Genomic DNA, 70,191 nt, shown 5'->3' on the forward strand with positions numbered 1-70,191 from the left:
GGTGTATCTTCCTCCCTTCTGCTAGTCATGGTCGTTCAGCTATCCACAGGTGTAGCTGTATGCTGGATCGGTAGTCAATGACCGGTAAGATCCAATTGCAATGGTACCTACCTAAGACAGGAGGCTGAGGAAACCTTGAGGTCAGCTCATCCAACTACGGGTAAGTACCATACTATTGGACCACCTAAGGCAGGCATGGTCCCTAAGCCACATGCTTGTTGTTTAAAAAGAGAGGGGGAGATGTTGAGAGCCACAGCCTAAGGGGCCCCAGCAAACTTCAAGCTGCCAGCAAACTTCCAGCTGCCAGCTGATGATTGGCTCACAGCGGCCCCAGCAAACTTCTAGCTGCCAACTGATTGGCTCCTCTGCGGTGATGCTCATTGGGCTGTTTCTCTGCCCTTTCAGACCATAGAGCTGCTCATTGGGGGACTTTTTTTGGCTCTGCCCACTCGACCCAGCCAATCAGCCTCAAAAGCAGGAGGTGTGGGGGAGGGGGGGAGAGGCTTGTGGGAAGCTGGTGGTGGCAGTTGGGCTCTGAGGGTTTTCCTGAGGAGCTGTGTGGTTTGGTGTGTGGTTCTAAAAATAAAGTTTGTTTTTTTTTGACAAGCGGCTCCTGAATTGTGCCCAGCCAGACTGCGGCACTAGCTTCTATGGAATAGAAATAAATTAAAAATTAATGAAACAAGGAAAACCAGTAACAGATACAGGAAAAAACTAAAAGGAAACATGGAAATTAATTTCATACTTCTTTGCAGAAGTATGAAAAGATGTATTAGTCAAAAATAAAACGGTAGCAGAAATAAACTTAAGAGTCAATGAGAGAGAGATTTGAGTTAATTTTTCAGAAATAAAACAAAAAAGCAAGTAACAAGAGAATATGAATGGGAAAAAAGAACTGGAAGATCAATCTGTGATGTTCAACTTCTAAATAAGGAAGATTCTAGAAAGAAGAAATAATGTATGAAAGGAAGAAATTATCAAAACATAACTGAAGGCAATGTTCCAGATTTGGAGGATGTAAATTTATGATTAAAAGGAGAGAAAAATTTCAGAACAAAGAATAAAATTAAACCCATTCCAATGAATACTATTATAAATTTCAAAACAGGAATAATGTTAAAATTCCTAAAATTTTCCAAAAAAGGAAAAGAAAAGAAAAAAATAACAACAGGAACAAAAGTTACATTTCTCAACTGCAAAATCAGATCACATAAGACATATGTGCAATTTCTTCAAATTCCAAACAATATTCTTTTTCACTTAAAGATAAAAATGTAAATTATTTTATTGAATTGTAATATCTATTTTTTCATCTTGTAGATTATTGCTCTAGCACAGCAGCAGAATACATCAAGAAAAAGAAAGAATAAATGTGCAAAAGAGTGAACCAAACCAAGATGGAAGAAACAAAATCAAATTAGATATCCATTTAAAAGAAGCAAAGGAGGACAGTGTCATGATCTACTCTACAGTTTATTCAGGGCCATGAAGGGGATTAAGAAAAGACAAATACACACACAAATAGAGAAAAAGATGGGCCTTGTTGAATCATTGGTAAACCTGGCAAACCTGATGGGAAAGCAGTGACCACAAGCTAGTTTGGCACGTTTATTTTATAGGTTTTAACACCAAAAGGATTTATTGTGAGAAAGTTTCTTCAAGATAAGCCAAACTGAAGTTGAGGATAAAAGCAGCCCAATTAGGACTATCAACTTGTGGCCATAATTTCTTCCTCCAGGCAGCTGGCATTTCAACCCAAGGTTAAGAACTGATAAAATTCTGAGGCTGGTCCAGAATTTCCCTTTGAACAGAGCATCACCATAGCAACTGGGCAATCTTCCACGGGTGCCTTTGCACTGAGAAATTCTCAAGAGCGTTATGGCTCTGTCTCTGGACAGTTCAGGAACCATAATTCATTCGCTACCCCTGATACACCATGAAACAAGATGATTGAATGTATGTATGCAAATACCAGTACTGAAAGTTATTACAATTATTGTTTGCAATAGAGGAGCTCAACCTTATATATACATTTTTATCAGGGGAAGGGTACTGGATTAAACCCAGGGGCACTTAACCACCGAGCCACATCCCCAACTCCTCTTAATTTTTTATTTTGAGACAGAGTCTCACAAAGTTGCAGAGGCTGTCTTTGAAGTCAGGACTCAGAGCCACTGGGATTACAGGCCTGTGTCACCATGCTGGCTCAGTGTATATTTTGAGAAATAGAACACAAAACATTCCAAATGACCAGACCTGCCCTGGGGAAAGTATCATCAGTAAAATGTATCTACATTGGTAAAAACCATATAGAGGATATATTAAGTGCATACTGGAAAGTGAATGCCACTTGCTAGTTCTTGACCTTAGGTGTTGAGTTTTCCAAAAAATGGCTATAAAAATACCTTATCTTCTAGAATCTTGCCCTTGAACCTTGGTAGGTTGGTGACTTGTTTGGAACCAATAGAATGCAACAGAAGTGACATCACATGCTAGGCCATAAATGACAGTTCAGTTTCCCCCTTATAATCCAGTGGCCCATCTCCTTTTGTAGTTGAGAGCTGCCATGGTAAAGATCTGGGGCCATCTTGCTTTAAAGGATAAAACACTTGTAGGTGGTGCAGTTGATAACTCCAAGTGAGATTAAAGCCAAAAGCAACCCTGGAGTGCCAGACTTGTGAGTCTAAAACACTGCAGATGATTCCAGCCTATCTTCAGTCAGTCCTCACACAAGAAATCTTATAAAAGAGATGATCTGCCTTTGCTGGGCAAAGTCAAAATTCTGACCCATAGAACCCATGAGAATAATCAACAGTTATGTGTTAGGTTGGTTTACTTTGCAACCATATTATCTAAAACAGATAAATTACATGGTCTTTTGGGGCTTCTGATTCCTCATCTGTAAAATGGGCATAATAAGGATTGTTGTAAGAATTTAAAAATTTATAACAGAAAATTTAGAACAATGTCTAATACTACACACTTTCTTTATTGTCACACTGGTGATTGTTATGGCTGGTGCTGATGCTGTTATTACTATTAATATTATTCATCATCCACAAACATTTTAAAATAGGAAGTAAAACATAAGTATCTGGAATGCTGCCCATAAAAAAAAAGCATGGAAGAATTTCATATTATATATCTTAGGAGAAATGACCTAAATCCTACTGGAGGCTGTCATACTTGGGTCAAACATTTTTACTTCTTCCATTCTGCTTCAGATAATATAATATTTATGATGTTAAAAGGAGAAAGAGTATAAAACAGAGAAGTGGGTAGAGATTTGATTTTCTGTTGTTTCAAGTTTAAAAGGATGCAGTTGAGGACTGGGGATGTGGCTCAGCGTTGGAGCGCTTGCCTAGCACGTGCAAAGCCCTGGGTTCAATCCTTAGCACCACATAAAAATAAATAAAATAAAGGTATTGTGCCCACCTGCTGATAGCCATAGCCAAGTAGGAATGACGCATGGCAATTTCTTTGTCAGCCTACCCAATGTTGCTTAGAGGGAGGACTCTCCATTGTGGAAATGGGCTTGCCTTGGACCCAGGTCATTTGCAGTGACATTGCATGAATGTTTGAGAAAGGTGACCCTGCTCAAGGACCAGGGTGGATCCGGGTTTAGGGCGGTTCCAGGTTTAGGGTGTGGATCCTGCTGGGAATAGGGCGTATCCTGCTGCCTCAGGTGCCCGCCCACTCCTTGAGTTCCCGTTGAGTTCTCGTGGGATTCAGAGAGTATTTGGGGATGCAGAGCCCAGTGGAAGTGTGGATTCTCCCTAGAACGTGCATGTAGAGTGCCGGTGACAGTTCGAGAATAAAGAGTTGCTGTTTGAATCTACAAGGTGTGTGGTGGCTCGGTTATTTTGTGCCCAGCCAGACTGCGGCACCCACCTAAAACTAAAAAATAAAATATTTTTTTAAAAATTAAAATTAAAAAATAAAAGGATGCAATTGAAGATCCCAAAAATCATAAAATTATACTTATAAAGGGAGATTGTGGCAGAGATAAATCCTATCTGTCAGAACAAGAAGGAAGCAAACTGTTTTAAAATTATATATCAAGAAGTGGTCACTGAATTATATTAAAAATGACTTTGTTTTAGAAAGTGATTAGCATCAAACCCTTGAACTTTATTCCCTTTAGAAAGGCTAAATGTGAAGAATAGTGAATTGAGAAATTGAAGGAACTACTGCTTTCTTATTTTTCTTTTTCTTTTTTGTAAATATTTGTGGTACTGGAGATTGAACCCCTTTGTGCATACTAGGTAAGCACCCTTCCACTGAGGTACTTCTCAGCCCAGCCATTACTTTTTATTGTAAGCTCTTAAATTCTAGTTGTCTTTTATGTTGTACAAGAGTTAATTAAAAATTAAAATGTTTTATTTTTAAAATTATTTATTTATTTTGAGATGGGGTCTGACTATATTGCCCAGCCTGGGGAACTTAGTGAGACCCTATCTCAAAATAAAAATTTAAAAAATGGTGGAGAAGGTAGCCAAGGAAAGTTGCTTAAACCCACAAGTTTAAAGTTGCTTAAACCTACCCTCCTTTTTCAGTCTTCCAAAGATGCACAAGCACATGCCAGAACACTCAGTAAGACTTTGAAAATAAAAAATAAAAGGCATGGTTATTTGAAAAGATAGACTAAAGGCTGGTTCTTTTGGCACACTGTATGTAATCTATTCAAAAATGAGAAAGAAGCTTTTTTTGCTCTCCTGCTGAAAACTACCTGTACTTCAACAGAGTGGTAAATGTGTAAAGATGTCTCATTAAGTAAAATAAAACATAGGCGGGCCTGCAAAAGAACATAAAGTACTATTCACCAATCATATTAGTATTCAATCAAATAAAAGCATGAAAGTATCAAAAAATTCTTAAATTGAAAGTAACTTTAATTGTGTTTATACGAAAGACATAGATAGACTCCCTTATCAAAAGAATAGACAATGTAATAGTTGTCCCTTCAATGGAGAACTTTAGAATAGATGCCAAATCTTTAGAGATGCTTAAATCCTCAGAACCTCTGCAGTCCTCTAGAAAGAGGAAATGGGTTTAAAATAAGAGATGAAAAATCTTCTAAATTAGGCAAATTTTCTGGGAAGTACAGCTATGAAATATCCAAAAATATGCATGTCATTCTTAATCTTTTTAAGGAAGTCAGAAAGAGCAATGGAAAGAAAATTAAATTGAATGTGGGGGACTTAAATGTGGGAATGCAAATTGGACATACTTGAATGACTCTAAGTATAACGAGCTAATTTGTATTCCTTTTATAAATAAGTTCAAAATTGCAGAGCTTGAAAAAGGAATCAAACTTCATGGCTGCAAAATCTCACATTGAAACAACAAATGTTTTAAGTGGAATCATCTAACATCATGCAAATTGATAAAACCTTTAATGCTTAAGTATTCATAAGTTATGCATTATCGTGAATTGCTTGACTAAGTGATGTTGCAAAATATACAGTTATGAATGAGTTGCTATTATTTAAAACATTTTGCTACTTCTAAATTCTCATTCTCTTTTCTCTAATGGCACCATAAGACAATGGCGTTTTCCTAAACTTTGTCCTGTGTGATGACTTTTTACTTTGATTTTTAGCTTATTTGCATTAGGATTAATTTTATATAAAACATTTATTTTGGGTAGCATTGCATAAGATTCATAAATTTATAAGACAGTGAGTATTTAATAAAATAAAATAGGTATTTTTGGTAGAAGCATTTGGTAGCAAATAACATATGCTAAACAGGCTACAGGTATTTTAGATCCTAAATGCTCCTGTCTAAGGCCATACTAGAAAACACTTATTCTCATCCTTCCTGTTCATGACTGATTGAAACAGGCTATGAACTAACCCCAGGACTGGATAATCCACACAAAGGTTTCCCTTTGAATTTGGTATGTAAGTTCTACACAACAGGATCATGCAACTAACTGGACTAATCAGGTCATAATTATCTTTATAGAAGTTAGAATAGGAGCCAAAATATCACATAAACTTGCTGAATTAAACTATAACATGGCCATAGAGGGTGAATCACTGAAGTCCAGAATAGTGAGTGTCCTTGGATCAATTTCCTAAGAAACAGACCCTGAGATACCTTCACATCCAAGCCATTTATTAAAGAACTACTCAAAGTAGGGTAGAGGAGAGCAAGTAAATAAGGATATGAACCCAGGAGATTTGCCTGGGACTGAAAGAGTCCCAGACAAAGGGGTTTCCTTACTAAAATTGAAAAAGGTGTGGCAAACTGGGATAGATTTGCAATCCCTCTTGACTGCTCTTGCAGTGAAACAGGAGTGTAAATTAGGCCTCACAGTTATCTGACAGGAGGCAAGGGAATTAGGCTTCCCCAAACTCAGGCTGGTCAATCAGTTTTAAGGGCAAACTTGAGAGAACATAAGTTTATAGGGGATTCGGGTATCCAGTACTTAACAAGAGGAAGATCCAGCAGCAGAGGGGCAGTCTAGTGAGACACTTTGCATGTTTTGGCTGTTCAATGTGGAAAATGCTTCAAAGAAGAGGAAGGAGGTGACAAACAAAACAATAAACAGGGACCTGAGGGAGAGCACCAACAACATGCACTGATAAGAGGCAAGGATGTATTATGTCTCTGGAGCTATTTAGGTCTAAAAGAGTTTTTCAGTTGTAAAAATCAGCTCCAATTAAAGCCTCACTGTCCCTGAATTCCCAAGAGGCTAAATTTCAGAGATGTTTGCTTTCTCTATTTTCATATTTATTTTCCCAAGGAACCTTCTTAACATAACCCAAGAGAGCCTCTGTTTGTTGAAATTCAAAGAATTCAATTAACATGCAATATTTATCAATGAGCTAAATCCACAAAGCAAAGACAGGAAGCCCAAGGGAAACAGAAACAAAGGATACAAATGTGTAATTCACAATGGGAGATGTCCAATTGACTCACACATTTCTGAAAATGTGCTCTGAAAAAAATAATGTTCAAATTTAGTTAACTAGAAAGGTGCACACTAAAATCCGTAAGAATGTGAAAAAATTATAAAGTTGGATAACAGATTGAGACATTCTGATTCTTCTGTGATGCAAACATAAATAGGTACTGTCGTTCTGGAAAACAATTTCATAATATGGGAGGTGAATGGGGAGCAGAAGCCCCAATCCTTGGTTCTTGAGTTCCTAGAAAGCAAATTTAGAATCAGACATAAAAAGTCAAGCAAGAGAATTGAATTATACATGAAAGTAAGGCTCAACAAATAACACCCTCAAGAGAGAAGGAGAGTGGGTCATCTCTGAGTAGAGAACAACAAAGAGAACTTATTGCCTGTTTGATAGGAGATGGGGGTTTCACCTTTTGCAATCTTCACCAATCCAAAGTTTAACTTCTCTTCCATGTTGGGGAAGGGAGTTTTTTTTACACCATTTGGTTCTTTCCAGAATCATCATGGCTATCGTCGCATCCAGGGCACTTCAACTACAAGCCAATCCTATGTTAATGTGGGTGCTGGGGCCAATGACCAGGCAAACTTTATATAAGTGTTCCTGTCCTATGAAAGAAATTTCCCTTCTGATATACATTGAGAAACTTATGGCCATTATCCCTAACTTCACAATTATTCAAGTGGACTCTGCAGGACTTCACCCCATTGATCTTTCTTCTTCACATGTTTCTTAATTGGCTCCTTTTATTTCCACCTGTTTATTTGCAGGGTTAATACACCAGTCACTTTCCTACAAGTTAGTCAATTATTCATTAGTCTTAAAGGAAATTTAAAGAAACCCCGACTGTGACATTATTGGTTTGCATGCCAGTTCTCATTACTACCACCTAACAATATTTAGTTATGTTCAAAGGCTTAGGATACTTTAACTAAGTTAAACATGTTTCACCATGCAAAGTATGAATTTGTGTATATATCAGTTTAAATTGTACCATAGATGGGATCAGGCGTCCTGATTTGGAATACAGATTCTATTAGTGGTCAGCTAGACTTCTTATCAGGAAGCTGCCTCCAGAGTGTCTTATCCACTACAATGATTTCAATAATTTTTATTTCTACCAATATTGGAGGATATGATAAATAGCAGACCAGGTATCAAGAATTGATTTTCGCTGTTCCAACTAATTATATCATGATAGTTCTCATTATTGCATAAGTTGAGTTTGAGCTTTCTTGTTTGTTGACGTCAAAGGATGTTGGGCCACAAGTTGCCATTGGAATATTGTCATATTTTTCTGAAGTAGTAAATCTTTTTTTAATTATTTTTTTATTTATATATGACAATAGAATGCATTAAAATTCCTATGACACATAATAGAGCACGATTTTTCATATCTCTGGTTGTGTACAAAATATATTCACACGAATTTGTATCTTCATACATGTACTTTGGATAATAACGTCTATCACATTCCATCATCACTTCTAACGCCATGCCCCCTCCCTTCCCTTTCCACCCCTAAGTAGTAAATCTTCATGCAAGACTTTTGAAGCGCTACAGAAGATAGAAACCTAGGACTTTATTGAACTTATAGCTCAATATGACTGCTTTATTCTTGCTTACTGATAAATGTCTGTTTGTAGCAGAATGTGCCATGAGATGTGTTTTTATTATAAGTTCATGATGAAATTTTAGGAGAGTAGCTGACCCTTATCTGCATTTAACTATTCCTGGGTTCTAAGTTCTATCACAAATAAAACTGTGTGCCAAATTGAAAAGACATTCTTCCTATAATCCCCTAAATGAATGACTATAAACTCTGTCGTCTCACAAACATTAGTCGATCCTCAAAAAAATTTATTAATTTCACTGAGACATAGTTTCTAGATCTGTCTAAACATTGGCACCATAAAACAAAATTGTTTATTTACCCAATGTATCCAACGGAAACTAAGTAGCTTACAGTCCTGAACTTGACAGAATTAGAACAGTATATCCACCTATGAAAAAAAGATATATCCTCATTAAATTACTTTGGCCTTCTAAAGTTCAGGGATAATTTGTCTTAGATAAGATTTGGGGGAACAGTTTGTCTAAAATCCTAGTAGATGTTATGCTTTGAAGAGCACAAGTTAATGGTCTGTGTTGAAATTAATAGCAAAACCAAAAATTGATATTGATCCACTGCCAATTTTCAAGCTTACCAAATGTGTATTTATATTTTAATAAGTGCATGATTGACATCAGATTTAAAAAAAAAAACTGTTTTGTTTTATTTATTTAAGTGTAAAAAACACATGATGCCTTATCTGCTAACATTCTTTTTTTTTTTTAAAGAGAGAGTGAGAGAGGAGAGAGAGAGATAATTTTTAATATTTATTTTTTAGTTCTCGGTGGACACAACATCTTTGTTGGTATGTGGTGCTGAGGATCGAACCTGGGCCGCATGCACGCCAGGCGAGCGCGCTACCGCTTGAGCCACATCCCCAACCCTCTGCTAACATTCTACTGGCCAAAACATGTCTATGGCAGAACCCAGAATCAAGAAGCAAGGAAATAAGACTGCCTTTTAAATTAGAGGAATAGAAAAGTCATAAAGCAAAGGGCATTAATACAGAAGATGTTAACTATTACTGCGATTTCTGCAATTTAATAGATTATAAGGCAGAAATGGCCAAAAAGCTTTGCTTTACTTCTTCCATTTTTACTTTTGTACACTGTACCTACCTTCTAGAGCCAAGAAACCTCTTAGGGAAATTGAACCATTCTGATAAAAGTAAAAGGAAGGCGATGAATTTTGTGTAGTATTTTTTAAATAGGTAACTTTATTTAAATAGGATACCTCATTAAAATATCTCCAAACAAGTTTAATAAAAGTGTAATTTTTAAATGAAGAAATGTGTGTCTGAAGATTTGGGTTCCATCTCTCTATCTATCAATTTATTCCTAACATTAAAAGAGTTTCTCTTTTTATTGTTTAATTGAAATTACATTTCTCTTTTATTTTCAATTCCTTCATTAAAATGGAGTTCAAAAGAGAAGGAAATGGATGAGAGAGAGGGATCGCAAGTTCAAAGCCAGCTGTAACAATTTAGTGAGACCCTGTCTCTAAATCAAAAATTTAAAAAAAGAGCTGGGGATGTGGCTCAGCAGTTAAGTATCCCTGAGTTCAATCTCAGGTAGGTGCCAAAAAAAAAAAAAAGCCACAATAGTTTAAGAAAAATTCTTCTTTGGAACCTCAAGTAGCAAAATACCATCTCCACATTTGATCAATCAGAAAAAATGCTATTTGTAAATTTTAAAACAACTCATCAAAAGCAGCACCAATTTGGCATTTATTAAATATTGAATTGATTTTTCTTTCATTTTGTTTTTGAGGTTGCATTGCTAAAATGAGGAAAGCCTTTGGACTACCAGTTTAAACATTTATACTACCCTATGTAACCATGGTAAAAGTTAAGAAACTGAAAATAAAAATAGGCTGCAAGGGAAAATGTTTCTATTGTTTTTGGTTTTGTGTTGGTGGATCCTTTTTATTTGAGGTTTCTTGTTCATTCAATCAAAATAAATAATGTGCTTGTTTCTCAAGGCATAAGAAAGTCTAAATTACTTCATTAAAGGGAGTCCAAAAGAGACATTTCATGGTTGAAGTAGTTCATTTGAAGTATATCATTTGGAGTCTTAGGCAGTGTCTGGAAGGAGCACTGCTTTCTGACCTGCTCCTGAAGGCCTGCTGAGAATCAGCCATGTGATGATGCAGGCAGCCAATATTACCCACAGTTGTTCCTGGTGATTTCAGAACCAACTGAGGCCCCTAATATTTACAGTGGTTTCCCTGCCCTGCCCACCGAAAGGCTTGCCTGAGGTTTTATGGGTCTGTAATTCTCTATATTACAATCTTATTTTTCTTAAAATACTCAGTGTTTTCTGCTCCCCTGACCAAACTCTGGTGGTATTTTTTATCAGAAATAGTTCTAGGCCCACTGGAGAATTTCCATGACTAACCGCAAGAGAATATTGTGTCCATTTAGCTCCAAGGTCATTGGTTACTAAAGCCAATCTGGTTTTGTCTTGCTACCTCCGAAATTACAGTGCAAGTTGAATTCCTAGTCTGATTCAAGTCCTTTTTTTTATGAAAATTAAGACATATTTGGCCTAGGTGTGGTCCTGAAGAACATATCTGGAGAAATAAGGGAAGATTCAGAATAATTAGGTTACTTTTACTCTTCAAATTTTATTGTTCTTGTCCAGAAAAAAAAAAAAAAAAAAGAGTTGCCTTCTTTGGTCTCAGAGTGCTAGGTCCCCTCTCCTGGAAACCCTTCATTTCCTTTATCATTCTGTACAATTTTTACTGTGTCTGGACTCATAACTAAGTCAGATCCCAGGATGCTCCAGTGAAGAAGTAAAAAGTATATAAAAGCAATTTGAATGGTACTCTTCCTGGTAATTGATCAAACTTTCTCCTCCTTTGATACTGATTTCATTCTTGTTGATTATCTTGTCTTGTCTATAACATATTTTAATTCATTGTTTTTGCAGAAAGGTGTTTTTCTCTATTTACTGCTGTTCATACATGTGTGGCCTCCTTCTCTCCATGCTCTGTGTGTCATTCTGCAGTTTCCAGCTCTTCACTCTAAATGTACCCACACTGCCGCTGTTTTAAAAGGGTACAGGTTTATCAAACTTTTAATTGGTTTTTTGAGCGTTGGGAGGTCATTAGCAATTCATACTTATTCCTTTCTGTACATGATCTAACTGCTGTCTGAGCCTGTGAAATTCTAGAGAATAGTAGTTGCTACCTTATGAATTTTGATGCATCCTTCCAACTTTATTCATATTAAAAGTGTTTAAAAAAATTAAACCACCTTATGTATTTCCCTCTTTCAATATTTGGTCCCTATATTGATGTGGAAATAGAAAATATGTTTTAGCTTTCCACAGTAATAAATATAAGGGTGGTGTCATAGAAATATAGCAAAATCTAATTCCAGAAAATAAGAAACACAGTGCCTAAAGTGACAAAAGGCCTTATACAATGAGAGTTTAAATATTTTTGAAAACTGCTAAAATCTTTCTGCATAAATTAATGTGTATGTAACAATAATATCACCATGTAATCAGAGATAAATAGTCTCCATATTAATGAAATGAATAAGTTAAAAAATAAATAGGAATACATATGCTTTAGTAAGCTTTCACATTACCATGACCAAAATATCCAACACAGAGAAGGGAAGCTTTATTTGGGGCTCAAGGTCTCAGAGGTCTCAGAACATAGATGGCCAACTCCATTGCTCTGGGTCCAAGATGAGACAGTAAGTACATCATGGGGGAAAGTCTCGGGAGAGGAAAGCTGCTTATATCATGGCAGGGTCAAGAAGTAGAAAGAGAAGATATAGGTAGGCCACGGGGAAAATGCATCTTTCCAGGGACCCAATGACTGACCTTCTCCAGCCATACCCCTCCTGCTGCCTACAGTTACCACCCAGTCAGTCCATTCAAACTAGGATGGACCAATTAGGTTACAGATCTCATAATCTAATCATTTCACCTCTAAATATTTCTGCATGAACAAAAGCCTTTGAGGGACACACATCCAAGTATAGCAATCTCTCTTGTTTCCTGGAATTAAAATGTAGCTTATTCTAGGATTTTGTATAATTCAACACATAACCCAACTCAGTTTATATGTAATTAAATAATTAATGTGTAGTACTACAAAAAGAATGTTTGAATTCCATGAAATTTAGTTATCCTAGTCTATTCAAGTGCCCTAAATATTTTTTTTTCTGGTACCATGGTTGAACCTAGGGGTGCTTAACAACTGAGCTATATCCTCAGCCCTTTTTTTATTTTTACTAAGAGACACGGTCTTACTAAGTTGCTTAGATCTCCCTAAGTTGCTGAGGCTGGTCTCGGACTTGCAATCCTCCTGCCTCAGCCTCTGGAGTCCTTGGGATTATAGGTGTGTGCAACTGTGCCCAGTTCCAATCTCCTAATTTAATTCTTGAAACTATTTGCACTGGTTCCTTTTTCACTTTGACTGTTCCTACTTTCTTCACATGACAAAATAAAATTATTATTATCTCTTTTATTAGCTAAACTACTGAATTTGTAGGAATAGTAACTTTGGTAGTGAAATTCTACTGGTCAAAACCAACTTGATCAAATATAAATATAATGGAGAAGAACCAGATACAGGGGTGCACTCCTGTAATCCCAGCAAGTTAGAGAATGAGGCAGAAAGATCACAAGTTCAAAGCCACCTCAACAATTTAGTGAAGCTCCCCAAGCAACTTAGTGAGATCCTGTCTCAAATAAAAAATTAAAAAGGCTGGGACGTGGCTCAGTGGTAAAGCACATTTGGGTTCAATCCCTGCTACCAATTTAATTAACTAATTAATTAATTAATAGAGGAATTTTTAGTAAAGGAAAAATAGCTTTCAATAAATTAAAGCAGAGAGTAGTAATGAATTACAGATGAGACTTCAAACAATATTTCTTGGGTATTTGTGCCTTTCTGTACATTATTGTAAGGTCCTATCATCTTTTGAGACTAGTGACTTTAGTAAGAAACCCTCATATAAATAAATATTATCACTACATTTGGCAATTGCTGCTGAAGGCAAGAAAAACAAATCTAAATGGTCCCTGATGTTGCTACTGTTTCCTTGGGAAGAAAGGAGATATTGGCCCAGGAATAGATCTCATTGGCCCATGGGAAATATCAAAATCAGCTTCCATCAATCCTCATCAGAAACATACCCATAAATGTGGAAACATGGATGAATTAAATGTCCTTATTTTAATTCTATGTAATGACTTAACACATGCTTATTGAATTGAAGAATAAAATAAAACTGAAAATCAGTGTCCTGGATGACAAATTAGGGTTCACAAAAATATGACTGAAAAGTTCCTCAAATCAAATTAAAAGACAAAGTCCTACATTTCCTTTCAAAGAATTTACTAAATCCTATGGTTACTTGAAAATCTATGCATTTTGTTTAATTCCAAGCTCACAACCTGAACTAAGAATGAAACCTATCTGCAAAAAAAATTAATATAAGTTCAGGCTGGTTGACAGCATTCAGACCTTAAAGACATTATTCCTTTGTACAGGTTCAATATCTAGTTTATGTTGTTCACCTTCAGACACAGTTTTTTTGGCCTGCTTATTTATTTATTTTTCTTTCCATATTTTTAAGTTAATTTATTTTTAACTATTTGTTTGTTTTAGTTATACATGATAATAGAATGTATTTTGTTATACATGTTATATATACATGGAGTATAACTTCCCATTCTTGAGGTTGTACATGATGTGGAATTACACTGGTCATGTATTTATATATGAACATAGGAAAGTTATGTCTGATTCATTCTATTGTCTTTCCTAATCCCATCCTCCCTCCCTTCCCTTGTTTCCCCTTCATCTAATACAAACTACTTCTGTTCTTCCCTCCCCCACCCCTTCTTGTATTTTAACATCCACAGATCAGAGAGAACATTCTGCCTTTGGTTTTATGGGATTGGCTTATTTTACCTAGCTTTGTAATCTCCAGTTCCATCCATTTACTGGCAAATTCCATTATTTCATTTTTCTCTATGGCTGAGTAAAATTCCATTGTGTATATGTACTACATTTTCTTTATCCATTCATCCCTTGAAAGACACCTAGTTTGTTTCCATAGCTTGGCTATTATGAGTTGAACTGCTATAAACATTGATATGGCTGTGTCACTGTAGTACATTGTTTTTAAGTCCATTTTGGTATAAACTGAGGTGTGAGATAACTAGGTCAAATGGTGGTTCCATTCCAAATTTTCTAAGGAATCCCCACACTGCTTTCCAGAGTAGTTGCACCAATTTGCAGTCCCAACAATGTGTGAGAGTACCTTTCTCCCCACATCCTAGCCAACATTCATTGTTAGTTGTATTCTTGATCACTACCATTCTGACTGGAGTAAGAGGAAATGTCTCAAATTTCTCCAATTGCTGGAGATATTGAACATTTTTTCATATATTGGTTGAGCGATTGTATTTCTTCTTCTGTGAAGTGCCTGTTTAGTTCCTTTGCCCATGTATTGATGGGTTGTCTGTTTGATGTTAAGTTTTTTGAATTCTTTATATATCCTGGCAATAAACTCTCTATCTGATGTGCCATTGGCAAGGATTTTCTTCCATTCTGTAGACTCTTGTTTTGTATTCTTGATTGTTTCCTTTGCTCTGAAGAAATTTTTAGTTTGATTCCATCCCATTTACTTACTGATTCTCAATTTTACTTCTTGCACTTTAGGAGTTCTGTTGTGGAATTCAGTTTCTAAGCTGAAATGATGGCAAATTGGGCCTAATTTTCTTCTAGTAGGCTCAGGTCTTCAGAGACAATTTTTAGGAAAAATGTCAACTTGGATTTTCCAGAAAAGCATAACCAAAATGTTGATAGATTTTTTGAAACAATAAGAAATATGAGAAGTAAAATCAAAGAAAAATGGGGGGAGGGGTAAATCTTTTCCAAAGTAGAAGTTTTGTCATATGAAAGGAAGATTAGACTTCGAATAGAATTAAGATAAATGCATAGAAATGGAGAAGCTTATTTTGATCACGAATGACAAATAAAATTGTAATAGAGCTGCCCAACAATGGAACTAACTCAGTCCATGTCATTAAAAGCTGTCAAACAGGTGTTTTCCCATATTGTCAAAGAAGTTCGTGTATCAAGAATTATATCATTCTATCCATGGCATTCTAAGATTTTTAACCGCACAGTAAAATCCTAGTTTTAGTGCAGATACGACTAGATAGTCAAAGTCTCTAAACGAAACATAATATTATTGAATTTGTCTAAAAGAAAATAGTCTAAACCACACTTTAAACTTCAGATTTATGCTCATAAGCCAGATGCAAAATTATGTTTCATTATTTCATTGTCTACCTTCATTTTAAATAGTAATATTTCGTTTTCTGGGTGGGCCCAAACTTTCTATAGATTTAGATATTGAAACATAAGCTTCCTCAAAAAGCTTTTGTATTACTCATATCTCTTCAAATATTGCCTATTTTTTTTACTCAAAACCTCCAATCCCAGAAACACATCACTACAAAATTTAAAACAAAACAAATACAAACAGAAGAAAGAACCAGAGTTACTGATAGTTAACATGGAAAATTGATTTTAACTAACAAATCAAATATTGACTATTTAAAGGAAATATCTATCGTGTGGGCTTTGCTTACTGAAGGAAAGAGACACTGTAATACATATTGCAGGAGAAAAGTCTGTATAAAAAATTTACAGGGCACATTCTTTATTCTTTATCAATAAAAGAAAAAAATAGTTGGCTCTGGGTTGCATAAATATGCTGCTATAAAATGAGAAGTTGACATCTGGATCCAAGCCAAAGAATAAAAGCATCACCTTATAATATTTATGCAAGACTATCAAAAAGTTCATTTTAAGGTTAAGAAGCTTGCATAATAGAAAAATTTTATCAAAGTTTACTCTTAGATTGGCTACAGCATATGCATATAAAATGCCAAAAGCCAAAGACACGTTAGGCAATGTAATGCCTTTGAAGTTCCTTAAAACACTTAGTAATGCCTTAGCATACATCATTGCTCGTTTTAAGCATGAAAAGCTTTAATTTACGTTATTTTCTTTCCTGTTACTTAATGGATTTTCTCAACAAGATTTTAATAGGAATAATAATTATAGGAAGAAAGTAAATTTAAAATGAACTTTATTTTTATTCTCAGAATTTTCCACTTACATTTAATTTCTTTCCTTCATTCTTTAATACTTGATGTTTCATTGTTAAAAACTGAAGAAAATAATATTTTACTTATAAGTTTTAATTTTTATCTAATTGTTCATGTTAAGGTGTGAAACTATTTTTAGTGGAAATTTTAATTTGGCTTGCGCAAAACAGAAAAAATTTAAGAAACAAAATTACATCTTATAAAAGTAGGAACAGTCTCTAAATAATTAATAAATGTAGGTGGAAACAATTCTCATAATATTCATGATAGTGCATATTTTAAAATTTTTCTGTAAGGCATTTTTTTGGCAGAATGTACAATAAGAGTTGTACATACACTCTGACTTAATGATTCTATTTGTAGGATTTTATTCTAAATTGATAAGTAACTATGTCACGTTTATTTAAGAATGCTCCTGAAAACTTGAAACCCCACTAAAGGACCATCGATACTGATTTTTAAATACGTATGCTTGTATATAATGCATGATTCAGTTTTTTATTACTATGTGTAAACATTCAAATGGAAAGAACTTGTTATAGAAAAAAAGTGTGTTAAGTAAACATTTTATGTGCATGAAAAATAATTCTAATTGTTAACAGGGATCATAGATGAGTTTGGAGAAGTAGTAAAAAGTGTTGGGAAATGAACAGCTTATGTTGTCTTTCAAAAATGTTAATTTTAAAAAATATTTTCTTGTCACACTAAATGGTACATTTCTAAGTTAATAAGTTAAAAATCTGATAATTCAAAAAGATTTATTAGATCATTTTTAAAGTAGTCAAATTTTCAAAGTACATTTTAATCACTTTACAGAAAATAAAGTATCCTAAGAATAGTAATGATTGCATGCATGCTATATCCTGGATGGCAAATCCTTTGCTGCCATCTTCTGGAACTTAGATACTAAAGCATGCCATAGGATTTCTTCAGAGGGAGAAACAAGAGGAAGACGAATTATGTTTTTACATGAGTGAACTGCTAACCAAAATTAGCTTTTATGCATAGTGTCAAATAATTTATTTTACTATCATGAACCTACAGTTGGGCTCTGGACTCGCCTTAAAATTCCCCAAATGATTGATCTTTTACAAAGAAAGTTCCAGTAAATAATACCTTGGTTTCCTTCAATGCTGGATTTTAATTCCACAAAATCTCATGTATTTAAAAATGCAAATAATGATAATTGATAAAACCTAATGATTTTAATCAATAGTAAACATGCAAATAAGTGATTATTCCTTTGTATCCTGAAGCCAGATTCATCTTAAAGTGAAGGTTCCAAGGCAGGAGGGCAACAAGCAATTCCAGAAAGATCCATGAAATGGGGAGCCACATATGGAAGAACAGATGCATAAAAATCCCTTATGCAGTGTGTGCTACGAGATCAGGAAAGAAAAAACTAGATTAATCTCTCACACAAGAATAATTATAGTTCTGTAAATGTGAGAACTTTTAAAAAGATTTCTTAAAACTTCAATAATATAATAAAGGCTATTAATCCATGTTGTCTGGGACATTTCTAAGTGAAAATAATACTTTCTTTAAAACTCTTTGTGTCCTAAGATATTACTGTACCTCGTTCTTTCCCTTCACCACTAACTTCCAGAGAGAATATCTGCTCTCAACCTCCAACTTCCTTATCTCCCTTTCACTTGCAGATAATACAATCTTGCTTCACCTCCCTTCTCACCCAGTTTAGTGCTGGTGAATGTTTAACTTTTGGGTGGAGGTTCGAGAGGCAGTGAATGCCTTGATTTTTTTTGTGTTGTAGTATTTGCCAATTTCAAACAATTCCACACATGCAGTTGCTTCTCTATAAGGTGACTAATTAAATAGGATTGGCCGCTCCATTATTGGCAAACCATTCTCCTCTTTGGGTTCTCTTCCTATTTCTACAGCAATTGCTTGCCTTCCTGTGCAACCCACCAACCCTGCCCTCGGTCCAGTTTCCCAGGATTCCATCCAATGCCCCTCTTAGTATCCCAGCCTCACATCCACCCTGTATGTCACAGTCATCTCAACATTAACAAGTCTGTCCCTCTTTCCTCTTTCCTTCCCTAGAACTCACATATTTAGCTAAATTTTCAGTTGTATTATTTACACTGGTTTTTCACAGTATCTTTTTTTTTATTTGTACAGCCATTGGCTGATTAAGTGACCATGTCATATCTTTTCTGAGCAAATTAGTAGCTTTCTGGGTGACACCTTCTAGCTTCCTTCAAAGTTCATTTTCCCACCCCAATTCACCTCCCATCTAACTGTCAAGATTATTTTTATTAGGAAAATCCAGGCATAACATTTTATGTTTTTCCCCATCTTTTTCCTGAACATGAAATAGTAAGTGGACAGGCTGTGATTCTCCCTGCTTCCCTGAAGTGTGTAGCAGACCCCAACAGAAACTAGATGTATTAATATAAAATTGCCTATCTATTGCCTAGTACTTGTCATTCTGAACATCAGAATCTTGATTGAAAAAAGTCAGCCATTTAAAAAAAATGAAGTATAATGTTTATATTTCCTGTTGCTGCCACAGCAAATTACCACCAACTAGGTGGTGAATGACAATGGGCATTTATTCTCTTGTAGGTTAAGAGACCTGAAAGCTCACTTCTGGAGGCTTTAGAGGAGAATCTGTTTCCTAGACTTTTCCATCTTCTATGAGGCTGGCTGTATTCCTTGGTCATGGCCCTGCATCACCTGACCTCTGCCTCCTTTATAATATGCACCTCCCTGCTCTGAATCACATTCTCCTGTCCTGCCTTTTAAGGACCCTCCTGATTACACAGGACTTGCCCAGGTAATCCCAGATGATATTCTCATTTTGAGAGCCTTAATTTAATCACATGTTCACATGCTTTTGGACACATAAAAGTAACATGCAGCTTCAGGGAATCAGAACATGGACTTTTTGATGAATAGGCAGATTAATGCAGTGGTTAATTAAGAGCCCTGGCTCTAGTCAAGGTCCAGATCTTTTTTACTTAATAGCTAAAATACTTTTTCTAAAGTTTCATTTTATCACCTACAAAATGTGGATATAAAAGCACAATTTTCACAAGGTTTTATAAAGAAGAAATTAAACACTATGAGTAAAAGCACTAAGTATTATTCTAGGCTCAGTACCACTACCATTATACAGGTAATATAAATGGTGTCCATCCAAATCATGTATCTAATTAAAATACTATCTGTAGAAAAGACTAACTGAAGACATTACCTTCATAACAAAAATGATTTGCTTAAGATAAAAGTTCTGATTTAAAATGACTAATTATGTTTCTCTTGGTGCATAATTATTCAACTATCTCTACACAACAACCGAAAAATGCACACCATTTGTTTTAGTCAGCTTTTACATGCTGCGACTAAAAGACATGACCAGAACAACTGAAGAGGAGGAAAAATTTTTATTTAAGGGCTCACAGTTTCAGATGTTTCAGTCCATTGACAGCCAGTTGCCAGAAGCAGCTCACATTGTTGATCAGCAAGCAGAGAGGGGGGGGGAGGGAGAGAGAAAGGGAGATCCCCACTCTCCAGATATAAAAAAAATATCTCCAGATATAAAAAAAAATTCCCCCAAAGGCATACCCCTAGGGACCCAACTCCTCTGGCCAAACCCTACCTGCCTACAGTTACCTCTCAGTTAATCCCATCAAGAAATTAACAGAGATTAGGCTAAGGTTCTCATAACCCAATCATTTCTCCTCCAAACCTTCTTGAATTGTCTCACACATGAGATTTTGGGGGCACCTAATATATAAATCATAACACCATTATGACTGAGGTGTCAACCAAAATAAAGCATAGAGGGATTCTCCCAAAAGTAATGAAATTTACTTGGTAATAGCAGAACACTGGAAGAATAGAAGAGTATTGCTATGGGAATAAACATGCATTGTAAATGATGCATATATTCAAGGAAGTTAAAGAAAAAGGAAATTTTTAAAGACAAAAAAAATGAAGAAGATTTCATCAGATATTTGGAAACAATAATCTTTGGTCACAATGAGTAATAACAGGAGTGGTTTTATTCTGAGGTTGAACACACAGTTTTGGGGCAGGTGTGCTTGTAGAAATTCTTTTTACATAAGATTGTGGTGGCCTCTACAATGATGTGGTTCTGACTGTCTTTCCTGGAGTTAATATCAGAAGATCATGCATAAGAACACTTCCAGAATCCAGGTAAACTTCCAAGTTTTATTTACTCTTTTTGTTTGTTTGGGTTTAGATTAGGATTGACACAAGGGACTCCATTTTGGTTCTGACAATTTTCATATTTCTTTGAGAGTAATCATGCTGTTTTTCCTCACTTGTAAGAAACTATACTCTTAACCAATGTAGTTGATCATGTGGGTTTGGATATTTTCTATCAGTCCTTTCTTATAGAAGTTCTCTTCCCACATGTCAGCAATAATCTGTGTACTTGTATATGGGCTCTTACTCTCATTCTCTTTTCTGACATAGGGGTTCTGTGCTTAATCTAAGCACAGTCTTTATCATGGACATTTGTGGAGACTTGTTGTTTGTAGTATACTTCTTGAAATTCTAGTTAGGTGCTTTAATTATTCAGCTAATGCTGGCTATAAGTTTAAGATCCTTTGTCTCTATTTTTTTTTGTTTTTAACCTCTAAGGTGCACTGCCGGCCACAGGATCATAACATTGTCCTAGGTAGGGACTTAGTCTGTTTTACCTTTGGACTCAAAATATGACCCTCAATATGTTATTCATGTGGGTATACTAAATGAATGAATGACTAAGTGGGTGGAGACAAGGCAAAGAAAGGAAAAGGTATTCAACTCCAAGGATGTATAAAATATATATATACATAAAATACTGTAGAGTTTTTTGTTTTGTAGTACTTTAATTATTTTTAACTGAGCATCTAGGAACTTCTTTTGTAATGCTGTAAAAGTATTTTTAATTTAAAGTGCTATTCATTTATTCATGAATTCATTCATTCAACAATTATATTCAACTACATATAATATATATTAGTATATTATTATATATATTCCCAACTATGCTTTATATAAAATGATACTATTGATTCAAATATTATATAATGTTACCATTAACTTATACTGAAGATGATTGAAAATATTCACATAGCACTTAAGGTTATGCAGCTTTAAAATAAGAGAATAGTGGAAAGATATTGTGATTTGAATCCTGTGGAGTAATTAACTATTTCAGATTGTTTTTCTTTACTGTAGCTTTCTATAGCATAGCTTTACATCAACTATTAATTATTATCTTCTATTAATTACTAAGTTGAAAATAAAAATCCACTTTGTTCCATAGAAAAATAGAATGTTTTCCTAAGGACTCTTTTTATTAATATTTTTTGAGTTTTATTCTTTAAACCATGTCTAAGTGAAAACTGTATTGGTGAAATGAATAAGAAAGAAATGAAAAAGCATATACTTGTACATAATTATAATTATTTCAATCAAGCAAATTAGTATATCACTTTTAGGGAAAGTGTGGATGCTGTCCTCTCAGTGTGGGCATAGGTACCATACGGTAATCATATTTGTCGGTTAATAATTTACATGGGTCAGAAAATTAGCAGTAACTAGTGAAAATGAAAAATCCTTTTTTATGCAGATATTTACTCAGAAATATTTAAAAACATCAAACCTAAGCAAATGTTGATCAAACTGAGTTTCCCAAACAGTAACAAGTGGACCGACATAAACTGCACATTTCTTCAAAGGTAGATCACAAATATTGTTAAAAGCATTATTTTTTACTAAAGTTTTTACTTCTTTTTATGTGCATTTTTCAATGATTTTAAAGTCTATATGTTAATGTGATTTATTTATAAATCATTTTTAATAAGTAAAATGTTAATGTATTGCAGAGATAAGGAAAAATGCCAAGTTTAACTACTAGTTGATGAATTCATTAGGCAATTTAAACAAAACTGAACTCTTTAAAAAATAAAAAATATAGCATAAATAAAAATAAATTAAAAATAGCATGAAATTTATGCTATTTTAGAAATTTTAAATATGTGTTTTGGGGTTTTATTTTGTTGTCTTTAGTTTAAAGTATAACCAATGCTAATTAGATAATGTTGACTTTCCCTTAGTGACACCCTCTCCTCCAGCTTATAAGATCACTTTGTCAACTGATTAGATTTTAACCAGATTATACACTAAGTATACAAAAGGGAAGCTTTACATTAAAGCAGGAACTGAAATGGGCTCTCAGGTTTGTGCACAAGGGTTGACTTCTATCCAGGCCTTTTGTGGCTTAGTTGCATAAAGATCATATCTAATATCGACTGAATGCAATTCCAAGCACTCTTCCAAGTATTCCATCTGTATTATTCTCTCCAATACAGCAATACTTCAAAATGGCTATTATTATTATCTCTTTTTCTTTTCTTTTCTTCTTTTTTTTTCTTTTTTAAGGAGAAACTGAAGTATACAGTCGCTTATTTGCACAACATCCACTTGCGTAGGGAAAGGTCATCAATACTAAAATGTGCAGGTGACTGCGGTGTGCAAACGTCACTACTCTGCTAGTCTGTCACATCCGGTCACACTCTACTCCTACAAGGATTCACAGAACTTCATGTCCTAATTCCGGCAAAACTCTGTGTGTACGTTGCCTCAGGCACAGCTGCAGATTTAGACCCTCGCTCAGCGGCAAGAGCAAGGAAGGATCCCTGGAGCCGGGCGAATCCTGTCTCCTAGGCAACACAGTAGCGCGCAGAACCTCTCCCCCAAGACCTAGACAGGTGATGTCACTTCCTTAGTCTAGCCGGTTGCCCCCGGTGACGCGTTAGGCGGAAGGGCGGTGCTGGGTACCCAAGAGACCCGGCGTTGTAGAAGTCACTTCCTCCCGGGGACGCCGTTGCCTAGCAACTGCCTCCCGCCTACGGCTTTGGCCCCGCCTCCTTGCTTAGTCCGGGTTTCCGAGCGCTGCCAGGCCCAGACTGAGGCTAGAACCTCCTGCTCCAGGCGAGTGGCTTGGTCTTCCAGGTCTCTGGGAGCCGCTGTGCGACTGGCGGGGGTGGGTACAGAACGCGGGACTTCGGGGTCGCGACGGATGGCGGCATTGACAGCCTCGGGGTGTGCACAAGCCGGGCTCATGCTGGGGGCCCTGGCGCGTGAGCAGCGGGTCGGGACCTGGAGGGCACCTGGCCCAGCCGGGAGTTAGTGTGGTACTGGGACGTGCGCTGATGCGGGTGATCCTGCGGCCCTGGTCTAGGCCTTCAGCTTGGAGCTTGAGCAACAGCGATGTTAATACAAGCATTGCGGAAACCTCGTTTTGTTTTTCCCAGCCTTGTTAACACTTTCGTGAGGGACAAAAGTGGCTTGAAAAAATATCGCTGGCTATTTGTGGTTAAGCATTATGATTTTTTTTTTTTTTTTTTTTTTTTTTTTGCATAGAGCTATAATGCAAGCAATTTGTATATAGGGCTAGTGCTTTTATAAAGTATACAATCCTCTTGGTGGACTTAATAAAGCGTGACTCGTTGAGAAATGCTTTGCTTTTTTGAATGGAAAAGGGGAAAAATAGGATGTTATGTATTAATTGTCAACTTTTATTTTTATTAACCAATTGCAGTCATTTATTTGCTCATCCTTAAAAATGCAAGACTATTTAAGATAACTTCCACTGACATTTTTCTTTTCTTTTTTATTTTTTAGAAAGAGATTTGTGGTGAGAATTTATTTCTTTATAAGAACTCCACATTTGTAGGTGAAGATGTAGTCAATGTTCATATGATACTTTTTAAATTTGATTTGGCTATTTTTTCTTCTTTAGTTTATTTTTTATGTTAAATGTAGTAATAGAAATTTTTAAGCATGCAAAAGTCTGATTTGGTTTTCATCTCTTTCAGCCACCATCAGAGGTTGAGTGAATTGCTCCAATTATTTATTAGCTATTTGATAAAGGTAACAAGAAAAGATAAAGTATGTCCGACGAAGTTTTCAGCACAACTTTGGCATACACCAAGAGTCCAAAAGTTACCAAAAGAACTACTTTTCAGGTAAAATATTTCAAGGCATTTTGTATTGATTTTGTATTATGAATGTGGAACTTGGTGGTTATAGGAAGTGGTCCTTTATAAAGCAGGAGTAAGTCTTCTGTTCTTTTTGAAGTTTTGCAGATCATTTATCATGTTTGAGCACCAGTATTACAAATCCTCCTTTGTGATTTTAAGGCCATCAAAATAACCTTAATTGTAGGTTCTTACTAAGTTAAAAGTTAAAATGCAACTTTAAATTGTTATTTTCACATAAAAACTTTTTTTTTTTTTTTCCTATTGTAGCACAGTATGAAGTTTTTTCTCCTGGGTCATTACAGTTTTGAACTTAACCTTTAAATTTTCACTATGGGTTATATATGTTTCTGCAGTATGCTTACATAAAGTACCAGTTTGGGTCTGAGGATATAGGTCAGTGGCAGAGTTTGTGCTTAGCATACAGGAGGTCCTAGGTTCAATCCCCAGTACCAAAATAAATAAATAAATAAATAAACAAGAAAAACTCAATAAACCCCCAAAACAAAACCAAAAAAAAGTACCACTTTCTTCCAAAATGGCAGTTTGTAACAAATCCTATATAAATCGAGTCCCCTCTTACCTATTACTATTTAGCTCAGATTATAATCTGCAATTAATTTGTTTGATATTGTCGTCTCCTTCAGTTTAACAGCAGGCACCATGAGGGTGTGCCCTTGGTGATGGTGATTTGCATTGAGTCTCCTCACTCAATTGGGTGCATGGTACAATGTAGGCTTAGAGTTAATGTACGCTAAATAAATGCAACTTGTTTGAAAGAATTATTATTTGTTTGCAAATTAATTGTAGATATTATATTCCATCCTATTTGAATGGGAATTGATTTTAATTATCTCATTTCAGGATGAGCTAATAAGAGCAATTACAGCTCGCTCGGCCAGACAGAGGAGTTCTGAATACTCAGATGACTTTGAGAGCGATGAGATTGGTATGTGAGAGCATGGAAAAGTAAAATATTATTCTGTATGTTGCTTCATTACATTTAACCTACTCCCCTCCTCCAAAAAAAAAAAAAAAAGACTTGTGTTAAAATAATGCCTTTGACTTCATTAGTTTTAGATTTCCAACTTTTACTGGGTTAGAGAGCCAGTCTTAATTTTCAAGAAGTTTTTTGATTGTCCTTGATTGTTTGTGAATATGTATTTTGAATATGTAAATTAACTGACACCAATAAAATGATGACTGGGGGTAAACTACATGGAAGAGGACAAGTTCTTCCTTAAAGTTAACACTAGGAGGCACAACAGCTAGTTGGTAACTGGGGTACAGAAAGCTAAATTTTAGTGTACCTCAGAAGCATTTTTATAAATGCTAGTTATATATCAGGTCTTTGGACTACAATAAGGTGTCCTTTTAAAAACGACAGACAATTCACATTGTATATATCAATACCATTTTGATATAATTTGCTGTATTTTAATTAGGTAAAAATATTAATACTTTAGGCTTCATTCAAATATTAACTCTGTACCCATACAGAATTCTGAACTTGAAATTCAGTGTTCTACTCTTTGATATATATTCAATCAATCAATGTTCTCTGTAAAAATAGTAAATCACTGCTATATTTTTAAGTTAGCATTCTTTATTATCTTTGTTTTAGTAAAATCTAATATTTTTGGTATGGATGCAGTTGCATTTACAACATTTATGGGGAAAACAATCTAGTTAAACTCTTTTGCTTACAAATATTCTTGATTTTATATGATGAAATGATTCACAAATGAAGATTTTACTCTCCAAAACAGAATCTGAATGTCCCAAGACTGATTGTTATTTTTTGGAATCTTTGGATGGCATTTCCCAGAGTAAGTGCAGTACTTGGCACCCTGTGGGCATTCAATAAATACTTTAAATAAATTAATGAAATTGAAAATTTTATTACATAAATTCAAATTCAGAACAGACTAGATAAGCTGTTTTTAAGAGCTGCAAAATAAATTTGCACTTAAACATGGTTATAAATTTACTTCAAACCCTTTCTAGACTTTAAGGTAATCTTTCTTTTAAAAAAGATTAATATGACCTTAAGAGATTTAAAATATACTATTGAAAACATTTTTTCTTGTCTGTTTTCAGTTTCATTGGGTGATTTTTCTGATACCTCCGTAGATGAAAATTCCATTAAGAAAAAAATGAATGATTTTCATATATCAGATGATGAAGAAAATAATTCTCCAAAACTATCTTTTTTGAAAACCAAGAAATCAAACAGTGACATAACCAAAGATGGGCCAGAATTTTCTGTCAAAAACAACGAAGATGTGGCACTTGATGGTTATGAAGACATGGTGGTAAATTCCTCATCAGAATCTCAGGATAAAGATCAAGATGTTGAAAAAGAAAGAATTAAACTAAAACCTAAACCCAGAATTTTTTCACTCAAAAGCACATCTTCAGGTAGGTTGTTAGATACTACAATTGTATTTCTTGAAAATTTATTTTAAGACAATAATTTCAAAAAATCTTTATATGGTAGGTTGTATATAGTAAGAAAAAATAAGTCATATTTAATTTACAGTTTTGTAGAAATAAGACAATTGAACCACAGAGAAAACTCATAATTCTGATATCCAGTTGTATATTCTGTCTTCAATCTCTTCTGGTGCCTAATAAAAAGCCAAAGCACCTATAGTTATATGTAGCTGCAGCTCCCAAAACACATATTCCCATAAGCTTAAATTTGTTCTTAGGGATGGAAACACAATGGAATGCTTCCTTATTCACTCTATACTCTCAATACTAAAACTGTCATTTCCAGAGCTGAGTCGTCATAACTCAGTGATAGAGTACTTACCTAACATAACATGTACATAGCCCTTGTTTCAATCTCCATCACCACAAAACAATCATTTCTAAACCAATATTTTGCCAGAACAGTTTTTTGGCATTGATATATTTTAAGTGTCACTGCTATTTGTTTATCAAAGTTTCCAGACACTCCTTAAGAAAACAGAATCTCCATTTGATCTTTCGATAGCATTGGAAAATTTACTAAAATTCAGTTTTCTGAAAGGAAATTCTTGGTGTGATCTGGGAATACAAGAGTTCTCCCAAGTATTCTACTGAACTCCAAGCACAGTGGATCAAAGGTGGAACAAAGCTGGAACCCGCCCCTTGAAGTCCTTTGGAAGATGCACAAAAATTTGTGGATGCAAGGTTAAGAGTTTGATATCTTTCAGTCTTGTTCCTTTCATTTTATAAAGAAAATTTTAGTTGATGCTAGCCTTAGTAAAAATCTCATCAGTAAATACAGTGCTGGTGAACATTTCATACTTTTACTGATAATATCAGACAAACTTTATTTCAGGCATGCATTAGGAACTACTTCCTTTTGCCTAGCACACAGAATCCCACTAACTTTGAAAAGAGGGAAAGATGCCAAAACAAAAAACCCTTGAATAAAGTCTAAGACACTGAAAAACAAGCCATCATAAATTAGTTATATCTGACTTCAGCAAATAGGTTGTCTCACTGTCCTCATAGGGAGGAGGAGAAAACCTGCTCTTCCTGTCCTACAAAATTGTTTTGAGAATCTAATGAATGAGTCTCATAAACTGTAATGCACTACAAAAGTGTAAACACAAAGCATAATGAAACCATTAACTTACTGACATACTTTCCCAGGGTAATGAGTGAAACTGACAATGGAGAAAGGGAACATACTTGACCTTGGTTATTTAAAAAATATGAGCATTTAGCATCAAAAACAAAATGTTCTCAAACACGTGGAAGAATAGAATTAGAAATGAATGGTAGATAACTAGCAAAATAAAAATTTACCTATCTCATGTTAAAAAGCTGCAGTGAGTTAAGATGAACAAAGACATGTATTTTAGCCTCAAGGTGGCAGCATGACTGCAAATGCTCTACTTAGGCATCTGCAACATTATGTTCAGTATATGTAACACAAAAATAGTAGCTTAAGTAGAGAACTTAGATATTTGATTATAAATGTTAAAAAGCATTTGGAAATGTATAGACTTTTTTCTATCTTAGAAATTTTTACTACTTCTGGAAGAGGAATTTTAGTATAAGATATATTAAAAAGTCATTATTTTCAGGTTTTTTATGTTAAAGAATAAATTTGAAAATTTATTTAGTGTTAAGAAAAGTGCTGTATAGAATTCTTTAAGGACCTAAATGAATATATGAATGATTCATTCATGAAAGAAGTACTGTGCTTTATGAGCTTAGCCTTATTCTTCTATAACTTCTTAGACTTGAAGTGCTTACAACAGTATTAGAATAAATTAAGCATTCTATTATTATTTAGCATCTGTCTATAAGCAAATTATTTTACTTATTCATGCATATACATTGAATATATTATGTCTCATCATACTAAAAGCATTGTGATGGTAAATAGGAGTGCAACATTGAAAAGGCTTAGTACCAATCATCTAAGACTACAATTTAGTAGGAGGCATAGAATAACAACAACAACAAAATAAGTTAGTAATGGTGGTGGTAGGGCACATCATGGATCCCTACTTTTCACTGAGTATGGTGGAGATATTTGTTAATCCACCAATATCACACAGATGGATTCAGGGAGAAACTGCTCCAAAGAACACAGGAGTGATTCACAAACCAAAAGGAAAAAAAAAAAAAAAAAAAGCTAAGAAATGTTTACCACCATTGTTAATGTCACTGAGCACTTGTGATATGTCTGGCACTGTGTTACATACTATATATTTTCTTGCCAAGAACCTATAAGCACTTAGAAAATTTTAACTGATTTGAACAGTGGGAAAACTTCAATGTAGATAGAGGTCAAATAATTTATATAAGGATATATAATAAGTGTCAGAGCCACGACTCAAATAAGAGGTATTTAAACTAGTCAAACTTATGGAAACAGAGTAGATTGGTGGTTGCCAGGGTCTTGGAGGAGCAGGGAATGGGGAATTGCTATTCAACAGTTTCAGTTATAACAGATGAGTAAGTTCTAGAGATCTGTGTTCAACATTGTGCCTATAGCTATAGCTAGTACTGTATTACATGCTTAAAAATGTTAAAGAGGGTAGATCTCATGATAACTATTCTTACCACAATAAAATAAAACGTTGACTTAGTACCTTCTTTTAGGCATTGTCCAATATTCTACTTAATCTGAGGTTCAAAAGGTAACAAGCATCTTTAGGAGGAGAAACCAGAAGTGGATGTTTTAGGCAGATGAATCAGCTTAGGAAGAGATTTGGTGACAAGAAAGTTGTATAGCCTGTGTGTTAGTTCACTATCCCAGGAACAGAAATTAGAAAATGGGTGTGCCAGCAGACAGGGCAGCAAGGCACTCAGGGACACACCAGGAAAGCCTTTCATTTTATTCAAAGGTCATTGAGTTTTTATTCTATAGGATTAGATGATGGGGAGCCCTTGTAGAATTTTGTGAAGGGAGTGATGGGGTCTGACTTACATTTTATAGATATCCCTGAGGCACTGTCTAGAAAGAGGAGATGAGGAACTAACTTAGGGATGAAGAGCATAAAATAAAGGAGAGAGATATTTATCAAGTGGAATCATTGGCTGTAGTGATTCTTTGGTTGCAGGCAAAATGGAGGGAGGAATCTAGGAAGATTCTTTGACTTGGGGTTGAACATTTGACCAGAGTTTTAGTTATAGCTAAAATTGGCAAGGAAGCATTTATAGTGGTACCAGTTTGACAAGATTGTGGAATCCTCTAACAACATTCATAAGCCCTTTGGTAGGTAAAGAAGAGGTATGTGTTAATTAGCCTAGTTGTAAAGTTTTAGAAGAATACATTGGTAGAATAGTGAAGAAGTATGTGTAATAGGTAAAATTTAGGCAAAAAGTATATAAATGAAGAAAAATCAGTGATTTGAGGGCTAGAAGCATACCAGCATACTGGTTCTTATTTTAAACTGCAACTTGGGAAAAGCAACTGTGAAATTTCATTCATTTATTTTTTCATTTGTTTGTCTTTGTGGTGCTGGGGATAGAACCTGTGGCCTCCTGCATGCTCAGTTGTGTGCTCTATCACCAAGCTAAATCCCAGCCCTAACTATACAATTTTAGTGGACTCAAAGAATGGTAACTCACTAGTCGTGTTTTTTCATTCATTCCTCCAGTGAGAGGGTAAGACTTATCCCTTGTGTGCCAGTGTCATCATTTTCATGCTTGTAACAGCACTTACCTTTGTCTTGTCCTTGTGTTTGTCTAAGAAGACCAACAATCCCAGCTACTCAGGAGGCAAAGGCAGAAGGATCCCAAGTTCAAGGTCAGGCTCAATAACTTAGTAAGACCCTGTCTTAAAATCAAAATAAAAAATAAAGAACTGGAGATTTACTCAGCGGTAGAGTGCCCTTAGGTTCAATGCCCAGTTAAAACAAACAAACAAAAAACCTTTGCTATCAGTGATCTCCCTTCCCAACTTGTTAAGTCCTTGGACAGGGCCATCGTCACTGTTATGAGGATCAATAGTGTGTACATAGCTTGGCTTCAGGTACTTTAAGATTTGATGCACGAACCTCCTCATTTTATTGAGGCAAGGTTTTATGTTTTTTCAAATGTTTTGAATATTATGAGAGTTCATAAAGTTGAAGAGTTAACTTCTTATAAAACTAAAGTATACTGATCACTTTCAGTATACTTTAAAGTATCTGATGGCAACATTGTTAAAAATTGGGGGCCATGAATTATTCCTTATCTGGGTCTTATTTGAGCTTATGGATAAGGGTGTGGTCTTCATCTAGACTTTCTAGGACATGGCACTGGAGGGAAGTTTGGTGTCTCTGGGGCAGTGGTCAAAGCCAAAGTGTTTTTTGTTGTGTTTTTTTTTTTCTCCCAATCATCTTAAAACATTTTATTTTTTAGCAGAAAATAGCAGCAGCCTTGAAACAGATGACCATTTTAAGCCTTTACCTCTGCCAAGGAGCTTGTTAAGAAAGAGTAGGCACGTGGAGGAGAAAGAAAGACTAGGAGAAGATAAAGAAACTGCTCTCAGTGAAGACTTCAATTCTGCACCTTCCCTTCCAAGTCTGGATGGCAGACAATTAGAAGCTGAGGAAAAAACATTCTCTGAAAACCTTGATCTTGAGGTTGGCACTACTGCTGAGCTGTTGAATTATGTTCTTGAATTCAGGCATTTGCCTCTGATTACTAGAAAAATAGAAAGAGAATGAATTGTGTGCATGCATTTATGTGTATGTATGGGTCTTACATGTTTGCTTCTACAATTGATAAGAAAATAATTTTAAGCTTTTTTTTAATAGACTATATTTCACTGAGTCCAAAACTCCATCAATTATAAGACATACTGTTATTTTAAATACCACTAAGAAAGAGCGAGATGCTTCCAATTAAGCCATAATTTGTTTTTATAAGATTCTACCCATTTCAGAGAAAGTAATGTGTTAAAATAATTTTGATCTAATGAGTCTACATAATAGTGTATATAATACTGTATATCTCTAATAATAATGCTGATATATATATACATATATATATTGAATTATACAATTTATGGCTAAGGACAATATTAGTGTCATTTTATGCATTTGGTTTTATTCATACAACAAAGTACTGAATGTTCATGACACTGCTTTATATTCTTTGGGATATGCCAAAGTGAAGTTTAGATATGACTCTTTGGGTTTCCAGGAGGAAGTCTGCTATGCAGCATTATTAAGGGAGAACATTTGTCCCTTCCTTTTATATTTCACTATAATAAGTGAACTTCTTTCTTACATTTTGAAGGAGAAAGTATGGGAAAAACATTCATCCTCCATAATCTGTGTGTGGACAGATCAGGGAAAAAGAACTAGACATTACCTGATCAATCTTACCTCTTTTTCTTATCACCTACCTGCCATCTAAGTGTGTAAGGATGCACTCTCTGGGGGTGGTGCAAGAGGAACCAAATCAGGATACTGATTCAAATTTTGCTCAGCATTTCTGTGCTGTTTCTTAATTTGTTTTAAAAAATCAAGAGAAGAAACCCAAATAAGTATTTTGTATTTAATTATCTGATCAATTGAAAATTGTATTCATTTCTTATAGACCATATAACAAATGGCCACAAACTGAAAGATTTAAAACAACATAAATTTACTCCCTTAGTTCTGAAAGCCAAAAGTCCTAAATCAAGACCCAAATCAGCAAGACCCTGTCCCTTCAAATGGCTTTAGGAAATCCTAAAATTTTCCAGAAATCCTTGGCATTTCCTAATTTACAGCTATATCACTCTGATCATTGCCTGCATCACCACATGACCTCCCTGTTTCCTTTGTGCCTCTGTTTCTCCCTATTCTTTTCCTAAAAAAGATACCATCAGAATCAGACATTGGGGATCTAATTCAATGGCTCATCCTAACTACATGCAAGTACCTTATTTCCTCTTAAGGATTTCTGGATAACCTGTATTTTGGGGACACACCATTTAAACAGGAACATACCTAACTTTAAGTGATATTTTTAAACATTTTTTTGCCTCTTTTTGATTAAGAAAAACATTGCTAAAATTTTTAAAGTTACATTATACTGTGAGAAAAAAATTAGCAGAAAATATCCAACTATAATCCCACCACATAACAGCAATGAAGTTTACTATTCTTACCCCCTTTAAAGCTGTTTTCCCACATTTTTGTCACTAATGTATCATCGTAGTCTGCATCATGTTTTGTGTTGTGCTTTTTCTATGTCTCTTAGCATTAGGTTATGAAGCGTTTCCATGTTGCTGGGTGATTTTAAGACCACATGCACATTAATGTCTGTAACATAGCCATAATGTACAACTGTTATCTTATTGCTAGTTTCTTCTATATTTAACACTTTAAATGTTTCATATTTTGCAATATGAAAGTCTTCCTAACTGTGCTGTAAGACCACTATCTCAGGGATTTCCCATCTAATTTATCTTTTTTTCCCCTATGTATAACAACTTCTGGCTCCTCATGATCTATTCCATCTACATTGAGTCATGCTCTAACTTCTTTATCTTTATAAACACTTTATCTTTATAAACACTCAATTGAAACTGCACCTTTCCTTCTGCCTTACAGTCAGTAACAAAATACCTGAGATAATCAACTTAAAAGGAGGGAAGATTCAAAAGTTTGGGGAATTTAGTCCTTGGTTTCTTGGTGGGGTTGCTTTGGGCTTGTGGCAATGAAGCGCATCATGGTGGAAGTGCGTTGTAGAGATATGTTCACCTCATGGCATCTGGGAAATAGAGAGAAAGTGAAAGGGTCAAGGTCCCAATATCCCCTTTAAGCATACACCATGAATGATCCAGCTTTCTCCTGCGAGGCTACCTCCAAACGGTTCCACCACCTCCCCATAGTACATGGGCTGTGAACCAGAATCTTAACATATGGGCCTTTGCGGAACGTTGAAGATCTCAACTATAGCATAATCCTGCAGATGTCACAATCAGATACTCCAAGGGTGAGCTGTGCAGGCTTCCTCACTACATCCTTACCTCCTCCTACCTTTTCTCTGTGTGTTTGTGTGGGAATGATTGAGGATCATTTTTTAAAATGACCTAGCATCCTAGAATCAACTCTGTTGATCAATACACAGTATTTTATTATGGGATTTAATTTGTTAACAATTTATTAAGGTTTTTACATAAATATTTATGAAGTCTGTTGGTCTATATTTTTTTTTTCTCATAAGGTTATTATCAGGCTTGTGTGTCAGATGAGTTAGGCAATAACTATTCACCCTTTATTTTCTAAATTTGGTAAGAATCCTTGAGGAAAAAGATTCACCAGTTAAATGATCTGGGCATAGAAATTTCTTTGCATTAAATTTTATTTTTTATATATATATTGGTATTGAGATTTTTCATCAGTTTGGTAATTTTTTTAAAATAAATTTGTCTATTTCACCTGACATGTCAAATTTATAAACATGCTTTTTCTTGATAGTCCCCTGTCATTTTTAGGATCAGGGGTCATCATATCATTTCATCTTTTATTTCTGACATTTAATTTATGATTTTTTTCTTTCTTTTTCAATGTTGATAGGCATTGTTTAGCTTTATGAAACTTTTCAAAGAACCAATTTTGGCTTTGTTAATTTTCTCTATAGTTTGTTTTCAGTTGGGCTAATTGTCAATTTTTATTTCTTCTCTTTATTTTCTTCAATTTGTTTAATTTGTTTAAGCACAGGCTGATTTGTTTATGTTTGAAAGTTTTCTCCTTGATTTTTAAGTCTTGAGTCCTCTGTTGAAAACCACTGAAAGCTATACGTTTTTTTATACTGCTGAACATCAATGTCCTTTCTTTCCATCATGATTTTCTTTAACCTATTGGTTATTTTGTGACGAATCATCATTTTTCCCAAATATTTGGGTCTTCTCTAGATTTATTGTGGTCCAAAGAATATATCTTATGTGATTTCAGATTGTTAAGAGTTGGTAATGGCCCAGCCTAAGTGTATCCTGTGTTAAGTGCCATTTGTATTAGCAAAGTACACTTGTTTTTCAGGTATAGGATATAATGCTTTACAATTTCAGTTTGATTAAGGTGGTTGTAGATCACTCAGATCTTCTCTATCCTTACTGATTACTTTAAGTGAATGTCTTATAATAACAGTTTGAGTCACATTTTTTTTAAATCAAATCTGAGAATCTATGCATTTTAATTCTGGTGTTGTGTCAATTTATGAGTGTTTTCTCCATTTGCTTTTAACATAAACACTGATGCAGTTGGTTTTAAGACCAGTTTGTTACTGTTTGTTTTCTCTTTGGTTTGTTATGTTATTCGTCTGTTACTCCCTTCTGCCATTTATTTGTATTTTTATTATTTATTTATTTATTTATTTATTTATTTATTTATTTATTATTTATTTATTATACTGGGAATTGAACCCACCATGATATATTCCTGGCCCTTTTGTGTTTTCGACAGGGCCTCACTAAATTGTGGAGGCTGGTCTTGAACTTCAGTTCCTGAATCACTGGGATCACAGGAGCATATGCTCAGCTCTGTTGAACTTTAAACTGTCCCTGTTTGCACTATGGAGTTGATTCTGTATTTCACATTCCATATAGAAGCCTCACAACAGTTCAGTTCCTTGTAGTGCCTCGTCTATTGTGCTGCCTTTGGCATGGATACTACGTCTACATGACACAATTCCCACAATGTCATGTTATAATTTTCACTAATGAGGCTTTTAAACTTTGTGTCTTAGATTTTCAAAGAATTAAAAGAAGAAAAGAATGAATATATTTATAATTTTCTTTTATATAGTGATTCTGAGGCTCTTCTTCCTTCCTGTATATCCAGATTATCACTTCATGTTATTTCCATTTAATGTTTTTGGTTTTTTTTTTCCCTGAAGGGCAGATTGGTCAGTGATAGGTTTTCTCAGCCTGTGCCTACCTTGAAAGTGCTTATTTTATCTTTATTTTTGAAGGATGAATTAGTTGAACATTTTGACCGAGATAGTTCCTTTCTTTGACCCCTATCTCTTTATCAGTTTCCATTGTTCCTGGCCCCTTCTGTATCTGTCGAGAAATCAACAGTCACTCATTTTATTATACTCCTATATAAAATGTAGGAGTTTCTACCTGTTTTCAGTATTATTTTCTGCCTGTTTTCAGTATTATTTTCTTTCAAGATTTGTTTTTCTTTGAATTACAACAGTTTGATTATAAACACGTAAGTCTGGTTTCTTTATATTTTCTGTGTGAGGTTAGTTGAGCTTTTAGGATCTACAAGCTGATACCTGCCATGATGGGAAGTTGGTTTGTTTTTTTTTTTTTCTTCTTCTTCTTCTTTTTTAAATTTTGCTACATTATTTTCCTTTTCTTTCCTTTTGGGGCTACAATTGTATATGCATACTTTTTTGATGAATCTCACTGATCTCAGAAGTTCTATGTGTCTTTAATCTTTTTCCTGTTTCTTTAATCTTTTTTTCCACTTGTTTTCCAGATTGAATAATTTGCATTTCTCCAAGTTCACTGATCTATTCTTCCATCTCTGATCTGCTATTAAGTCTCTCCAGTTAATTTTTATTTCAGTTATTACAGAGTTTAACTCTAGAGTTTTCATGGGTATTTTTGTATTTTCTACATTTCTGTGATCCCCATCTGTTCAGCTGTCATGCATACATTTTCCTTAAAGTTCTTGAACAATCTTAGAATAACTACTTTAAAGTCTTTGATAATTTCAACAGTCAGGTTATCTCAAGATTGGTTTCTTTTTACTATTGTTTTTTTCTGTCTTATTTTATTTTCTTTTTTGCCTTCATGAGTCTATGTTGTTGTCTTCTTTCTTCATCTGCTTAGTGACTTTTAATAGAATACAGGATATTATGAATGATGTGTTGTAGAGATTCTAGAGTGCATTGTGTGCCTGTGAGCATATATTCTGGTAAGTAGATATTGTGTCTAGATACAAGTTTTTACTTCTTTCTCCCTTGCAGTAGATATCAGTAGGAATTCCTGCTCAGTTCTTCCAATTTCTAGCTTCTGTGGTTTCCTAAGATCTTCTGAGGTCTTCTGAGGTCTTCTGAAGTCTTCTGTATGCCATGTACAGATGAGCCAAAGGTTTTAGAAGAATTCTTCAGATTCCAAGGCTACTTCCTCCTCAAATGTATTGACTCTTCTGGGCTCTCAAGCCAGGCTACTAAGTCTGTAGCCTTCTACCACTTGAACTCTACAGGTTGAGATATACCATAAATCCCAAAGCTACAAATGTGCAAATCTCTTCAAGTGTAACTTTGTCTTTCAAGGTAGACTCCAGTGTCTCAGCCCTTCTGACATTTTCCCAAATGTTTTCTTCTTATTGCTTTTGATATATAATTTCCTATGTGCTCATAAAATATTGAAGGAAAGAATATTGCTATTTATGCAACAAAAATAAAATTCTTACATTATAATATCATCACCTTTAGGCTAGTTTATTCTGTAGAGAATTGGGGGTTTTGGAACGCAATACAATGATTTCTTTTTCAGATTTTGAGTAAAGTTCATGTGCTTGAAATTTATGTACATTTTTCACCTGTAATATTTGGAAGTAGCTGTCTACTTGGTTTTATAGGTTGCTTTCATTTGGACTACTAGTAATAATTGTTTGAAACTAAAATTTACCAGGCACGGTGGCACGCATCTGTAATCCTAGCAGCCTGGGAGACTGAGACAGGAGGATCATGAGTTCAAAGCCAGCCTCAGCAACTTAGCAAGGGCCTAAACAACAACAACAAAAAGGCTCAGTGGTTGAGGGCCATGGGTTCAATCTCAAGTACCAAAAAATAAATAAATAAATAAATGAAGAAGAAACTAAAGATTTTTATTTTGTCTTGATACTGTCCTTGAAAAGAATATTGGAGAAAGAGACATCAGGATCAAATCTTTACCTTAAAAATACATAATAGATTTGATTTTAGAAGAGCAGGAGTTTTAAAAATTGCTAAAAACAAATTTTGACATAACATTTTGATACAGAGCTACAATGACTCTTTTAGTGACCCCTTTTACTGACCCAAACACCAAGGGAAGCATTTTTACCTCTAGTGGCTTATGCTTTTTTATGTAATTTTTTAATTTATATATGACAGCAGAATGCATTATAATTCTTATTACATATGTAGAGCACAATTTTTCATATACACATAGTATATTTGTGTCTTCATACATGTACTTTGGATAGTAATGATCATCACATTCCACCATCATTAATAACCCCATGCCCTCTCCCTTCCCCTCCAATCCCTCTGCCCTACCTAGAGTTCATCTATCCCTCCCATGCTCCTGCTCCATGTCCCACTATGAAGGCTTAATGCTTTTTTGAGGTTTCAGCAACAAACTTCTAATAATGCAGATTCCAAAGTTATAAGATGGTTTTAATAATGCTATGATGTCCATAAATACTCGGAGCGAAACTTACATATTAAATACATTTTTTTTATTAAACAGGATCCATTGTTATCAAGTTTATCGTCATCAGCTCTTAAAGAAAGTCTTGGAAATTCTTTTTCACTGGCACCTGAGGGAAAAGCATCTATAGAAGGTAATTACATTCTAACTAATGTGTATTATTTATGAACTCTGTGTTGTTTAGGACACTGTAAGAAAAATGATACTTTTCACGGTTACAGGGAAAATATATATTTGTGTTTCCCTGGTTTTTCAATCCTGACTGCATAGTGGACTGTATGACTTTAAGTGCAGAAGTAATCACTCAGTGCCTCAGTTTCCCTAAATCTTGCCTGTCTCAAAAGACTATTGTGGGGCTGGGGTTGTGGCTCAGTGGTAGAGCGCCCCTCTAGCACAGGCGAGGTGCTGGGTTCAAGCCTCAGCACCACATTTAAAAAATAATAATAATTAATTAAAGATATTAAAAAAAGACTATTATGAAAATTAAATGATACAGTACAATTTAGCCACTGGCACTGGCCTACTTCTAGGCACAAATGGAATGATCACTTAAGGTGAATTATTATACTATGCACATTGCTGCAGTGGTTTATATAGTATACATAATGGCTAGGTGGACTTCCAAGGTTTAACCTTGGTTTGAATCTAGCACCTCTACATGAGCAAAGTAACAAGCCTCTCTGACTTTGTATAATGGTTTTTTAAAGTGTGGATAATAATAATATCTACCTTATAGGGTGGTTGTGAGGTGTAAGTAATAATAATAATACATGTAAAGCCTTGAACAGTACCATAGTAAGCACGTAGTAAATGTGAGGTGTAAGTTGTGAATGTGCTTTGTTTTCTTAGGGCTTAATGAGAGCTAAAAGTCACAGCTGTTTCTAGGACTGGGAGGCATAACTAACATTTATTAGGTGCTTACTATGTAGTATAATTTTTGTCATTTTACAGAGGAGAGAAACTGAGGTGCAGACATTGGGAAACATAGCCAAGGTCAGTGCTGGAGCCAGAGGTGGAATCTTTGGCTCCAAAGTTCTTGTTTGTTTCTCCAAAGAACCCAGTAATGAATTGAATCATGTGCGCTTTTCATGTGAATATATGACTGTAATGATAATGGGATTTTAAAACCCATTTACCTCTAAACAAGTTCAAAGGGGAAAAAAGGCCATAATGAAAGCCCTAGAATTAAGACTTTTAATGATGAAAATACAGTTTGGGCCTGCAGGTAGATCCTGGTAGAAATGAAAGTTGGTGATCCCTACAGAGAACACTGATTTCTTTCTGTCAAGCATCCTGAAATGTGGGAGAATCTGAATAAAAGACACAATTCTATAAAAGAACAACCAAGTCCCCTCCTGACATCCCCCTGAACCTGTCCCTGGGAGTACTGAGGGAATAAGGAATAGACCTGCCTTTGGTGCCCTTGGGTATGGGACGGCGCACTGCAGCACTGCATCCTGGTGGGCCTGAACCTAACTGGACTGGCTTTATTCTCTGCATAAAATTACATTCACTCTTGGTTCTCTCTGCATGTATACAGCTCACCTGTGATGCTAGTAACTGCAGTGGCATGCAGATGTGTGCCTCCTGTTTTCACAGTTTGTTGTTCCAGCCAAGAGCACACAGGATTTAGAACTGAACAGATGTTGCCATCTCAGTTACTTGGTTTATATATCAACTAGTTCTTTTGATGTGTGTTGGTTTGGGGTAGTGATTCCATTATAATTATGACTATGCTGTTTATTCAGAGTATTTAGTTTTGTTAAGTGTTTCATTAGATGAAGAGTAGACATTTTTCTTTTGTAGAACACTTTGGGGGAAAAATATCATTATGATCATTTTTTTCATATTTTATTTTGCAAGAAAAAAGAGTACATAGGACTGGGGATGTGGCTCAATGATAGAGCACCTGCCTAGCATGCTTCAGGCCTGAGTTCAATCCCCAGCACAAAAAAAAAAAATAAAATAAAAAATAAAAAAAAAGGAAAAAAGAGGTTATATACAATCTTAATTTAAAGGAAGGTATAGCATCTGCTTATCTACTTTTAATTGAGGAGAAGATTTTAGTGTTGTTATTCCTTCTCAAAATAGATCATAATGGAGAATTTCCTGAAAACCATAATTCCTTGAAATTAAATGAAAATGAAGAGAATTCAGATATGATAAACTGTGTTACTGCTGAACTTGAGAAACCCCAGGAAATTCAAGTGCCTGCTGACAGCCTTGAAGAAGAAAAGGAAAAGGCTGAACTGGTGACAGATGGTGACTCAACAATGGATCCCTTGCTATTTCAGTCTCATACCAAGGCAACAGAATCTGCAAAGGTATTTCTACAAACTTATCTCTTTTGTACTACAGCTTGGAACTTGAAAAAGGGCTTGAAAGTGTTGTGTCTTCTGTGTTCTATACTTCTGTATTACTTGTGGGAAACTCATCTTTTGATAGCAACACGATGTTGTCAAATGCTTCCCACTTAATTCAGTAGAACTTTATCTTCAAGAAAGATTTTCAATTAGTATAATGAAACCCAGTGTTCCGTTAAAAATCACCAGTGGTATGGTCATAATGTACTTTATAGTATCTCAGAAATACCTATAACTGTATATGTTTCTATAAGTCTTCCCATTAGAAAAATGTAGCTGTCTGGAACAATTTTGGAGATTTTTGAGATAGTGAAAGCTTTTTTAAATATCATTTGAAAACATTTTAACTATTTTCCTGAAAATCAAGAAATGCTTTATAGATTATCATGAGGAACATTATTATTAAAATCTTGAGAAACAGATTTATGGCACACAGAATTACTTGTCCCTACAATTAATTGTACCAAAGTACTATACTTTTTAAATGAATAGTATAGCATTTTTACTCTTTATTTATCCTGAGTTTAGTGTTTATCTCTTATTACTGCAGTTTGCTAGCAGCAATGCTTACATTACTAGGGGAGGAAAGTAGTTCTGGCAGAACACTAGTGACTGAACAGGACTTTCATAATATATAGGGTTTTTTAAAATTAAATGTATGGGAAAGGATCTTAAGTCACGTTCCAAGTATATTATCCTTAGCTGCCTTCCCTAGGAAAAAACTACTGCCGAGTTAGAAATGTATGCATATCCATGTTCTTATTTTAATGCTAGCACCCACCCACCCATCTGTGTAAATAGAAATTTTTTTTTCTTAAAAGAAAGGATAGTCTTAGCTGGGCACAGTGGCACACTTGTATAATCCCAGTGACTCAGTAGGCTGAGGCAGGAGGATTGCAAGTTCAAACCCAGCCTCAGCAATTTAGTGAGTTCCTGAGCAACTCAGTGAGATCCTGTCTCCCTCTCTCTAATAAAATATTAAAAAAAAAAAAAAAAAAGAGCTGGAGACATGGCTTGGTGGTTAAGCACCCCTGGGTTCAATCCCTCATACCAAAAACCAAAAGAGATAGTCTTAGCCAGGTGCAATGGGGGTACACTTGTAATCCTAGCTACTAGAGAGGCTGAGGCTAGAGAACTGCAAGTTTGAGGCCAGCCTCAGTGATTTAGCAAGGTCTTAAGCAACTTAGTAAGAACCTATCTCAAAATAAAAAGGGCTATGGATGTGACCCAATGGTAAAGTACCTCTGGGTTCAATCCCTAGTATCAAAAACTAAAAAAAAAAAAAAAAAATTTAAATAGTGTACAGCTTATAGGTGGAGCCCTTGAAATGCCTAATAGAAGCAATTATAAATTAGAATAATCAACTTACATGCTTATTAGAATAAGTAACAAGTAAGATTATAACATATTTTTTTGGCTAGACTCTTAGCTTTATTCTCAGTCTCTACTAAGTGAACTTTCTTAGGTTTGAGTCTAATCACCCCCTTGTTAAAGTATCTTTGTTGGATCCTCATCATGAGAATTAAACCAAAACTCCTCACCACCACCTAATGATTTCACGTGAGTCTTCTCTGACCACGTGTTCCTCCACTCCCCCCGCCATTCCCCAGGCTTCAGTACCACTGACTTCTTGTGTTTTTCAAAAATCACTCTGGGGTTCTAAGCACTTCTCCTTTTATCCCACAGATCATCACGTGAGTCCTTTCCTCATCAGTCTCTAATCAGCATTACAGCAGCCCCTCAGCCCCTCTCTAGTCACTCTGTTGTTGTCCCACTTTCACCTCCTTCGTGAGTCACATTTGTTTATGATTATGGCCAGTCACTCCTCTCTGAAAGTTAGTATCCCTGAAGGCCTTTCATTCACAGCTTTGTACCTAATACCTTCTGTGCTTGACACATGATAGATGCATAAAAAGTATTGCTTTACTAACAGTTTCATCTCTAAGCCTAACCGTGATTGTTCTGGTGAATAATCCATCTATGGATTATTAAAATGATTAAATCTTCTATTTAACAGAAGGTGATCGAAGATAAAAATATGAAGAATAAAAAGTCCACAAACAACAGAGCATCCAGTGCAGGTGGCAGGTAATTAAGTCATCAACATACCTCATTCTTGGGTTTCCATTCCAGCAAGACTCATTTAAATTTAAATTTTATAAGGTAAATTTGATTTGGCATTGTGGATTTTCTCTTAATTTTTTTCACCTCTCAGATGACTGGAATAGATACTTCATTATTAATCCCTACAGTGGATTGTATTCTTTTATAGCAAATAATAAAAATAATAAAATGTTTACATCTCTTCCTGATTGTTTTAAAGCCTGGAATATACATAATACATTCGTTCTCCAGGATCTTCCCTCAAAGGACATTTTTCTTCTTCCTTCATGTCATTGCATGGCTCTTAGAATAGAGCTTCTTCTGTTTTTGCCGAGATATTAGATATAAAGTGATAGTAAAGCTGAAGTCCAGCATTATTCTTCTCTATACGTATCTTTGTCTAACACATAAAAAATTGTACCTAAAGTCTCTGGGTTTTATGGACTAAGTGGGTTTTATGGACTACAGTGACAAGAATTGATACAGGTTCATATGTATTGCTGCTGATGACTATTGCTAACTTCTCTGTGCTAATCAAAACCTTCTGCATCTTTTATTCAGATTATGATTATAATTAGTCAAGTAGAGCAGGGCCAGCCAACTTAGGTACATGGCTATTAAGTACTTTTTTTAGACACTGTAGGCAGTTCAGTCCCTGTTGTTAACTGCTCAGTTCTGCCCTGTAGCAGGAAAGCAGGACTTGCCCATACATAAATGCAGGAACAGATCTGTGGTGCATTCAGCTTTATCTATCAAGCCACAGGTTGCCCAGATTGTCTCCTAACCCCTGACAGAGGGTACTATATTTTCTAACTTTATATTTAGAATGGTTTATGTAACAGAAAGTATTATAAGAAAATGTTAAAAAGTGCTTAAAACCCACTTTAATATTATTTTCTCTGTATAACTTGAGATATGACCCATTTTTTAAAATCTTTTAGTTGTAGATGGACACAATAGCTTTATTTTATTTATTTATTTTTATGTGGTGCTGAGGATCCAACCCAGTGCCTCACAAGAGCAAGGCAAGAGCTCTACCACTGAGCCACAGCCCTAGCCCCCGTGTTTTTGTTTGTTTGTTTGTTTTTGTTTTCGTTTTTGTTTTTTAAGAGAGAGAGTGAGAAAGAGAGAGAGAATTTTTTCAATGCTTATTTTTTAGTTTCGGTGGACACAACATTTTATTTTTATGTGGTGCTGAGGATCGAACCCAGCGACCCGCGCATGCCAGGCGAGCGTGCTACTGCTTGAGCCACATCCCCAGCACCCCCACCCCGTATTTTTTTTTGAAAGGTTTTAATTGTAAACACCTAAAAAGTACAGCTTAAAATGATATCACTTAAAGTTATAAAGTTTAAGTTAGATTGAATAGCACTCTTCGTACACTAAGAAACTACTTTTTAGCTATATCATTATGAAAGTAATTATAATGTATTAAATAAATTACAATAGTTTTGAAATCTAGGTGCATGTATTCTAATAGATCTCTCTTCTAGCAATTGCAATTGAAATACTTTATCTTGATTCATTTGAAATTTTTCAGATTAATGACCTCTGAGTTTTTAAAGAAATCCAGTTCTATAAGGAGAAGTCCATCAGCAACTACCTCTTCTCACTATCTGGGGACTTTGAAAGTCTTGGACCAAAAGCAGAGTTTAGAACCTGACAGAGCAGATCACATAAGGGCAGCTGTTTATCAGGTAAAAAGAATTAATAATTTCCATATCAAAGAATGAAAAGACTTTACCAGAAATTTTGATGCTTTGGTGGTGGTGATGTTGTTCTTGTTTCCGTCTTATAATTTTTGATTTGTGTGCTTGAGGTTGAACGCAGGGCCTCACAAATGCTTATCGTGCCCTCTACCACTAAGTTGCACTCCCAGCCCCAAAAAAGTATGGTTTGATACTTAATTTGGGGCAGAGGAAAGTTTCCTTTAAAATACTTAAGCAAACCAAAGCTAGTTTACTCAATTATTAGCTTCTGTGCTTTTTTTTTTTAAAGATGATCATTGTCATTTCTAAGAGGAGAAACCATAATAATTTATAGAAATATAACAAAAGCCAAAATATTATAAGATATATGTTTTCTCCTTTCTCATCCTAAAATCTAATATTGTTTATGAACAAAAGTAGTTCCTCTTCAGAAACATTGTTAATTTACACAGAAAAAAGATTTTCTCAATTTTTTTCAGTTTCAGTAGGAGTCACTTTTTGTTTGTTATACAGAAGAGTATACTTTATGAAATGGTACAAGTAATTTTGGGGGAAAATTTTGATATATTTGGCCACTATATTAAATATTTGAAGACAATATTGTTAGTAGTAATTTTCTTGAATATCCTCAAGTTTTATTAGGAAAAAGAAAAATGATACCAGTTTAAAATTTATGAACTTTATGTTTTGGTTTTTAAAGCTTTGTCAAGTATTTTGAATATAGTTAAGATTTCTAATTCATTTGGTATACTTGAATAGCATAGAACCTTTTCTTTATTCTAACAGGAGTGGTTGGAAAAGAAAAATGTATATCTTCATGAAATGCACAGAATAAAAAGGATTGAAAGTGAAAACTTAAGAATCCAAAATGAACAGGTATTTGTGAAATAAAGAAGTCGGAAATGTTCTGGACTGTTATGTCAGTAAAGTATCTGTGAATGTTTAACATTTCTAAATCAAATGTTTTTTAAATGTTGAAATATGTTGTATATAAAAGACTTGATTTCTGATTTTATTTCTCTGGTACTTTATATAATTTTAGTTGGTCATAAATAGAACTTTTTATATACAGACAGATTTTTATTTTATTTATTATGCATAGGATAGATATGGCATAACTAAATTTGAACTTCTTACTGTTTGTAACCATCTAATTCACTTTTAAAAATTGACATCAGTTAGCCAAGAATACAAAGGGTCTTCAGACATCTATCTTTAGTTTTCCTCTTTTCGCTCTTGAGTTTTAGGTGTGTCTTCAAGACTATGCCTGAGTTCTTGACCCACGTTCCATCCCATGGACCCAAGCTGGACTCTTGTTCCAGTCCCTCCTGAACTTTCAATCTCTTCCTCTCACTCTTGCCTAATGGGCCACAATGCTCAGCTCTTTCCTGTCTTCTAAAGTAAAAACTCTGAAAAACCCCTTCATTGTCTGCTCAATACTAAAACTGATTAAGAGAGATGTTTTCAGATTGAACAGCACTATGACAAATCCGTCTGTATGAGCAGACCTCTGTCTCTGGGCTGTGTACCTGTCCCCACACTGGGGGCATTACACAGCTGTGGGCTGTACTGTAGCCCTTCACACTGTAGCTGCACAGTACTTTACTTCTCAGTTGAGTTTCCTCCATGATAAGTTTTATGTCATTTAATGATACTATTCTAAGTCAATTATTGGATATTATGTGGTAATATCCTTGCTGTACCATCACATACATATTTTCCAGTCTGGCATATTTTCAACATTTAGAATATGTTAAATGTGGTAACAAATTTATGTCTTGATATCATTCAAACCAAAAATCTGTTCTTACTATATGACTTGGCCTATTTACCTTCCCCTTATTTATAAGTCTATAATTTTCCAGAATTTTTTGACTGAACATTTTTATAATACCCCTTAACCTATTAGAGTTTATTTCGATAGCACTTATTTTGTGCATTTCCAGAAATAATTAAGTTAGTATCTGAGAAATGTTTTTAGAAAAAGGATGTTTTCAGCCCCCCCCCCCCGCCCCCTTTTTTTTGAGACAGGGTCTCATTAAGTTGCTGAGGCTGGTCTTAAATCTTCAGTTCTCTCACCTCAACCTCCCAAGTTGCTGGGATTATAGGTGTGTGCCACCACTCCTGGCTTGGATATTTTTGGAAATAAATTGCCTAAACCATTCTAAATAAATTATCTACTTTGGAACTTAATATCTTTATGTGATGATTATCTGGGAATTAAAGAGAAATATACATATATTTGTATATGTATATATGTTAAGATTTGTGTGTCTACTCCTACATTACCTGTATACCTATTATTTTTTCCAAAATAGAAAAAAGCTGCCAAGAGAGAAGAAGCATTAGCATCATTTGAGGCCTGGAAGGCCATGAAAGAAAAGGAGGCCAAGAAAATAGCTGCCAAAAAGAGGCTTGAGGAGAAAAACAAGAAGAAAACTGAGGAAGAAAATGCTGTGAGGAAAGGAGAAGCCCTACAGGTATTCACAAGCTTTAAATACCTTTCTTAGTTATTTTTAAACATATGAAACCAAAATCAATGCTTCACCATATTTTTGCTTATTTTATAATATTCATAGTAAGAAATTCATTCTGAACTTTTTTCAGGCTTTTGAAAAATGGAAAGAGAAAAAAATGGAGTATCTTAAAGAGAAAACTAAAAAGGAGAAAGAATATGAAAGAGCAAAGAAACAGAAAGAAGAAGAAACTGTTGCTGAGAAAAAGAAAGATAATTTAACTGCTGTTGAAAAATGGTAATCTAAAATTAAAAAAAAAATCTTCTGATAGATTTAATGACAGTTGAGGCTTTTCTAAAATTTATTTACTTAATATTTTAGTGAGCTTTTTTTGCTTCAATGACCAAAAAGACCTGACAAGAACAATTAATGGAGGAAAAGTTTATTTTGGGTCTCATGGGAGTCTGACTCCCTTCTTCGAAGCCCAAGGTGAGGCAGAACATCATGGGAGAAGAGTGTGGTAGAAGAAGCAGGAAGTGGCCGCCAAGAAACACCTAGAAAAAGAGAGCTCTCCTCACCAGGGACAAATAGAAAACCTCAGAGGCACACCCACAATGACCCACCTCCTCTAGCCACACCCTATCTGCCTACAGTTACTAACAGTTAATCCCTGTCACAGGGGTTAATTCTCTGATTAAATTAAGGCTCCCCAACCCAATCATTTCACCTCTAAACTTGTTTGCATTGTCTCACACCTGAGCTTTTGGGGGACACCACCCATTTAAACTGTAGCTCTTGATATGTACTAATGCCTCTCAATCTCATTCTTTGCCAGGGCTGTTTTAGGGAATCTTTATTATCTATTCTCCTTTAACTTCTGGTGTCTTATGTCATCCTACATAGGAATGAAAAAAAGGAAGCTTTTTTCAAGCAAAAGGAAAAAGAGAAAATAAATGAGAAAAGGAAGGAAGAACTGAAAAGAGCTGAGAAAAAAGATAAAGATAAACAAGCTATCAATGAATATGAAAAATGGCTGGTAGGTATTTGCTAAACCAAATGCCCTTTCTGTGCCTTTTCTCTTCCTAAATCCTTGTACCCCATACCTATTGACTGTTTCTCCTGGAACTGCCTTGTTGACTCCATTCTCTCCTTCTTCTATTTATCATTTCTGTTAATGCTTCCACTGCTTCCTGAAGCACCCAGGCTGAAACTCCAGTTACACTTTTCTGCGTCACTGCATTCCCACATTCAGCCCTTTACCAGTCACTCCCGTTCTTCCTTGCTGTAGTTCTTGCATCTGACACCAACAGATTGAGTGCATCTAACATACCAAGTACATTCAGGTTATTTTAGGTGAAAATTGATTATGACACATAATAACACTAATGGGTGAGGAAGTTATTCCATTTTTTATTCTTTTTGTTTATTTATTTTTATTTCTGATAATGTCAAGAAGAAAGTCTTATTTGTTTTTAAATGAAAGACAGCAAGTTTGAGGTTTAGAAGGAATAGTATCTAGCTGGATTTTAATATAGTTGGTTTCAACTTACTTTCTGTTATGAAAGTTGCTTTTTGTTGACATCAAACTAAATACAGTTTTTTATTTTAAAATGCAAAAGATTATTTTATTGATCAATTTTAATAGATAATGATTTTAATAGATAACGTATTCTCATGGATAGTACTTACTGAATGAAGGAAACACAGTTTTATGAACAATTACACATTCACCTGATTTGTCAGTAAAAAATTTAAAATTCTCCACATTCTATCTAGTAGAATTTCAATGATACTCTTTTTGTTTGTTTAGGGGTTTTTGCTACTGGGGTGCAGGGGGTATACTAGGGAGTGAGTCCAAGGGCGTTTGACAACTGAGCCACAGCCAACAGCCCTTTTTTTTTTTTTGTATTTTATGTAGAGGCCTTATTAAGTTGCTGAGGCTGGCTTTGAACTCTGGAATTCTTCTGCCTCAGCTTCCCAAGCCACTGAGATTACAGGGGTATGCCACCATACCTGGCTATGATACTCTTTTCAAATTCTTCTTCTGCTAGTTAAGAAATGTCACCATGGGTCTTTTTTATTTGTATTTCTCTGATTAAACTTGAACATGTTTTCATTTATAGAAGGGTCACTTTTATATTTTTCTTCTGTAAACCATCACTTCATGGACAGTACATATTTCTGTTAGATTTTTGGTCTTTTTCTTATTGATTTATAGAAGCTTTTATATGTATTAGGGAAATTAGGTAATCATTTCTGATATAAGATGCAAATATTTTTTCCACTCTATTGTTGGCTTCCCAACTTTCCTTATAGTGTTTTTAAGCCACAAAGAATTTAAGTTTATATTTGGGACCCAGATTTATCATTTTTTTTTCTTTGACTTCTGGATTTTAAGCATAGTTGAAAAGATGTTTTCCGTAATTTGAGGTTAATCAAAGTTCTCTCATATTTTCATCTGATGACTTTAATATCTTAATGTCTTAACATTTGTTCTACCTAGACTTTATTCTGATGCATGGTGATAAATATGATCCCAACTTTATTTATTCCAACTAATCTTTTACAGAGTACCCCAATTTTTGCCACTGATTAGAGTTGCTATCTATTATATGATCAATTCCCATATTTGAGGGTCTGTTTCTTGACTTTCTGTTCCATATATGTATCTTATTAATAAGCTTCATATGTCTAAATATTTGTCTGGAATAAGCTCAAATATTTGGTTCTTCTCTCACAGTATTTCTGACTATTCTTGTTTATTTTTTCATGTAAACTTTTAGAATCAACAGTAGTGGGCTGGGGATGTGGCTCAAGCGGTAGCGCGCTCGCTCGCCTGGCATGCGTGAGGCCCGGGTTCGATCCTCAGCACCACATACAAACAAAGATGTTGTGTCCGCCGAGAACTAAAAAATAAATATTAAAAATTCTCTCTCTCTCTCTCTCTCTCTCTCTCTCTCTAAAAAAAAAACAAAAACAAAAACAAAAAAAAAACAAAACAGTAGTTACAGAGACATGAGATCAAAGTTAGCTTTTTTTTTTTTTTTTAATAATATTTTATTGTTGGTTGTTCAAAACATTACATAGTTCTTAATATACCATATTTCACAGATTGATAGGATAAAAGACACTTAGGAATAAACTTAAGAAATATGCAAGACTGATATAAAGAAAACTTTAGAACTCTCCTGTAAGTACCCAAATGAAGACTTAAGAAAATGGAACAAAACTGCACTCAGATAGAAACACTTAACCTTGTCATGTGGTTATAAAGTTATCAGCTCTCCCCGATGTAATACAATGTGATCCCATTTTTAAGGAACCAACAGAATTTATCATTATGTGTTGACTTTTGTTCCACTTTATGATAATTCCATGCAGAGAAGTAGTAATAAAGTGATTGAAATTGATTTGATATCTGAATGAGGAAGGTGGTGTTTCATGATGGCTTCCTTAGGTTAAATTCTTGTTCATTGTTCTCAAAGATGTTTAAAAGTCTTTTTATATTAATAAGATGTATACTAACTGCTAGTAGCACAGTAAGTAAATGCAAAAGTTTCAGTTTTTAGTTTTATCTCTATATTTCCTAGAAAATGGACAACGATTAAATGATGATTAGTCAACACTATTTTTGATGTTTGACTGTACTATTTAGTCACTTGCTCATTTTCATCGTATTCATTGATATTAAGAAAAATAATTGCCTATATCCTGTCTCAGCTTTTCAGCACCCTACTAATTAAGATCAGACTTTTCTCAAGTTTTTCTCCCCACCATTTCATGTTAAATGGAATAGACACCCGCCCCCCCCCCCAAAAAAAGGGCTCATTCAGTCAATTTCTGTGAACACAGACTGGTCACTGCTTTACCCCCACCTAGGAGGATGCTCTACCTCTCTCTAAAGTACTAAAATGACTAAGGATGTTCGGACTCCATCTTTTCCTTTCTCAATTAAGATTCTGAAAGGAAGTTTCCTCTTTGCTTTAGTAGGATTAGGAAGCATGCAAACATTCTATGACATGGTGCCAAGACATGGATGTTAAAGACTGAAAAGGACCATGTCATTCATACCTCTCTTCATGTCTTTTTCTGTATGTGAATAATAGTATGTGCATGGATTTTGCATCACCTAATTGTTCTTGAGACATTTATTCACCCATGTATGTACTGATGAAAGATGCATAGATAACTTATCACAATGCCTCTCTTCCCAAGCTATCAATCTGCAGAGGCAGGGTTTTCCAAGGGTTTCTCTGATCTTGCTTCTCTTTGAGGAATATGAGGAAATCACCAGTAGGAAGAAACCACCAAACTTTGTAGTGTTAGCAAGAAGTAAAGAAGTGGAGAGATAATGAGTGGAAAGACCAAGGTTATTAACATTAGGTATAGGGAGATAAATGTTCAGTTTTCATACTAATCCCCAGAAACTCAGCTGTTTCGTTGAAGATAGTATGTGCAGTGAAATAACAGTTCTATAATTCATCTGGTATGATAAAAAGGCAAAATGTGAAAGATAACATTTCCAAAATAATATGAAACTGAACTCTTCCTCAGTCAAGCAATAAAATACAAACTTACCCTTCCACTCCTTTGTGAAGCAGCATTCTTTCTACCCTCTGCAATATTCCCATTATGTGGTAGGATATGTAATCTTAAATTAAAAATCAGCACTCAGCTTGGCATTTCAGCCCAGCTCTGGTCCCCCATTTTCTGCTTCTCTTCATGTCTAAACTGTTAAAGTTTTGCACCACTTCCATAATGCTACTAACCCTTTTCAGCCTCATCCATTCCAGTCTTGTCTCTGTCTCCATCACTAAACCAAGATCATGCTTGGAAAGTCATAGGTTTTCCAGTGCTTCTAGCCAATCTAATGTTTGCTTTATAATCACTTTATATAATCACTTTATACTTGACCCACAGAAAGAGCTATCCGTGTTTACAATTGACTGAATAAACAGAAATCGAGGCAGCATTGTGCCAATAGAATAATAGACCTATATGTTACCTCACAACCTGACATATGTTAGAATGTGATATAAGCATCAAATGATAAGCATCAAATTCAGAGTAATGATGAATTCAGTGGAATAAGGGGGAAAGAAAGATATGAAGGGGGCCATATTCAGAGAATTTCAGAAATATTGGTCATATTTCCTTTTCTTTAACTGTGTTTGAGTTTTGAAGACATTACCCTTTAAATTATTTTCTATGGTTGCAATATTTATTGATGCCTTTTTTTGTAAAGTTAAGGGCTAACAATGGTAACATTGACATGGCCTGCAAAAATATTGATAAAATATTTGATGAAAAGATAATATTTATTTGAAAATACACAAAGTATTAAAATGAAGGGCCCCAGTGCCCATACAGTTAGATGGGCCAAATAATCAGACAGAAAATTCACTCAACCACTAAAGAAATGTTTGAATATATACTTAAGTTCAATAATAAACAAATATGAAAGTTGAACTTTCATTTATTGGTAAAAAATATGGAGGATCTCTTGCTATGCTGGCACATGCAAGTTTTGCATCCAGTAAATTTACTTCTGAGCATCTGTTCTCAGAAAGTAATCACCAACTTCTAACAATTACTGTTTTTCAGCTATAGAATTATAGGTGTGTTTTTCCTATTTTGCAGAAATTTTAATATCATCATGTTTAATATTTACAAAGATGGTGTGACATAAACACCTTTTGATAGTATACAGATATAGTAGCAATATTCCCTAGCTTCTGTTCCTTTATAACCAGTTAAGCCAGGAAATAGTATAGAAGAATTTTAAAATGGATTATTTTGTTCTTCAGCAAGCAGCCTGATTTAAAATAATGTTCACATATGTGTCTAAATACATAGTTTTCTGGGTTTTTTTTTTTTTCTTTAGGAAAAGAAAGAAAGACAGGAAAGAGTTGAACGAAAGCAAAAGAAGCGCCATTCATTTCTTGACCACGAGGCACTTCCTCCATGGAGCCCTCCCAGTAGAACTGTGTTCTCGAAAGTCTTTTGACAATCCTTGTTCTTATTTACCAACTTGCCAATTTTAGTCACGGGTTTAGAACATTCATTCAATTACTTATAGTTGGAAAAATCTATTTTAATTAAATGGTAGGCCTTTCTGTTAAAAATGAAAAAGATACTTTGGACTTTAATCAGTAAAAGCATTTTTGAACTGTAGATAAACTGCCTCAAATGAAAAGCTAATAATCAGGTTGCTCTTACTATGAAAATGCATAAAGCTTTATATGTCCTGATAATTCTGAAAGTGGAATGCTCCTTGATCACTTTCATTAACCTCTGCACGCAATTTAAATATGTTAAGCCCAGTAAAAACAAGGAAACCATCTAGGTACTCTAATCATAGAAATAATTGGATTCGTCGATGATCATGCATTTGGATTCAGGTTTTTTAATGAATGTATGGTGGGGAATGTGCATATATTATTTCTTCTAAAACTGATGTTTAGCTAAAAGCAGTTGCCTGTGCACTGTGCAAGTTAGAATTTTGGTCAATTGAGGCCATTGTTCAATAAAACTGTAATCGGTGAGGCATTTTATTTATTTAAGAATTTTACCTACTATTTAATATGTGCGTACTTTACTCCAGGCTTAAATGACAATCATAGGCACTTTATAATGAAAGCTTTCTCTCTAAATTCTATCACTTTATTTATTAGTTCACAGATACCAAAAGACAGCAATTTCATGGTAGTGATATACTTACACATTAGTTATGGAAATTCCACAGGAGTTCAAGGTCATTATCATATAATTTTCTACAATAAAGCCATAAAAGTTATGAAGGTGACACTTGTCCTTTTCACTAATCCAGACATAAAGTCTGTATTTAGAAAACAGCTAAATGAGAAAGTAACTTTGTAAAAAATATCCAAAGAACTTTTATTCATTTCTTTGTTCTCTGCACATCCTTGTATTAACTAGTCTCATACTTGTCCTGGTCTCAGAGTTGAAATGCTGCTTTAATCAATAATTCAGTGCAGAGACAATGAATGAAAATAAATAGTTACTATTTATAGAGAACTTACATCATCTCTGCTGTATCTTTACAAATGTTATATCTCATCTTCACAACACTTATTCAGGGTAGGTATTATTAGCTTCATTTTTGCAGATAAAAATGCTAAGACTTTGAAAAACCAATAACTTGCCATACATCTTGCATAAGACTTGAGTCCAGACCACACTGATTAAGTATCTGAGTATGCAGACGTACTTATGGGCTGCAGAGCCCTCGTACTGTTTTTCACATGCCCATGTTACCTCAGAAATTGTAGGATCTATCAAAACCTCCATATTCATCAACACATTTTTAATTTTCAGAGCTTAAAATCTTGTATTGGTATCCAGAGATTGTCTTTCCCTGAAGAAAGAACTGCTAGCTATTAAGATGATGGACATAATTAAATCTATAAGATGAAGTAGGAATTGATAAGATTTAAGGAGTTACTTAAACCTTTTTTGTCTAATATTAGAGTGTTAGAAAACTCAGCAGGTTATGTAATGCAGGCTTTGAGATTTCAAAAGGAATTGCAGGGGGTTTCATACACTGAGCACTAAACTTTCTGTAGCGTTTGTACAGGATGAGATGTCAAGGATCACTTTGAAGGATCATATGTAAGTAAACAATTTCATAGATAAAACTAGAAGACTTTTTATACTACTAGAACTAGAATACTTCATGAAATTGAAGTAATAACCAGTAGTATGTATTATCAGCATGGGATTTAGGACTTCTCATTCAGCCATGTGGCCCCCTTAGTACCAAACTTAATTCCTACCAGAATAGATTGTTAAGTGTTTCTGGTATTGAACTAGATATTCAGAGCTAAAAAAGATTTGCAACATCTAGGGAAATAACATCTGAGATAGGATGAAATGAGAAATTGAGATGTTTGTATATTCCCAGCAAATCATTTCCCTCAAATATGTCTAAAGATTTTTGTTTTACTATAATAATATGTTATTTTCTGTTTATAGCAACTAGTATTAAAATCAACTAGATGAATGAAATCACCTCTTGAATAGCAGAAATAATGCTGAGTTTGGAGAATTAAGTAAAAATGTAGTACTAAACTAGTATTTACTTTCTAAGATCCAAAGGGAACAATCAACCCTGATAATATTCCCTTGAATATAACTTTATTTAATGGTATAATTCTTTCCATATTTCCTTAGAAAATATTAAATCTTATAAATATTTACTTATTAAGTTTTCATAAATATATAAAGGAATATTTAATTGAAATTAAAGACACAAAGATTCTACAGGATTTCATATGATTTCATATTAAATGATCAGCCTATGTCATTGCATTGATCAGCCCGGTGAGTTGGCCCATGCCTGTAATCCCAGCCACTCTGAAGGCTGAGACAGGAGTTGAAAGCCAGGGAATTCAAAGCCAGTCTCAGTAACTTAGCAAGGCCCTAAGCAACTTAGTGAGACCCTGTCTCTAAATAAAACATAAAAAGGGCTGGGATGTAACACACTGGGTAAGTGTCCCTGAATTCAATCCCCAGAACCCCCAAAGTAAGTAAATAAATAAATTGATCACTTGAAGAATGTTAATTTAAAAAAATAGGAAATTTTTGAACATTATTATTTTATATATATTTTATGAATATTGTTATATTATTGAAAATAGTAAGTTTTCTCAGAAATCATTTGTGAATAAGTTTAAATATGTTAAATAAACCTTTACATTGAATTTAAGTTTCATAATGACCAAGAAAATGGTAACATAAATAATAATGCAATTTTAGATCAGAAAGAGCTTAAAAGTTTCTTAATGAAAGATAATAAGCTATTCATAGAATAATGATATCTCAGTAATTTATATTTACATCACACACTTTGAAAATGTGAGTCCATTTATTGTTTTAACTTGAAATAAAACCAATATTTTTCACTATTGCCCAAGTTGTACATAATGGTAATTAGGTATCTATAAATTGTATATGCCTTCTGTAGAACCATCCTTCAAATAAGCCATTTAGGTACTTACACTGTTATTGAAAATGTGTAAAAATAATAAAGTTTCATAAATCCTGAGTCATGGGATAAAATAATAGAGAAAAGGGATTTCACAAAATAAGAGAAAGTGTATGTTATTTAAAATCACTGCCCAAAATAAACTAGTACAGGAAATATATATCCCTAATTTAACCCTTACTTTGATTTTAGTAGTGTTATATTAAAAGACATTTAAACCCACATGCTTCCATTTTGCACAAAACAATTATCAATTTTCTTAATCCTAGCTAAACTGATAGAATATTAAAATGACATCTAAAAGCTTGATTGGAAGGCTTTTAAGTTTTTTATTTTAAAATGCCCTATATTCCTGTTATTTTGGAATATGTATGTTATGTGTAACTGTATAATATTGATTTCAATAGACAAAATTCTTGGTGTTGAATTTAGGATGTTTTTAGGGATAATTGGGGGAGATGTTTAATGTATGCTTTTTGGTGGAACATTTTCATGTAATAATTTATTAAAGTCAGTCATTCAGAAATTATTTTGTTGAGTGATATTTATTCGCTGTGTACCAAAATTTTATTTCCAATGTTAGGAAGTGTACTGTGAGTTTTATTTGTGGGCTAAAGATAAAAATATATTGTGTTAATATACCCTTCATTAGAAATGACTGAAAATTTGTATATTAAACTGTTCTAACTTAAAATTTAGATATGAAAGAGGTTTTAACTACACAAATTACAAAGATAACATAATTACTAAATAATTAGAAAATGCAAATAATCGAAGTCACCTTTGCTCCTATCTCCCCCAAATAATTATTCTTAACCAACTTCTTTTGCTCTTCTAGTTCTTAGTTTCTAGTGTATTTTCCAAATTAATATGAGAATGAAAGAAGAGAGTGTATCTATTACTATTTCTCTATTTCTGTTTCTCCCTCTGTCTTGTTCTCCTTCTGTCTCTTCTGTGCTACATGTATTCGTGTGTGTGTGTGTGTGTGTGTGTGTGTGTGTGTAAACTATCTAAAGCAAAAACAAACAATGAATATACAATCATATATTCAAACATACAAATACCTTTCATCTTTGAAATAAAAATAAGATCAAATTACATATTTAATAATCAGGTTTCTCCATTTAATAATATGTCATATACATATTTCCATGCTAATATCACTTTTTAATCATTTTTGGGGCTGCAATTGTAATTTATTTAACCTATTCTTGAGTAATTTGTTTCCTCACAAGTATTTACTATAGGAAATGATAATATAACAATACAATTAAAGCCAATATCCTAACATTTAAGGAGTTATTTAAACATCTTATTTAGTTGTAGAATATAACTCAGCAGGTTATGTAGCAAAGTTGTGGGATAGTCACTCAAGAGGTTTTATGTACAGGATCAGTGTTGGTGCAGTGAACGTGCAAGATAAAAATAATGTCCTGGGTCATTTCATAAAGTCCCTTGCTAAATCTGTAAGCAATTTAGCAAGATCCTGTCTCTAAATAAAAACATAAAATAAAAATAAAAATTTAAAAATAGGATGAGGATGTGGCTCAGTAATAAATTGCCTCTGGGTTCAATCCCTGGTACCCCATTCCTGAAAAAAAAAATGAAAACCAAAACAAATCACATCCTGATTCTTGGGAAAATTGCAGTAACCAAGTACAATAATAAAATCTATTGATTTTTTCCATAGGTATGATGATATCAATCATAATCCAGAGGTTGACTCATATACAGTTAATATTTTGTATACATAGTCATGTTACTTTGAAAAATAAGTAACCTCATGGTGATTATGATCCCTTTTATGAAAGTTTTCAGTGACTCCTACTCATCCCACACATCCCAGAGTAACTTATTCACTCTCTTCCCTATACTATTTCCTTGCCCTGAATAACCATTATTGAAGGCCTCATCTTTGTAAGTGTATTTTCTCAGCTTAAATGAGGACTTTGTGAAAATAGAAATCATATTTCAAACATCTTAGCATTTCTACATTGTCTATGGGCTTTGGATAAATGTTCTTGGCTGGTAGAATAGCAAGCTAAAAATAGAATATTAACTAGTACAGGAGTTATTTGTAATGAATACATATAATATGTATAAACAAGGACTCTGATAAAATTACAAAATTTTATGAGTATTAAAATGGCATTACAGGGCTGGAGATGTGGCTCAAGCGGTAGCGCGCTCGCCTGGCATCCGTGCGGCCCGGGTTCAATCCTCAGCACCACATACAAACAAAAATGTTGTGTCCGCCGAAAACTAAAAAGTATTAAAATTCTATCTATCTATCTATCTATATCTTTAAAAAATGGCATTACAAATTATAACAACCCTTACAAATAGTTTGAAATTCTAGGTGATACTTATTTTTTTTTTTAGTTCTAACTAAATTTTAAATAGAATACATGCTCTGTGTGTGTGTGCATCATTGCATTAAAATAAGTTCACATATATTCTGATATACACAATGAAACAAATTGAACCCTATCAAGAGAACTATTTTCCTCCTTTCTTTGTATCTTTCCTATGACTATACTAAATAACAATAACAACAACAACAACAAAAAAAAAAACCCAGCAAGCCCAGGGCTTACTGGTTTATTCAGTCTAATGGGTAAATCCTAGATGGAAGTATCTTTTGACTAGAACTAGAATTCAGACAAACTCAAGTGCAGATGCTGAAGCCAGACTCTGCAGTGATGCCTCAATCCTGATGAATGGATTGCATGGTTACCGGTGGACACTTTTTATCGTATCACTAGGTCTAGAGCTCAGAGTTACACCTTTAAAGTTTCTGGTTGTGATCTCCAAAAATACAACCTGATGTCAACTCTCTATATCAAAATCATTAGTTCATCAATCAGTGAAGAGTCTACCATGTGCCACACTCTCTGTTGACCCTTAGGGATACCATAATAATAGATATTCTTAGTCCCTGCCCTTAAGGAATTTATCTTGGGGTTGAGTGGAGACAAACGAAAGTCACATGAACAAATATACAAATAAAATGATTTCAGTTTCTGGTAAATGTATGCAGGACATAAAGTAGTTTAATATAATCTAGCATCACCAGTCTTTGGAAGATTGCTTTTTTAGCAATAAGATTAGTGGGGGTCCCCCAGAAGAAATAAAATTGTGACCTGAAATAATGAGGAAGCAACATTTTGATTACTTGTCAGAAGAACTGTCCAAGAAGAAAAGCTCATTTGAGTGCAAGGACTTTGAGAAGGGAAAAAAAAAAAAAAAAAAAAAAAAAAAAAAACAATGGCTGGTAGTGAACAAGGAGCAGATAAAGGGGATATGAGGTCAGAGAAGCAGTAGGTTCTAAACTACACAGAATGTCAGATGCCATTTTTAGACATTTGGATTTTATTCCATACAATAAAAGGGTTTAAGGAACTTGGGGTGATCTGAAATACTGTGGATAGTTCTTTCAGGTAGCTGAATGGGGGATGCACAATAGGGGCTTCTTCACTAGTCCTGCTAAGGACTGATGGAAAAGTTGAAAATGGCCAAAGGCAGGATTGGAGATACAGTTGGGAAGAGGAGCAAATGGACTTTTCTAATGAAATCATGAGTAGAACCTATGAAGGTAAAACAAAAATCAATGGTGACTTCAAGTATTCTCATAGCCCAAGTGAATGGATGAATGGTGATACTCTTGTTTTTCAGGTGATTTGAAAGTAATGGATTTGGGACCAGGGATGCAGAGAGATGATAATTTCGTAGGGAATGGTCCAAGAAGACTCAATGCATGGAGTGGTTAGGGGAAGGAGATAGTGATTCTCCCAAACCCATGTTTGATGCTGCATGCTTCTTAATTATTGCATACTGCACAAAACCCAAGACATAGTCACAGTCCTAGAAGGCTTAGGTCAAGCGCACTTCAACCTGGATCATAATCTATACCCGGAAGCAATCAAATTCCTGTGCTGATGTTGGACCCAAGCACCACTTCCTCCCCTCTGTTGTATTATTCCTTTCTGCCTTCTCTCAGCATATCCCATAGGTGCCACTTCAGTATATCATGACAATAGGTTAACAAAAGAGTTGTCTTTCTACTTCCCAGAAGTCACTTGTCCTCTGTGCCACTTTTCTATTTCTTTTCTCAATAACTTTAGAATTCTTCATATCAACAGATATGTAGGAAGATCTATACAGACATAATATCCTATTCCAGAGTTAATAGCTTAAAGATTCAAGAAGTACTGAGCTTACAAGACTTTGTATGCAGTAAAAAATATCTCCCTTTCTTGCCCCAGCTCCCCAGATCCTTTCCCAGGAGGAAACCCTTATTGCCAGTTGCTATGTTTTGGGTCTGACAGGTGCCCCAAAGGCCCCGCTGCTAAAGGTCTTGTCCCGAGTTTGGTGCTATAGGGAGGTGGTGGAAACTGGAAGACATGAGGCCCAGTGGAGGAAGTCACTGAAGCTGTGTCCTTGAAGGGAATAGTGGGAGCCTGATCTTTTCTCTTTTGTTCTCAGCCATGAGATGAATGGTTTTGTGCCACCATGCTCCTCTGCCATTATATACAACATCACCACAGACTCAAAAGCAGTGGAGCCAACAACCATGTACTGAAATCTCCAAAACCATGAGCCAAAATGAATCTTTCTCCTTAGAACTTTATCATCTCAGGTATTTGTTACAGTGACAGAAAGCTGAATAAAACTCCAGGTTTTTGTCTTTCCAAATATATTCTCTGTATTAAAAAGAAGTCATTATTTGTTCTTTTTATCTCCCCAAATGAAAATATCCTTCATGTACTGTTCTAAGTATTATTTGTATCTTATAAAACTTTCCAAATTGATGCATTTAGAACTTTATCTGTGTTATATATAGCTCTATACTGTTACATTATATGCATCTATGATACTTTATTTGTCCATTTCCCTTATTAAGGACGATTTACGTATTTCCAATTCTTCAGCACTGTCAAATAATAAGTCAGAAAGAGTCACATGAAGATGTTATTTTATTTATGTACAGGAGAAAACAGTAGCTTGATTTTATCTAAAACTTAGGTTGAAAGAAATAGGATTTATATAAGAGAAAGAGGGTAGAAAGAAAAAGAAGAAAACACTGACCGTGCAACAGGACCTGTTCTGTCCTTAGGTAAATTGCTGATTAGTGAGCAGCTTTGATGTATTGTGACGTTTTTGGTGTATTCTGCTTTTGGATGGCTGGATAGGTCATCAGGAAAAGACAACTGCTGTTACTATTGAGTCTTTAAAAATTCCTGCACCATCAATCATAAGGTTTACCTGACAGGCTATTTCTGGAAAATTGCTTTCAGCATCTTTGTCCAGCACTTCCACTTTCATCAGGCCTCAACTGGACCATTTCCCCCTACCAGGATTTCTCCCAGATCACATTGCAGAGAATAATCTTGTGCCTGCCATTTTACATATAAGAAATATAGAATCAATGCTCACAACTGGAATTGCTAGATCAAACAATATGTGCATTTTAACTTTGAGAAATTTTACCAAATTGTTTTCCGTAGAACCTAGGCCAGCAGTGTAGAAAGTTAGCACACCTTTGCCAACAAAGTGCTACCAAGCTTTCCCTCTAAATCACAATCAATTCTATTCTTTCCATACAATATTTCTTTGTTTGGAACACATGGGAGTATTTTCACTTCCACCCAAAAATATGATTGTTCCTATTTTTCTTAAAAAGTGAATTTGTCTCAATCATCAGAATTAACAGACAGGATTAAAAGAAATATTTGGCTTTATTTCTGACTCTACCACAACAAATATTATTTTAAGTGTTTTGATAAAGGCACTGACACATGACTCCTATACTGAGGAAGCAAATGGAGGGGTGAGGATGATGAGGAACTGTTAATGCAGAGCACAGTTCTTCCTACAGAATTTCTTTTTTAAATACCAATAATTAAAACAACAAAAAATGGGGAGAAACTCCCTTAAAATCAACACTGGCAGGTCCAAATTAAAGAGATCTGCAAGGCCTCCTGGTTGTTTTCTTTCTTGGAAATTCCTATATGCCCAAGGCACCTGCATGAGCTGAAGCACACTTTGAACCTGGATGCTAAAGGTATGTCCCTGTCGGGGTAGTCAGGGAAGCTGGGGGCAGAATCCCATTGGGGTCAGTCACCTCTGGCTCCCAGAATGGTGCCATAAAGGGAATTGGTCTTTCTGATATACCCCTTTGTACCTGCAGGTTACCTCAGCCATAAAGATCCTCAATGACATAAAATCCACTGTGGTAGTCAACTGTCCAGGATGACATTTTTCACCAGTAAGCATCTGTGAGCTTCAGGAGACGTTAATTTCTTAGATGCCCAAGAACCACAGCTTTGGGGGGAAGCCCAGGTAGGACCAGTAGAAGTTGAGTGATGCCTGGAGCCTAAGTGGAGTCTCCTGAAGGGTACAGTCCTGTCTTTAAGCATAGACTGCCTTTAACATTTTGTGTGAGCTTTTTAGCATAGACTACTCTTTAGAGTGCTTTGCTAATAAGGAACACTCAAATGTGCATAGTGGGTCACAACTGAAGAGATGTGAGGGTCAAGGATGGGTTTGTTTTCCACATGGAAAAATTTGCCAGGTCCAGTGGTGCACACCTGTAATCCCAATGGCTTAGGAGGCTGAGGCAGGAAGATCGTGTGTTTAAAGACAGCCTCGGCATCTTAGCAAGGCTGAGGGATAGGGATGCAGCTCAGTAGTTAAGCCCCACAGGGTTCAAGCCCCATTACCAAATCATCATCATCATCATCATCATCATCATCATCATCACAACAACAACAACAGAAGAAAAATTTGTAGTTTGTTCACAATTCTTTGATAAAAAGAAAATAAAATAATGCCTTGTATGCTTTTACTGAAAGAAAAAAATATTAGCATTTTAAAAATCAGCTAATTTAAATGAAAAATATCACCACATTCTGACAATAATATTAGTCTTTTCCCCTTGTAGCAAGCAATATACAAAGGAAAAAAGTCTTAAATAATAAAGTGAAAATGTGATGTCTGTGTATCATAGGCATTATGTGATAGCTGCCAAGTTCTTCCAGATCTTTCTTGCACATTTCTGCCCTTGAAAAAAGAAATATGTTGACCAGCCATAAAAGTTGGCAGTAATGAATATTTATTTGTATATTTACAGACACAAAATTCAAAGGTTTTGATAAGGCTCAAACTTCCCTAAGTAACAAATGTATTTATGTGGAAATTCACTTGGATAATTATAATTATTTATATTAACATGCAATCACAGAAAATATATTATGGAAATATATCCACATATAACTATCCCTATGTTGCAAAGAAAATAAATAGGGCCTGTAAATACTATGGTTATATAGAGAGCACACTAAAATTGTCAGGAGTTGCTGAATGTCTCAGTTTAAACTACCCTCACATCAAAAAAAGAAATAAAACGTCATCCTTCAAATAAATGACAATTGTTATCATTCATGAGTCATGACAGCAAGTGAAATGTGTCATAAGTATATATAAGCAGATTGCAGGTGTTTCTGCTAGGCAAAAGTATATGTTTTATTTATGAGTCATATAGTAGAATTGCTGAATTAGAAACTCTTGGTAAAATAAACCAGAAGTCAATGAATGCTCCATTGCAAATATACCTTCAAACTACATCAGAATATTATCACCTGATTAATCAAAAATCTAAAGTAAATTAAATTGGAATGTAAAAATTTTGTTAAATATACCAGTACATGGGAGATATTGAGATTTTAATCAAGACAACTTTAAAAGAACTCTCCTTTATCTTTATTTCTCTGTTACTTCACAAGTATCCTGTAGATACCATGTTTCCATCTCTTTCTCATTGCTAAAGAGTAAAGGACTTTAATACAGAACTGTGTTTTCAGGTCTCCATATGCCTTCCACGTGAAAGCATAAGTTATAAACATGTTACAATATGTAGCCTTCTCTTAGATATGATTATGTCTGTTAACTCCCAGTAATCAATAAACACATATTTCCTCCTGGCTTTTTCTGGGGTTTTATATCCTTACATATACAAATACCTGGAACCAAAATCAAACCAGTTAGATTTCATTATCATTGCCGCAAGTTGCTGTCAGATGCTGTCAATTATCTAGTCAAATCCATTCCTCAGTTCTTCCTTAATAATGGAAATATGGTTATATCTAGACCACAGGATACCCAACTTTGTTAAATATAAGTTTTGAATTCTCCTGTGACCAAATGACACATTCCTTCTAGTGTACCATGAGTTGCAAGCTGAAAGTTTTAAGTAGGCTTTTAGTTTCTTCATAAAAGGAGACTGATGCAATGAGCTTTTCTACTTTCTTCTGCCTTGACCATAGACCTGATGGTGGGAGCTGCTATAGCAATTCTAAGATCATGAGAGAAAAGTAAGAATTATAGATCTATTGGCTATTGAAATAAGGTAACATCTGCTATTTCTGCACTGGCATTTTTATCAGAAAAATAAGCAACTAAGTCTTAAAGTTGCTCCCAACTGATTTTATATTATGCTTAACCAAATAAAATTGGGAATAACACTCTCATTCTATTAATATATTCAGCGGAAACATGAAGCTGACATTCCACAATATACACCATATCTGGATTCATTAAGTAAAGTTAGTTAATACAGTTGGCAAAGTCCCAAATTTCAGTGGCTTCAGTGCAATAGAAGCTTATTCTTCATGTACATAAATATCTGGGAAGCAAAATATCTGGGATGGTGATGACAGTGGTGACACTCAGTCACTGCAGAGACCTTGGTCCTGCCATTTTCAGCAAATAAGTCCTCTCCATTAGCTGGAAACTGGGAAGCAGAACAGGGAGAGGAAGGCTTTGAAGAAGTTCATGCCAGACAAGAAGCAGAGAAGCACATCCCTTCCATGCGTTCCAATGGCAGAAGCTGAGTACCTGCCTCCCCTTTCTTAAAGGGAGGTGAGGAGGGAGATGCAAACCAGCTGTGAGACAGGAAACATGGGAAACATCTAGCAAATTCTCAACAGTCTCCGCCACAGTAATAAGTATAGATTTGATGTTTACCTCTCTTATTTTGTAAAATATTCATGTTATTTTTGAATGTATACGCATATACATATATAAACACATGAATACATATGTGTATAAATACATCAGATTTTGACCATTTGGGAGGTATGTAAATATGGTTTACTTTATTCAAATCCCTATGCTAAATGTTTTTGTGAGCATTTTATCATTAGTACTTTCAAACATCCTACGAAGTAAGCACTACTATTATTCATGTTTTACTGATGGCAAAATTGAGTTTTGGTAATTTGCCCAAGAAAACAAAGTCAATAAGTGTTGAAACTAAGAATCTTCCTATGTTCTGGGACATACCTTTATATTTAAAGAACACTTCTGAAAGTATGCTTATCAGTGATTGTGTTGTATCCATTAACACACTGGACAACAGGTGTTGATGCCATCTATATAAATAGAATAAATGTCAACCTCCATTTCTTTCTATAACTGTCTCCCATCATTGACCTTTTAGAAATGCAGTGAAAATACCCTTATTTCTAAACATTTTGTACATAAGCAATTAAATGGCTATCTGAATTATTTCATAAGTTGGACAATCCTTGAATATTATACCTGATCCCCTTTACCTTTCTGTTTTCTTTCTCTGCCTAAATTTGCTGTGTATTCTCCTAATAGGCATTATTGCCCTTGGAGACAGCACTGTCCTTTGGTCCTGATGATAAAGGACTCTGCCAAATGTTCTCCTGATCCCATAAGCTTTCAATTGATGCCAATCTGCTACCAGCATGCTGAGGCACTTTCTCCCTTTCTCCCAGCTGTCCAACTAAAAAAAAAATTGCTTTCCTGTTAATAACAGCAACACTGTTGCATTTACATAAATTAAACTCCAAAAAGGTTTTCTGATTATAAAAAATCAATTATGCAAAATAACAATGTCCTGTCTATTCTTTTATGTAAACCCTTCATGATCTCACCTCTCCAAAGGCAAAGTTGAGCACAAGTTAAGTAACAGCCATGGAAAAGAATGCTGACTTTCATTTTCTATATCAAGTTCAACTACATAGCACAGAAAGAAAAGTTTCCTTTTACTAAAACTTGTTATGGAAATCTTCAATTAATTTATTCCCCAGATAGCCAGTGAATTTGGTTAATATTTTTTTTATCTCAACTTTATTTGTCCTAAACAGAATGAAATTAGGTGCTGAGTAACTTGAAATTAAAGTTATTAAGTAGTCTTGGATTTAAACTCATAAAACATATTTTGACTCTTGTGTTTTAATTTTGTCAATAGAGATTATAATTCATGCGTGCATTTTCAAAATTTACTGATGAACAAGATGAACAGAAATTAGAAGAATAAATTTTAGTGTTTTTTAAAAATTCATTTGTAACTGATAACGTGAAAACATAGCACTGTGCATGTTAATTTGGTATCATGTGATGTTTTAATACATTTAGTTATTCTGTAATATTTAATCAGGGTAAACATATATATCTCCTCCAACACTGATAATTTCTTTCTGGTGAAAATATTCAAAATCCTTTCTTCAAGCTTTTTGAAATATACAGCACATAATTATTATCTGTATTCATCCTACTGCTTTAAAAATATTTTCTGTTGAGAGTTAGTTTACATACAGTAAAATGCTCATATCTTAAGAATTTCATCCAGTTGGTTTGAAAAGTACATACTCTGCTCTGGATACCCAGACAGAACATTTCCACTATCCTAGGGCCCCCTTGTGTTTCTTGCTAGTCAAGAGCCTTCCCAGCCTGTGATTTGATGTCTGTGATATCAATGTCAGTGTTGCCCATTTCAGAAAGAAATGTAAGTGGAAATAGTTTGTATTATACCTGTTTTTTTTTTTTTTTTGCTTTTTTCACTCAACATAACATTTTTGAGATACATCTATGTCACTACATGTATTACCAGTTTGGTCCCTTTTATTACTAATGAAATACTACTGAGTATTGTATTGTATGAATATATAACATCTGTCTGTTTTCTGGGCTTGGTGATTATGAATAAAGCTTTTCTATAAACACTTTTACTTAAGTCTTCTTTGGACTTTTTTTTTCATTTCTATTGGCAAATACCTATGAATAGAATTGCTAGGTCACAGGGCCATACGTCTCACCAAACGGTCAGCAATATTTCCAAAGTGCTTGTGCTGTTTGCACCCCTTTTATATCCACTCAAAGCTATCAGCCTAAAGTGTCATCTTGGAAATCTTTTAGCTGATGCATTTATTACTTAAAGTAAATATGGATGAGCTTGGATAATGTCATAAATAAACCAAGTAGCTAACTCAGTGACTATTAATTTGTCATTTCATAGATACCATTGCCTCCAGCTGTCATGAATAAAATACTGCAATATGTTAATAATATTGTCTACATATAGGTCACAAAACAATCAAGATTAACACAGAAGATAATGTAACATCACTGAACATTTAGATTTTTGCCTGTTTTCCTAATGGCAGATAATTTCAAATTGGGGTTTTGGCACTAATGAGGACAGCTGCTATTTTAATGTGTAAGATCGTTTAATAATATACCCCAGTATCACTAACAAATTGGCCAAAGGGGATGATATTTGGTTTCACAACAAAATTTGAGCTGTTATACAGAGGATGCATCGAATTTTGCAAATTTTCTTGCCGATATTGTTTATTAAGAAAATACAGGCAAGATCACTGGTGGGACATGTTGTATAGCCAGAATTTTCTATTTAACATATCTTTCCAGGTCAATAAATTTGTTTCATAGCATTAAAATATCTTAAGTGAGGAATTATTTCACAAGTTTACAAATACATAGATGAGTACTCCATCCAAAAGAAAATGCAGTCATTTATGAATCTTGTTAATATTAATTCCAGTCAAATTGTATCATAAATTAAAAACATTATAAAAGAAAAGAAGCAGTCTTTTTTAAATAAAGTGAACTTGAAATTAATTAAAAAATAAGCTGAAGTATTAATCAAATTTAATGGTGAAAGAATTGAACTGTTAAAAGGTAAAAATAAAAAAACACAAATTTGAGATATATATTGGCATTTTAATATTTCTATCCATCTTTAAATGTACTGGAAAGAATTTAAAAGAGTTAAGTGACCCCTTAAAACATGAAATATTTTCCAGGCCAGTCTGAAATGTAGCCATTGTGTTGAGTAAGGAGAAAAATGCTTAAATAGTTCAATTATGTAACTTCAATCCCCAGTGAATGAGTCATAAATATGTGATCTGTTCAGTATTTTCAGTGTCATTTTTTGGTGGTGACATTTCTCTTTCATTATCAGAAGACTAGTCACTACTTTATACCTATCTCTCTTTCCACTTCCAATTAACATGAGAATTACCATTATTTTAAACATTCATATTCTGCCCTATCTCCCTAATAAGCACAGTGGTAGCATTAATTCTATAATTGAATGAATACCTAGGTGAAGGATAATTCTTTTTGCCATCATGTCTCCTTTCATTACTTGGTTTTCTCAAGTTTGTCCTGTGATATTTTCTTTAAAAGAATGTTGATGAAAGCCATGCATCTGAGTTCTTATATGATCAAAAGATATAGGACTATGTCCCTTTTACTTAAATGACATTTTTGCTGGGTATAAAATTATTGGAGTTTTTCTTTTCATTTTTTGAATTCTTGTCATATTTGTTATAGGTTGTTATAGGAGCTATATTTATATATCTTTTTCTTGATTTTATTTCCTTCTTCTCTTGCCCCATTAGAGGTAGTAGAAGGAGAGTGTGTGTAACCTGTGGTGATTGTTTTTACTTATTACTAATTTTGAAAGATCTAAGTCAATTCTGGATTTTAGGAAAAATCTGTGCAAAGGGCCAAACAGAAAAAGCTACCAGGATATTAGTCTTAATCAAAGTGAAACTTTTTATGTCACAGAATTGTGTATATGTGTTTGAACTTTCTTAGGATATTTTTCTCAGCACCCAAAAGTGGTTGACAGGAGGAAACTGCTCATAATGCAGTTTCTCTCTACTTTTTTTTGCCATCTCTATACCACTTCATGCATTCCAATATTTTTTATATTTTTTCTCCCTTAAATCCAATTCTGACTCTCTAGAGAACCACTCAGTTTTCAGGAATAATTACATTATTAACATTCACAATTTGATTCATATAACTCCTTAATCCAAAAAAAATAAGATTACTGAGATTTTACCTCAGTACCAACATTTTTGTTGAAAAACAATGATATTTCACCAGCTACTTTGGGCTCTATAAAACCATGTACCCTAGTGGCATGGATAAAGGATTGTTTGTTTGTTTGTTTGTTTGTTTGTTTCACCCCAAGGTGATCTTTATTTGGTGGCCATTCCTTATATATTTTTGTTTAGCCAGAAAAAAAGATTGGCATTTTATCAAATATGAATTTTGTACTTTGGGGTTTTTTAAATTGGATATTTGATTATTCTGAGTTGATTTTCTCAAGAAGAAATGACAGAGATGTCTTTCCAATGTCATTTTAAAGTTTGAAGTATGCAGATATACTTTTGAATTTACATATTTTTATTCATTTGCTATCTCCTCAATAAATGTGTAAGCAGGATGAGAATGGGTCCTAATGTGCTCCACCTGTAGAAATTTTAAGAGATCCTGAGATGCCACCAGATGATCTAGGTAGTTAAAATTCTCTTGCCTTCATTGGACCCACTTCTTTCCTCAAATTCAGTATGAAAGAGAACAGAGAGGAGCCTCCTTAGAATATACAGGAGAGGGTGCTCCAGGAAGACTGAGAACAGACGCTTTGCTAAGAGAGAAAGTAGAAGGAAATGGACCTGCATTGAGGACTCAAGACCAGATTTCTTAGCACTGGAGCTCAGAAAGAAGCCCCTGTTAGAACCACACAGAGGAGATTTATAGAGGCCGTTCTTTCTACAAGGACTAACACTACATTTTATATGACTAGAAATAGCTATGAAGTAACTCTCAGACAGCAAGTCAGCAGAGCATAGC

The 70,191-nt window shown here is 34.6% G+C and overlaps 1 protein-coding gene across 3 annotated transcripts; it reads left to right on the top strand.

Annotated features, from left to right (window-relative positions):
* Positions 1-23,554: 23,554 nt before the first annotated feature.
* Positions 23,555-56,796, top strand: MAP9 (microtubule associated protein 9). 3 transcript variants are annotated; one of them, XM_081304964.1, is made up of 14 exons: positions 23,555-23,657; positions 24,545-24,694; positions 25,571-25,655; positions 26,807-27,127; positions 31,565-31,788; positions 38,616-38,709; positions 40,668-40,900; positions 42,957-43,027; positions 44,583-44,739; positions 45,538-45,627; positions 47,070-47,231; positions 47,359-47,504; positions 48,111-48,243; positions 53,092-56,796. In XM_081304964.1, exons 2-14 carry the CDS (start codon positions 24,620-24,622, stop codon positions 53,212-53,214), a joined length of 1,914 nt encoding a protein of 637 aa, XP_081161090.1. In that variant the 5' UTR covers positions 23,555-23,657; positions 24,545-24,619; the 3' UTR covers positions 53,215-56,796. The 3 variants fall into 3 exon arrangements, with proteins under 3 accessions (XP_081161090.1, XP_081161089.1, XP_081161091.1); XM_081304963.1 differs by having other exon boundaries at positions 23,575-23,709; XM_081304965.1 differs by having other exon boundaries at positions 23,575-23,709; positions 31,568-31,788.
* The last annotated feature ends 13,395 nt before the right edge of the window (positions 56,797-70,191 follow it).

The sequence above is a fragment of the Spermophilus citellus genome (assembly GCF_964194105.1).
Source record: "Spermophilus citellus genome assembly, chromosome: 8".
Lineage (NCBI taxonomy): Eukaryota > Metazoa > Chordata > Mammalia > Rodentia > Sciuridae > Spermophilus > Spermophilus citellus.

Bases quoted from the DNA above. Each gene is read 5' to 3' on its own strand.
- MAP9 (XM_081304964.1), top strand. From the start codon at position 24,620: ATGTCCGACGAAGTTTTCAGCACAACTTTGGCATACACCAAGAGTCCA. The intron at 25,656-26,806 runs GTATGTGAGAGC...GTCTGTTTTCAG, and splicing joins CTTTGAGAGCGATGAGATTG to TTTCATTGGGTGATTTTTCT. The intron at 48,244-53,091 runs GTAGGTATTTGC...TTTTTTCTTTAG, and splicing joins ATGAATATGAAAAATGGCTG to GAAAAGAAAGAAAGACAGGA.